The 72089-nt window shown below is 43.5% G+C and overlaps 1 protein-coding gene across 1 annotated transcript; it reads left to right on the top strand.

Moving 5' to 3' along the window:
* Positions 1–19344: 19344 nt before the first annotated feature.
* Positions 19345–64982, top strand: GRPR (gastrin releasing peptide receptor). Its single transcript, XM_048492534.1, has 3 exons — positions 19345–20236; positions 56011–56362; positions 62714–64982. The coding sequence occupies exons 1-3, from the start codon at positions 19818–19820 to the stop codon at positions 63104–63106; spliced, it is 1164 nt and encodes a 387-aa protein (XP_048348491.1). The 5' UTR covers positions 19345–19817; the 3' UTR covers positions 63107–64982.
* Positions 64983–72089: the final 7107 nt, after the last annotated feature.

The raw sequence follows: 72089 nt of genomic DNA, 5'->3' as shown, positions 1-72089 counted from the left end.
ACCTCTGAGACAGCAAGAACTATCCAGGTCTTGGCAGCCATGGCTCCCTCTGAGACAGAAAGACAGAAATTGAGACAGAAAGAACATGTTGTGGCCCTTTCCAAGACGTGGGCCATAAGCGATGCGCCCTGAGGGGGACGGCAAAAAAACTTACCGCCTCCAGGGGAGGCCATTACGGCGACAGGCGGCATGCCTGGGCGTAAGTAAAAAAGCAGCAGCACCGACCTGGCTCCCCTCCCCCTCCCCCAGGGCGGCATCAGGCCGCCTCCAAAAACCTCCCTCCTGGAGGGAGGTTTTTGGCAAAACAGCGCATTCCTGGCGGCGCGGTGCAAATGGCACCGCCAGGAATGCACTGTTTCCCCTGTCCCTCTCCCACTCACCTCGTCGCCTTCGTTGCCCTGCTGGCCTCTGAAGACCTCCCTCACTGTCCTCCGACCCCTGGATGTCAGAGGGCAGCGTGGGCGGGTCTACGGAGGCCAGCAGGGTGACGGAGGCGACGAGGTGAGTGGGAGAGCGACGGGGAAGAGGTGGCTCCATGCGGAGCCGCCTCTCTTGCGCCAGCCTCTGCCAGGGCCGCTCACACGCTTCTCTGTGCTTGAATCGGCCCCCTGACCCCTGCACCGGGCAGAATTCCACTGCCGGGTGCAGGGCACTTCCAGCTTTATGGCCCGTGCAGAAAGGGCCATAGAGGTTGCTCCTGACGGAAACCTTTGGGTGCTAGGCAGCTGAGAGGAAGAGAAGGAGAGAGAAAGGGAGGGGGAAACTCAGCTTCCAGCACAGGCCTCACCATGCCCACTGGACAAGAGGAAAAGAAGGGGGGAGAGAGGGGGAAGGGGGGAAAGGCAGCTCCTGGCAGGGGCTCAGCGCCCCTGCTTGAGAGAGAAGAAGGGAGAGGGAGAGAGGAAGGAAAAAATGGCTCCACTGTGGTGGGGGAAACCAAAATCCACCGAGAGGCCTGTTCAGTTGCAGCCAGAGTGAAAGGTGAGCAGGAGTGAGGGGGAGATGGAATTTCTCTCCACGAGTTTTGTTGGCTCCCACCTGTTTAATACTACCAGTGTTGTTTTTATGTTAATTTGCCTTATGATTCCAGATTCAAACAGCTAGCAAAAACCTCAGCTCCCAAGCTGCAATAGGGATTCCAAGGGTTGGTGCCATCACTGTATCAGAAATCCTAAATCAAACTATCTGTAAGGATCCTGAAAAGGCAAATGATCTGCCCTTCCTTTCTTGTTAGCCCTTCCTGTTTAGCTGTGCTAACACCCAAGTCCCCTTGAGTTACCACTTGTCTGGAGGAAACTGAACACACAATGATGGCAATGGTGAACCTTGGTGAAAGAAAAATGATCTTAATGTATAAAATGTGTTCCCTCTGAATCTTATATACAGGTAGTGGTAAGATGTGATCCACTGCAGAGTTAGTTAGAATACTATTTTTCATTGTGGTAAGAAACAAGGGAAGTTTTCAGGGCAGTCTTCCTGGGTTTCAGTAGTATGTACTTAGTTGCAACAACAGTTGTTTTGCTGTTTCACTGTAATACTAATAAGGAATGTGGGACTTTTCACTGAGGAAGGACCATCCCTTTAATCTTCTCCTCACATACCCATTTGCAAGGCCATCCACTTCTCCTCCACTGCCCCATACACCAATTTATTGAGGCAGCATTTATGCTGCTAAGAGTACAACCATAATTATTCCATCATTAACTTCCTATGCTATTGTGATCTAGATTCACACTAAAATAATTTACCTGCAATCCCTTCCTTGTTCTTCCAATGAACTCAAGGAATAGGATTGCAGGTCTCTCTGAAAGGTTTCTATACCAGGAATAGGAAGTCTTCAGGGTACCATTTTATTCTTATCTTCTTTTAGAGAGGACCACACAATTGATTGTGTCTAACTGCAGTCAAGAGCTTTAAAATAGGTTTTATCATTGACAGCCTAGGGTCATTAACGACTCTGGGTAGTTTTCATCTCTCCTGCTCTTGTTCAATATAAAATTGTCCAGTTCGGCTGAGACACAGTTATCCATTGCTGTCATGGTAAATGGATCATAAATGAAGGAGTCCATTTTCCATTTGATGGTGTACCAGGCAACCTGATTCTTTTATTTCCACTGAACAATCTTGTTGTTCCTAACACTTTGTGAAATGCACCTTTCTCTTTCATAGGAATCTAATGTGCATGAAGAAATAGTTTGATCCAGAGTTATTCATTAAGTGAATAAAAAGTGACCTTAGATTGAAAGATAGAACAAGAGCCAGTGCAATGTAGTGGTTAGGAGCAGTGGATCCTAATCTGCTTGTCTATGTGGTGGTGGAAAGTGCTGTCAATTCATAACTGACTTACCTGACCCCATAGGATTTTCAAGAGACATTCAAAGGGGGTTTGATATTGCCTGCTTTTGTGTGGTCCAAGCAAATTTTCAGAGAACTGGGACTAGCCCAAGGTCACCCAGCAGGGTTCATGCAGAGAAATGAGGAATCAAGTACATTTATCTAGATTAGGGTCCACTTGGGTAACTTTACGCTTTAACAGGAGAGTTTTCTGTGTGTTTCGGTGTGTGTAAAGTGCCATCAAGTTATAACCATAGGGTTTTCAAGACAAGTGATTAAACAGAGGTGGTTTGCCATTGCCTTCATGGTGTAGTGGTTAAGAGTGGTGGACTCTAATCTGGAAGACTGGGTGTGATTCCCCACTCCTCCACATGGGTTTCATTACATGAACAGTTTCATTCTCTGGGATATACTGGCTGCTTGTATACCGAACAACAAAAACACTCTCCAATGGTCAATAAATATCAAATGCTAATACATATATTGTGATATAAAGTGCTTACAGCTGAATTGTGCATTTTTGCTACTAGTGTTCTGGTCGTTGACCGTAAATAAATCAATTTGGATTTGGATTTGGATATAAAGTGCACTTGTGGAATACAAATATACAAACTCATCAACAGACAGACAAATGTGTTACAGCATACATGGAGTATCACCTATGACAATAAATAACAATTAATATAAATAACAATAAATAACAATATGGCACTATTTAAAATGCCACTGTTTTTCAATAGGAAAATCACTCCAGTTACATAAAATTGCTACTACAGTCCACTAAAAAAACTGCACTATGTAGAAAACAAGCATGTTTTATTTGTTTTATTTGCATGAAGTAAATTCCAATGCTTTCAAAAGGCAATATTCAAATAGCCTTCACAAGAGTCCTCAAATACTTCTCCTTGTATCATTATAAGGTTCAAGGACACAAGTCATCTGTAGCCATCAATCAGACCTGGTCTGTGGTTATTCTCCTAGGTTTTGTTTCTTCTTCAGTGAATGGCAAATAAAACCTTGAGTTGTCGAAGGCTTTCATGACCGAATTTGACTGGTTGTTGTGGGTTTTCCAGGCTGAGTGGCAATATACTTGCAAAACCCATGTTATAATGAATCAGAAAGCCCACACATCTGATATAACTGAATGACTGGATGTGGGATGTGGGAAAATTTGGATGTGGGAAAGTCAAAAATTATTTTGATTCAATGATGTCTCTGTCACATACATATTTGCAAAGTTACTCCATCTCCTTTTTCCCTTGCTGACTCATGCCACATAGAAATGAAGCCCATACTGTGTACAAATTGTAGGTGTTTAGAATGTGTTTTACATATAAAATGTTAGAGTCCAAATGACAGAATATGTAAATTACAAGTGATATATGTTTATAAAAACATGTTTTGCAAGTATATTGTTACATATACTCTTTTCATATCTATTTATGGCCGTTTCCGCACATTGTGACAATAAAGTGAGCTTAACGCTGGGATGACGTCGTCAGAATAGCAAACGCATCCGCGCTAAAAAAAGCGTTCAAGCACAAGACAGATTGGTGTATGGGAGCTATGGCGTGCTAGCCAGGAGCCTCCGCAAGAAATGTGGGACGGTTCGCGACGGAAGGCTGCTATGGAAGCTGGGCGCTCCTCGCCATCTGCTCCATTCGCTGGCTGCGCAAGACTAGCGAAGCAGAGCAATTGGCTGACGTGACTGCCCTGATGTCCTGCCTGTCATTGCCTCCCCTCCCAGCTACTGTCAGTCCCAGTTCATGTTACCTGTGAGACCAGAGTGTGTATGGGCAGCCACCATCTGCACAGGTGACATGGATCTGGGAAAGGTGCTTGACCATGCAGGGAAATCACCAGGGACGAACGTGTGTGTGTGTGTGGGGGGGGGTCGGTGACCAAGCTTGGCCTTTTGGCAGTCGCCATTGTTGAGAACGGCTCTGTGGCTGCGGTTCGCACAACTGCGGCGTCGGTGCGTCACATGTGGAACAAGAGCACTTCGAAGCGTTTTTTGTATACGGCGTCTTTGCGCCGATTAAGCGTTTTCACGACGGCGCGACTGCGCACCTCCGCCGCTACACGTGCGAACGCTCTCGCTCTGACGTTTCTTTTCCCGTTTCCACGATGTCATATTTTGCCCGTGTGGAAACGGCCAAAGTTTACACCTTAATATCACAGCTTTCAATATTCACAGGTATTTTCATGTATACAATAACAATCTGGTATTTATCATGTTTTGCCTTCTGCCGCCATCAAAAAGCCCTCTGGGAGCGGAGGGTGGCAATACAATGACACTGTCCCTGACCACTCCAGAGCTCTGGATTGAGCTGTTATAGGTCTGGATTTTATGCCACATCTGAAAACAGTCTTCAGGGAAATATGCTGTCATTTATTTATTTTTTAAAAAACATAACTTTTTTTGTTTTTACACATGTTACCTTAGATAAAGCATATTCCAGTATAAATAATTTTAGAATATTAATATTTTAAAGTAATTTTGAGGCTTTTGATTAAATTGCTTTAAAAAGAATATATATATAAATTAAAATTAGCACTCACACTTTCTAATCTATAATTTTTATTGTCATACACTGTATTTCACCCATCAGATCATGAAAGTTATTTTTAAAGGTTGTTTACCTCAGATATCACTCCGAACATTAATCATAGCAAAGTGCACACAAGATTAGAAATAGTGTATGATACAAAGAATTAATAGATATTTAAACATAAAATATCAGTGACTCCATGACAAAATAATCATCCAGAGTAAATATACTCTAAACTCACCTAGAAACCTCAGTCCACATTTGAATTGGAAATGGAAACTTTTAGGGGTATATATTGGAGCAATTTAAACACAATTAACAATGATATGTCAATAAACAATTAACAATGGGTAAAAAAAACCACCAAGGAAGCATCAGGTCTATATACTTTAATGGATTATTGCTTAGGGTGTATAAACATCTTGCTATTGAAATCCACAATAATGCACACACACAAAAATGCAATAGTAACATTCATTTGTGTAGCATAGTGGTTCCCAAAGTGAGTGGTAACACCCACTGAGGAGCACTGGGATTACCTAGGGCGGTGCTAAGAGGCAAGAGAGGTTTCTAGAGGTTTCTGAAGTTGCCCCTTCAACTGTGTTCACTTATTTATGATTGACCAGGCTACAGCTTAGATGCCAGAAAATGGAAGTCCAAGTTTCTGCCTAAGCATACTGCTGCAATCTGGTGGAAGCTAACAGAATTTTTAATAAATATGTCACCAGACTTTTAGTCCATTTCTCCCTGGCCACGTGTGGTACTTTTCTTTCTATGGGACTCCTGGCCCCACCCATCATGGCATAAATCCAATCCCTGTCCACCTGCTTCACCTGGGATGCTATAAACAGAAGGGAAAGCCTCCCCTACCTCTTTTCCCTGCTGCTTGCCTCCCTGTCCTGCTCCTTCTTCTTGCTGCTCAGATCTGCCTCATCCACTATCATCCTTGCCTTTCCCAAGTTTGGGCTTGTCTTTGTCATCTGGCCACACCCCTTCCTGGTCTCATCTGGCTCCCACAGTGGCATACCTGCAATGAAGACATGGGGAGTAAAATGTCCCTGGACGCCCCCTTATGGGGGGGCTCAAGAAATGCAGGTCCGTTTGTGGTTTTTTTGTATTTTTGGTGTTTTTTCTGTTTTTGGCCGGCAGGGGACACAGGTTTTAGGCTAGCAGCATCAAAACTTCAGGGATTTTTTGGGACACCCTCCTGATGATATCACCCAGGTTTGGTGAGGTTTGGTTCAGGGTCCAAAGTTATGGACTCCCAAAGGGGGTGCCCCATCCCCCATTGTTTTCAATGGGAACTAATAGGAGATGGGGGCTACACCTTTGAGGGTCCATAACTTTGGACCCCCTGAACCAAACTTCACCAAACCTGGGTGGTATCATCAGGAGAGTCTCCTAAAGATACCATGAAATTGTGGTGCTGCTAGCTTAATAATTGCACCCCTGACAGCAGGCACCCTCCAAATTTCCCCAGATTCTCTTTTTAAATCCACCCCCTTCAGCATGGATTTAAAGGGAGAATCTGGGGTCCCCAGTTAAAACAACATTGAAAGTGATGCTGTTTTGGGGTTGAGAAAATCCACCCCAAAACAGCATCACTTTCAATCACTTTCATTGTTAACAGGAAGAGACCCTGTAATTCTCCCCTTTAAAGTGGGATTTAAAAGGGGAGAATCCTAGATCTCAAGCTTAAACACCATTGAAAGTGATGCTGTTTGGGAGTGGATTCCAGCATCACAATGGTCGCTTGGGGGCGGGGGGGGGGGCGGGAACTCAGATTTTGCACTGGGCTCCATTTTCCTTAGGTACACCTCTGGGCTCCCAGCTTTGTTCTCAGCCAGGTTGGAGCTCTCTGCCCAGGGTCCAGTGACATCCCAGCTCTCCTTGAATGGGTGAGTCATGCCCCAGGCTGGCTGCAGCTAAGGCAGCCAGGTCAGGGTTAAGTCAGGGCCAGGTGTTGGTACCTGACATCTTTATTCTTATTACTTATTATTGAATCTCTCCAAACAATTATTTATTGATGGTGAAAGGGCACTATAGCACTTTTACCAATTATAGTTTTAACTAATTATTATTAGTAAGTTGAAGTGTGTGATGGATTAGGCTTTTATATGGTTAATTTGAAAAGGTGCAGTTCAGCCAGAACAGGAGCACCAAGTGTTAACCAGAGTGCCACCTGATTGGCTGGCTGAAATGCAGTAGCCAAGAGCCACCAAGAGAGGGTGCTGGCTCTGAAGATGCCAGCCACAGATGCAGGCGAAATGTTAGGAACAAGATCCACTAGACCACGGCCACACAGCCCAGAAAACCCACCAGAACCACTTGTTGAAAAGGTTTGCCCCAAACAGAGACACCTGTGCATGTGTGAAGTTATCTGGAAACTGAAACAGCCATATTTAAGTGAAGCTATCTTTTGTAACTGAAACAGCCAGAAACTGCATTTGCTAAGTAATTTTCTGCCTAAAGGAACCAGAAATGCTTAAGTACCTCTCTATAACAACAACCTGAGAAGAAAGCTTGTAAAATAAAACCCAGTTTTGTTTTATCTTTTAAAAGCCTCTCTAAGTTCCATATCTTTACCTCAGAAATGGTGGCAGCTTATTAATAGTCTTCCTGACAGGATTTTTCACTAAAGGGCTTGTGTGTGTGAGTGAGTGGGGAGTGCCTAAGCCAAAGGCAGTTTGGTTGCCAAATATAGCCTATAAAATGACTGCATTTCCGTGTGGAAATGGCCTGAGGGTTTAGAAGGCGTCCTAAGCCCCTCACTCCAGAAGTCTCATATTCCCAAAGCCAGCCAGGCCCACTGTTATTGCACAGTTCTTGAAAGGGGTACAGGAAGATAAGTAATTGGAAGGTCCTGCAAGTGGAAGAACAGAAAACACCTCAACCAGAGGAAGGAGGGAAATTAATGAGGCCAAGTAAGGTTTCCTGTGGGTTTATGTCTTCCATTACATAGAACTTGACATCTTTGAATATCTCCTTAGGAACAACCTCCTCTTCCTCGTCATTCACTATAGTCTCACTTGATTAACAGTCACAACTTTTGCCTTACCAAGGGCTGCTACTGCCCTCCAAAGCCCAGGGTCTCCCTCCCCCTTACTTCTAGTCATAGCCTAATTGGGGGAACAGACTGCACGCACTGCTGAATGAGCCATCTCAGCCTCCACCACCTCCTAGCAGTGCCTAATTGGGGGAAGAAGGACACATCCTGCAGAATGAGCCTTCTCTATGGGACAATGGAGCCTGTCCAACTGAGTACAGTGGTGTACTCAGGGGAATGCGGCGGCATGCTGTAGAATGAGCTGTCTCTTCCATGCAATTGAGTCTCCCCCATCCCCTAGCAGCAGCCTAATCAGGGGAATGGGCACATTTGCTGCAGATCAAGCCATCTCTGCTGGACAATTGAGCCTCCCCCACTTCCTGTTGATGTTTCCTCTCTGACCACCACTTGGAGCACCTACTTGTCTGCCCCCCTCCAATCCAGTTCTGGCTCCTATCCTGATAATACACTTCTGAACTTTTAAAATACTATGGAATACAACTTAATGGTCTCCAATTGAGAAGCAAATTGGCAGACATATTGTGTGAGCAGAAGTTCCCCTTGCGTGAGCAGAAGAAGAATCAGAAATAACCTTAGGTGTTTTTAAGATTTCTGCCACTAACTTCCTTAGGGATTAATCCCCATCCCCTTTCTTTCCAGCATCAGTGACTGAATGTTTGATGCTACTGAATGTTTGATGCTACTGAATGTTTGAGCTACTACTTTATTCGGGTTATAAACAAAGTATTTCCAAACAGTATCTTTCTCAATCCTAAATAGATATTTTCATACCTGCAGTACTAAAACAAAATTATTCTCTTTCTTTGTTCTGAACTGGAGCTCATTTTATATCACATTGGATCCTTTGAGAGAAAAGCAGGATACTAGCTGTATAATGACAGAAGTCAGTAAAAGAGATCTGTTTCTGGAATCTACTACCCAAAGCAAATATTTTGTGTTGTTTCATAATGAGGTTCATGCTTTCCCTCAGTTTAGAACCCAGTGAAACATAAACTAAGCTCTTACACAGATAGATCAGAGTTGACAATAACATGTTCATGTCAGAATATTGATCATTCTGCATGAGTCACTGAATGAAATTAATTACCAATGGCACAATTTATGGAGACTTTCCATTTTGATTCATTTCACGTGTCTCCTCTATTGATAATCTTCAATTAATATTTTTTCTTATTTTTGTTTTTATTTGAAGCCAGTAATTCATTGGAGTCTACAGTCTGGTCAGTAGATATAATATTATTTTCAGTGGCTTGTGTACTTAATTGAATCCTTTCTGCTTAATTTTTTTTAACACAGGAAACTAATTATGTTTGGCTTCCATTCACTCCCGGATCTTTTAATTCCCTTCTGGATCATATTGAGGCTTCTGTAAATTGTAATTAAGAACAGGAATAGGGTATGCTGTGTTAAACATCAGTGTTGCTGTTAAACAGTCACCTTTCATTTCATTGTGTAAACAGAATTGAGGGTCATGATAGCTACAATGACTGATACGACCAACTTTTACATTATTTTAGTATGCAGCCATTTTATAGGCTATATTTGGCAATCAATCAAGTTCTATTGCTGAAGTCAGAGTTAACTTTAAGTATTATTTATAGACTGTTAGAATATTTAACAGAATTCCTGACAAGGTTTTGATGAAGCTAATGCTGACAAAATTCATATAACTCACAACTAATATAACAATTTTTTCCATTAAATTTTCGTGCATTTCACATTTTTTATTATACAGAAATGTAGAGTTTTGAGGGGTGGGGTCTCCAGAAACTGGTGTAATAAACTGGTGTAATAAAATGCCATGTCATCACTTCTGGTATCGTATCAAAGAGTGACATACAGCCCCAATCAAGTGGGGGTGAAAGGTCTTGGGGGAGTGTGTGGCTTTGCATCAGTTCATTTGCTCTCCCCAGAGTACTTACCCTCTCAAGGGAGGCAAAAACACCAGCAGTTGCCCATCCATCAGCTATGCAGTGGCAAAACCCGTAAGTCAGGGCCACAGCAGGGCTGCACTGGCATCCCGACTGGACATCAGCATGGAAGGGTAAGTTGGGACATTTGTCAGCTGGGAGTGTCGCATAAGTCCTATAAGCCCCATGGAGGGCTTTCCGATGGCAGCGAGGGGAAGGGGGGGTTCTTTGCATTTTTTGCTCACTGATTGGCAGAAAGCCCTCTTGAAGGCAGTGGGACAGCACCACAGTGGTTCTACATCAGTGGTGGGATCCAAAAATTTTAATAACAGGTTCCGATGGTGGTGGGATTCAAACAGTGGCGCCGCCGCACACACGCACCTCCGGTCCCTATTGGGCAGGGAGGTTGCTTTAGTAACCCCTTCTCTGCACTCAGCAAAAATTAGTAACCACTTCTAGAGAAGTGGAGAGAACTGATTGGATCCCACCTCTGTTCTACATCCTGCTGCTGGGGATTTTGAATGAGGCTGATAATGGTGCAGTGAAATGCTTTAGGAATTCCCCAGATCGTCATGATTTACTGTTGGTATATGATCCCAGACAAACTACACAAGGTCCTAAAAGATTGACCAAGTACAGAATTGCAGGTGACCTAACATTCAGAACAGGAATAAAGGGGTGTAGTTATTAGATAGCCCAATAGACTTTTTACTTAAAAGAATTCAGTTAAATTCTTGGACAGCTAGAAGCCCTTTACAGATTATTTGATACAATAATTTTAAAATGATTAATAGTTTTAAGGTTAGTGGACTATTAAAATAAGATCTAATTGAAGAGGGTGTGATGTTTATCATAGTAACTTTAAAAATCCAATTTTACCCATGCTGTGAAAGAGCAAGTGGTGATATTTTTAGTCTTAATACTCAATGTAGAATAAATTGGGAGTCCTTACATTAATTATTTTGTGTGTGATTTTGCTTTGCCTCTTTTTCATTGTCAAGCTTTTTAAGTATTAATAAAAACTTTTAACAAAAAAGGAAATTCCCAAATCTCTATGATTTTTACTTTTGCCCCCCGTTTTGCTCCCACTGATGTACTGAGCAGTAGCCTGGAGCCCAGAGATGAAAGGTTGGTTGATTCCCCTAATTTGTAATATATTAAATTTTAATTCAAAATGAATGTATTTGTTCATCAGTAGATTAACCAAATAAAGAATAGTTGACTTATCAGCAGGGTTTATTATACAGTCCCATCCTAAGCAGAGATATACTCTTCAAAACCCATGGACTTCAGTGGAGTTAGAAAGGTGTAATTCTGCTTGGGTGGCAGTGGAAGAGCCAAATCCAAAGGGAGGCCTCTCTCAGAGCCAGTGCCATCTTCATTAGCCACCTCCTGGTTGCTTTTCAAAGGAGCCTGACCAGAGGTGGGATCCAGCAGGTTCTCACAGGTTCCCGAGAGTAGGTTACTAATTATTTGTGTGTGCTGAGAGGGGGTTACTAATTGGTGATTTTGCCACGTGATTTTTGCCTTAGTTATGCCCCTCCTCTCAGCAGTAGTGCGCAGAACTTGAAGCAGTCTAGCAGGAGGTACACCGGCGTGCGTGGCAGCCTGCGCCTGCGTGCATTCGTTTCCCGCCCAAGGACCGGCGCAGTGGCTGCATCCTTGCCACAGGCCCGCCCAGCAATGCCCCACCCCCAGAATGCCCAGCCATGCCCCCGTTGTGCCCCACCCAGCTCCATTGGCGCTACGCCACTGTTTGAATCCCACCATCATGGGAACCTGTTACTAAAATTTTTGGATCCCACCACTGAGCCTGACAGACTGTGCATGGCCCCTGCCACCCCCTGCCATCTTGCCATCCTCTTCCTACAGGAAGCAGGGAGTCAAACTGTCCCAAACAATCACCAGTCATCACTTACCTATTGACCCTTACTCACAGGTATATATATACTCCACTTGCTTTCCTTTCCTACTATCAGATCCTCTGAAGATGCCAGCCACAGATGCAGGCGAAACATCAGGAGGGAATGCTGCTAGAACACGGTCATACAGCCTGGAAACCACACAGTACCCCAGTGATTCCGGCCGTGAAAGCCTTCAACAATACAATCACCAGTCAGTTATTGCAGAATCTCCTTAAAGGGGCAGGCATCCAATGTTTTCACTGGAGCCTCCACATCTGTGGTGTAGTGTGTATGTCCCCTTAAGAGACTAGTATTTAAGAACATGTAAGGAAGGGGAATGCATGCAGCTGTTAAAGTATTTTACAGAGTGTTTGGCTGAACTTAAATAAAGTTTGATTACAAGGCTTGGAGGATTTATTGCAAAGACATAACAATGTCCCTGGACAAAAGCTTTATACTTTAGTGAAATTGAAACATTCTCTCATACACAAGTTAAAAATAACCAATTAAAAAACCCTGTTGCAAAACAGGCCAACAGTACCTCACTCTGCTACTGCCAGCATGCCTGGGGTCCATGTTCATTGTTCCCCATTTTGCCATCTATCTCTACTTCTTTTGCCATTGAAATCCCTCGGAGATTTTCATAGACATTTTATCACACATAATTTATCTGCGAAGACAAGCATGAAATGGAAAGTATAGTAATTCTTTTTTTTTAAAAAAATCCTAAATCAATATATTCAATATCTTTAAAGATTTGGGAGTTTAAGCAGCCATTTAGGCCGTTTCCCCACTCACCTTTTGTTGTGCGCTACTCGCTCCAAGTAACACGGGTTCCAGCGGCACTCCCCACTACCGGAGCGGTGACAATGCAGCCGCCCTGATTCTGCCGCCCTCGCAACCCCTCAGCGTGCGTCATTTCTGTTCCTGTTCAGAACAGTGCCTTTGGGGAAACCCCGCACACCTACCTGCAGTGGGGAGCGTGACTGCGTGCTCAAAAACACCCGAAGCTTACAAAACCGTTTTGCCTCTGCATGAGGAAACGGCCATAGATTGTCTGTTCTATTATGGCTCCTGGATGAGTCACTGAAGTTTTCTTCCCTGCTGGATCACTTTTGTAAAGTTGTAAAAGCACCTGTAGAGCGCTTCTGCCAGATATTTAGCTGGCATCTTAAAAGTATACCTATTCCTAGCTATTTTCCATGGTTCATTGAACATAATATACTGTAAATAATTGTAACTCATCTTGATTACACCTCTTTGTGAGGAAGACTTGCTATGAATCGAGTATAATTTTGAATGATGCTTTTTTGGGATATAAAATGCAAACTGCCATGGCTCTTCTTATGTGAATTTCCTTCAAAGTAGACACAGCAGTGTACCACTTGAAACCTTCTATCCAACTGATACATCTTTCATCCTCTAGGGTGTTTTGCATGAAAATTGTAGGCTCTTGAGGCTGTAAGTGGCATGCTGCTACTTACCCATTGAATACATTTACTAGAAAATGAATGCAACCATTTCAACTTTGTATGTTCTTTATTGCTCCTGTGCTTGTGGACTAAAATAGTGACAAACCACACTGAAAAATTTAAATTGAGGCATTTCAATGCAAATAATATCCTGAGAATGAAAGTCATCTATATTTAAGGGGCCTTGGGTCAGAGAACCCACAATAGTAAATCACAATCCACTGATGATGGTCACAGGAACCTTGTGCCCAGATGGCCAAGTGGTTAGCCATGAACACACTCTTCTCATGGTTAGAGCATAATTTGCAACTTGAGGCCTAAATAAAGGTCTGCTGGTGAAACCACTAGTTTCACTATTATGATTTTTCTGAAAATAATGGCAAGCCCACTTAATGCAGCTGCAAAAAATGTTTCTGCCAACCCAGTCTAGCCTAGAAGGTGGCCCCCTACCATAAAACAGCTGACCTGGCCACTTAGATTCACACCATGGTAACATCAACTTGCTTCTTCCACAGCCATGCTGGATGCAGTATAATTCCTGGGTTCCATAACCATTAGCTGATTTCAGCTAGCATCAAAAGTAGGAAGCACTTTCAATTTCAATTAAAATGCAAGGCTTGCTTGGATTTTCTAAATTGTAATACACACATATATGGCTGTACACAATGATTTATTTAGCAGATTAAATGCTAAAATGTATCCATTGGGTAATATAATTACATGATAGACTGCCTATAGAATGAGTTATCTCAATACTTTCTTATTCTTATTTCATGAATGTCTTTGTGGGCAATTTTCCTAAACTATAATTAGTTAATATCTTATATATGGCATGATTTAAAACAGTCATACCGCATCTAAATAAATGAGGTATGGGTAATAAAAGAGATTTTATAAGGATTAATTTGTAGGGGAAGTCAGGGGTGTGTGTGTGCAGGGGGTAGGAGAAGGAGAGAGATGGAGATGTTATTACACCCTGCAGTTTGAGATACCTGTTTTTTGATTATATAGAAACATAGTGTTCTCCAGAAATGTTATGTTAGGGTGGGAGGGATATTGTAAGGACGTTGTAAGGAATCAGTACAGTCCAGACCAATAGTAACCGTAACAGTTCATTTATTGGTAGGCAATCATGATCTTCTACAGACAATGCGAAATCTGACCAGACTCCCCCCCCTCCCCCCGCAGCTTTTACGGGCGAAATTTTTCCCGCGAAAATCCAAATCTAAAACAACCCAGCTTTCCCATCCCACCGTTCCCACCAAGATAGAGATTCACACAGAACAGAAGCCAAAGATGGCAAGCACGCAGCTATGTTGAGACAGAGATAAAGACTGACCTGGGCACAACGCCCGGAAGAAGGAATGTAGACTCAAGGTTAACTTCAGGCTTGTCAAGAAACCGAAGCAACCTTACAGACGTAGTGATTATTAAGGTATTAAGTAACTTTTTACAAGATTATGTGAATATTTTTTCTTTCCTTTACTGTATATCTCCTCCAACCAAGAAGAGGAGGACTTATGTTATGCTTCTTACTTAATTATATTAATCATTTTATGTATTCCTCTCTAAACATGTCAATAAAAATATTTTAAAAACTTTTTTTTGCATTAGTTAAATGGAATTGCCAGTAGTGTTTGATTTTGGTTCTCTGAATCAAGTTTAATGCTGCAGTGATATGAGGCTGCACAGCAATGGAAAAAATGTGGCTAGCCATAAAGAGTGGTCTATAGACCCAAAATACACCCACAAACGAAATCAATAAACTTCCACAAATTTCCAAGATTGCCTCTTTTAAAGACTAATGTTACTTTACCTTGTAACCTTGAACTTGCAGTGAAAATATTGCAGTACTTTATTCTCAAGGCCTAGCAAAGAATGTGAAAAAAACATTGAATTCTGTATTTTATATTATTTTATTTGTTTTACTTATCTTACTGTTCTTTTAACCCAAAGGTTTTGAACAGATGGAGATCCAACCCTCTTATAGGCAATCATCAAAGCTAAATATTTAGCAACTGCTAAGGTAGTTTTCCGAGTCTCATATGCAATATCATTTCACAATCGTGACTTAGCTTCTTCAGTGTTGGAATTAAAGATATTTGTATTGGGAAATGAACCCAGCAGTTTATTCCAATGATTTCAGTGGGAAACACATTGTAGTATAATTATTCCCCTGTCAAATTGTGATGAAATTCTCAGGGATTGTATTCCTCACCCAGGGAGAAAGTGTTGCTATTCTAAAAGTACTAAAATTCTCATCTGCAGAGTTGTAAGGTCTTCAGACTGAAGTCAGTAAGTGGACTCTGGATGCTAGATCAATGTTTATTGATAACAGCTAGTACCTGGCTTTCAGAAAGCCAGTTCTGCCAGACAATGAAAATATATTTGCCTCTATCCCCTCAGAGTTCCCACCATAAATCCTGCCTCCCTGATTCCCATGGAATGTGAGAATAACACAACAGAAAGAGAGTTGTTTGGGAGTTGAGCATCTCAAGGACAGCGCAATGATGGTTCTCAGCCACCTGCCACACCCTCCCGCTGGGAAGGTGTCAAAATTGCCTCGTTATCTACAGTTGCAAGTATCAAAGGAAAACGAAAGTAAAAGAAAAATCCATTAACACACCAGGGGTAAAGATGACTGCCCCTTCCCCTCAGCCAGGTGTGAAGCCTTGTACCCCAGGCCTGCTCTTTGATGGCAGGAGAGAGCACATCTTGACAAGAGTGTGGACAGCGTAGGGCATAGGTGACAAACTTGCGGCCCTCCAGATGTTATGGACTACAGTTCCCATTATCCACTGCAACAGGGGATGATGGGAACTGTAGTCCATAACATCTGGAGGGCCGCAAGTTTGACATTTGTGGCGAAGGGGTTCCAAATTCAGGTGGGTCTTGGAAATCTCCAGAAATTCCAACTGATCTTTAGAATACAGAGATTAAGCATGTGGGTGTGATTAAGGGGTCAGATCCCTTCCATCATGCTATACTCAATTTGTTGTAAATATCATGCCATGGTTTTGGTTTTTGTTTTCTATAATATGATTAACACATACTTAGTAATTTTATTAATCTTATATTGCTCTTGAACATGGAAAGGAAGCACGGTATAGTCTCATCTCATCAGATCTTGGAAGCTAAGCAGGGTTGTTACTTGGAAGGAAGACCTCCAAGGAAGACTTTGCAGAGGAAGAGAATGGCAAACTACTTCTTACTTGCCTTTAAAGCCCCTTGATGGGAGTTGCCATAACTTGCATTTTACACGCACACACACATACACAAACAGACACACACCCATTTTTCTCAGGAAACCTAGATACATGTTTATGTTACATTACAAGAATATTTCTCTAAGTCTGTTAATTTCAACGCACATAGGAAGGTAAAACTGCTTAGGATAGCCGATAAAGTGGCATTCTAAGAGTATGTTCCTGGGAATAAACTCCACTACTTAGGATTGCTCCCTCATATCTTAGATTAAATAAATAATAGATGTGCAACAGTCCACATTATAGAAGGCACTCATGATGTGGCATGAAGGATGGGAAGCAAATGTGGTTGGTTCACACTGGCACATTTAGGCTGTTTCTGCATGGCAGTGGATGCACAAGACCATTCACACGGTCTCGTGCGGGCAGCGTTGAAGCTGTTGTGGCCCGCAGAGGTGGCTCCGCATGGAGTCACCTGTGGGTTGTCCCATTCACCTACTTCTCCTCCCTGCACAGCTCTGGATAGCTGGAGGGACATGCCCACCCTGCCCTCTAACCTCCGAGGGTTGGAAGGCAGTGTGGGTGTGTCTCTCCAAACATCCAGAGCTGTGCAGGGAGGAGAGGTAGGTGAACAGAAACACTGGATGGGCCAAAAGTGGTGCCCTCACACCAGTGCTCTTCAAACCGCGCCAGTGGGAAGACAGCATTTTTGAAAAAACTCACTCAGAGAGTGAGTTTCAAAAACAGCATTTTCATGCTGGCTGGGGGGGCGAGCTCTGCACTGTTGTGATGCAGCAGTGCCAGCTGTGTGAACAGCGCCTAGGGAACTGTGTTTTTACCATCCCTAGGGCGCTGTTTTTCGGTCGTGCAAAAACAGTCTTAGATTGACTGTAGGTCAGGTCAGGAAAATCAGATGAGAAGAATACACTATTGTCAATTTGGCATGAGATTGTATTGACATAAACTAATTTTTACTGTAACTAGTAAAAACTTCAGTTCATTCTCTGTCTCCACCCAGTCTGCAAATTAGATGATATTGAGGAAGGAGAACTACATCTTTTGCTACACTTCCCAATCTGCCCTGCTTGTCTGCCAGCCTGTGAATGCAAAATCTTTGCTCCTGCCTATTAGGATTAGTTTTGAGAAGGTAATTGCTTGTGCAAACACAGGACCTGTGCTTTGACAGAATTAGGGAGATCTTCCAAATGGTGCAGTGGTTTGTAGAAAGTGGAAGTGCTGGGCATAGAAATGTCAGTTGAGATTATCCATAGTAACTGCATCACTTTTTTCCTTTTACTGTCCCTCCTACCTCCTTCTGCTGTGGAAATGAAATAGCTAAGCATCAGAATACGGTCAGAGGCAGGCATCAGAACAGACTGGATAGGTTCAGACCATTTCTGGATATTAGAAATAATTTTGTTTGGGTTTGAAATTCTGGAAATAACTTTGATTGATTTAGATCGTTTACTATATTTATGAATGAGTAAAGTTTCTACTACACATGCCTGAGATTGGGTTCTCTCAGTCATTATAGAGAAAGATATATTTCCCCATTATCCCCTATCTACTCTATTTATTTTCAGGAACTCAAATTTTCTTTCCCTGTTCCTATTCCAGTTTCTGGTTAAAATAAAACTGACTGTACACACCTGGAAGTTCTACTGTAAAATAACCCATCTCACCTTCAGAGTATCAGACAGAACCCACTACTGGGCAAAAGATTAAGATGTGTAGTTTAACACAGCAGCTCCTGGGAGCCCTGCTGGATGCCAGGGCCCTGCTGCTGAAGTCGCGGCTCTTGGTTCCTGCTGGCCAATGTGATGTCTCTCAGGGCAAAGGCAGCCTCAGAGGCCCAAGAGCAGGTCAAGGTAAGGAAGGGGGGGGAGTGAAATGGTGGGATTTCAGGCAGACAGAAAACCTTTATTGGCACAGAAAACATACCAGGCAACTATGATCAAGCCATAAACAAAACTAAGAACGCAAGCCAGAACCACAAATTACAGAAAGGAAAGGAAGGGAGGAAGAGAAAGAAGATAGATAAGGGGAAAGAAAGAAAGAAGGGAGATATTGTCAAAGGAGAAAAGAGGGAAGAAGGAGAGATGGGGAAATTTTGACAGAGGAAGGAAGGGGAAGAAATAGACATGGAAGATGTTCAGAGAAATAGGGAGAGGGAAGGAAGCAAAGATACAGGGAAGGAAAGGTCTTTGCAGGTCCCCACATATATTCTAATAGCCATGGCAGACAAATCCATGATTAGAACTGTGAACAGACAAGACAGATTATTCTGCAAACCTGATACTACCTGACTTGCATGACTCACCTAAGACTGATAACCATGCTATAGATTTCCTGAGGCTGCTTGGAAGGGCTGAAATGAGGTAAATTGGCTGATTAATAAGGTAAGTTGGCTGTTGGGTGGAAAGGAGAGAAAGAGGCAGAAAAACAACACAGGCTAAGAAGGCTTTCAGGGAAGGGAAGGAAGAAATAGTGAAGAAGGTGGAAATGAGATGCACCCCTTCCCCCACAAGTCCTTGCCAGTTCCCACTTGTTTATTCTAATAGAGTCTAGCATGGAGGAGCATGACTGGCTTGAGGATCTGCCATTGTAGACCTTTAGTGTAAGTCTTATTTGCAAGGCAAAAAAACAAACACAGTTTTCCTTTCCCCAAACTTTAGGTAATCAATAACACAAGGTAGTTGTTCCTTAAACAGTCAACCAATATTTTAAAAACTATAGCAGAAATGTTATTAAAAAGTTTTAAAGCACATTTCAAAATATATTTGGTCAGGCAGTGAGTAAAGTGTCCAGTAGGTGGCTGGCATTCTCCAACTAAAGCCAGCACTTTCCTATAACTAACAACAGCTTTCGTCTAAGGAAGCTTTATATTGTGAGAAGCAGGGAGAGAGCTGACATCCCAAAGATCCTGCCTCTAGGACCGAGGCTCTTTACTTTTGCTGAAAACAGAGCTTATTCCAAGTGCAGGAGCTGACAATTGGAACATAACCAGGAAAGGGTAGTGACTACTAGAAGTTCATGCATAATGTGATTCATTTGTTTCAACCCTGAAATCATCAGTGTGCCAAACTTGGTACTGGACTACGGGCTTCATCTCTCAGTTTGATAGATCATATCTACAAAGTGAAAAAAGTGCTTATTTCCAAGCCTAATAACTAAGCAAGAGACCTAAATTTTGGAACTGGACTAACTGAAGCTTACTTGTGTGAATGGGCTGGATTTATTTTGCATGTGGCATTTATATCAGACATTCCACTTCTGTTCATCACCTCCAAGAAGGAACAAAATCAACTCAAGGAAATTGATGTGGAAATTTTAAATCACGCTGTCATTATCCAGTGACACTAAAATCTGGCAATGGCTTCTGAGGAATGCATTTTACTAGAAGTGGAATTGGATGACTTCATTCTTTGTAACAGCTCTGCTGTTCAACACACAAATCTCTCTCTCTTGAATGAAGATTTCTTTTACTATAGATTCTTGTATGCAATTCCGACGATTTATGGGATCATAATTTTGATTGGTCTTGTTGGCAACATAACACTGATAAAAATCTTCTGTACAGTGAAATCCATGAGAAATGTCCCCAACTTGTTCATTTCCAGTTTGGCTATTGGCGACTTGCTTCTCTTGCTCACTTGCGTACCTGTGGATGCCAGCAGATACCTGTCTCCTGAGTGGCTGTTTGGTCGGGTTGGATGCAAACTGATCCCTTTCATTCAGCTCACTTCAGTGGGGGTGTCAGTCTTCACACTCATGGCTCTGTCTGCAGACAGGTAAGAATCCTTAAGCTACAGTGTGTGTGTGTGTGTGGGGGGGGGGGGTTGGTTGGTTAGACCCAGAGTCTTTTTACAGTCATATTCCAGAATATGGAATATGGTGTAAAGTAGTTATTCTACTGGTGCTTCATTGTTCTGAAAGATTTACAGAGAAAGATAAAAATACTTCTCTGGAACTGCTTAAAATCAAAATCCAAAACTATGGGTGTGCCACTTGCTATAATTTTCACCTTCAGTGGGGTTTATGTACTCAATTTAACTTTCTAATGTGCTTTGTTCTGTAAAAAAAATCCAGTTAAAATAATGTCAACAATTAATTTGACTTCTAGAAATTAAAACTAAAGAAAGACAAAATGTCATTATTTAGACACTAAATAGATTCATTTGACAATATGATGTAGAAATATTTAATTGCATTGGAAGAAGTGAGACTTCAGTCCAGGCAAATATGGTGAAAATCTCACACAGCTAACTTTTGCATCCTGTTTTTAGGAATGAAAGAAACAGTTGCATTCATTTATCATTTCTTAACCTTTTCCCTCCAAATTTACCTGATGAGAGGTTCCAGGTAGCCACATGATGAATGCAAGAAAAACAACTGTAAGCTTCAGTACCTGGTTAAAGCTATTTGAAAACATTCTGAATATAAAAGATTCACATAAGATATCAGCCTTTATATATTTTCTTGGTTTTGCAGAAACCAGAATCTGTATATGCCATTTGTTTAGAGGTTTACACATTCCTCCTGCATATTTTGGTGTCACTCCAGGAAAAAAACTACCAAACTTTATGAATGCTAGATTTGCACAAACAGCAATTCTGTAGTTAAGAAGGTTTTTGGATAACAAGAAGAGTAATTGATTAGTATTCAGTTAAATAATTAGAAACTACAGCTGTTAATTATCTCACTGGGTTCCATTCTAGAAAAGGAAAAGAAGTACCCACATTTTGTTGTGTCCAGCCTCATTCCTTTATATATGGCGCCTTTCTTTGCCATGCAATGCTAACTATATCTGTTCAATAAAACACTTGTCATTATAAAACTGGGTTCTATTTAAAACTTTTTAAAAAATGGTGTCATTTAAGTGTTGCCAAATTGCAATGGACTTGTGGTGTTTTCAAAGCAAGTGTGAAGCAGATGTGGTTTTCCATTGTCTTCCTCTGCAGAGCCTCTTTGGTGGTCTCCCCTCCAATTACCAGTATTTCTATTAGCATATTACAATGTTATGGAAACTAGAGTTCATTGTCCAGAAAAATGGATCAAGAAATGGTTAGGTTATTAGCTATGCTATATCATATATCATATCAAATGGTGCACTCAGAAAAGTTAGATAATCAACAATGTTGCAGTTTCATGAATGGGGAACATAAGTGACTCAAAGCATACAAGGACTCATTAAGAACGAAAGAAATAAACTCCGTGCCATGGATAACATTTAGTGTCTGCTTAGCTTAGCTTTGGCCAAGTAGATGCTTCAGAGACATTCACAAGCAAAGCATGATGGCAATATTCCTTATAGCTTGATTCCAGCCTCTGTAGTCAAAACCGGGAGGTTGTGCTTGGTTAGAGCTAATATCATTAGATGAAGATGATTTCTGCACTTGCTGTTAAAAAATATGTCTGGTCACCACTGTCACATCTTTATGCAATAAATTCTGCGAGCTGATAATGTGAAGAAGAAGAAGAAGAAGAAGAAGAAGAAGAAGAAGAAGAAGAAGAAGAAGAAGAAGAAGAAGAAGAAGAAGAAGAAGAAGAAGAAAACGAAGAAGAAGACGAAGATGAAGACGAAGACGAAGACGAAGAAAAAGACGAAGACGACGACGACGACGACGATGACGAAGAAACACTTGGTTTGGTACAGAGCCACTCTACACATTATACAGAATGAAGTGGTAAAATGCCAAACTGTACCAGTTCGGACTGAGCTTGGGATATCTATCTATCTATCTATCTATCTATCTATCTATCTATCTATCTATCTATCTATCTATCTATCTATCTATCTATCTATCTATCTATCTATCTATCTATCTATCTATCTATCTATCTATCTATCTATCTATCTATCTATCTATCTATCTATCTGTCTATCTATCTATCTGTCTATCTGTCTGTCTGTCTGTCTGTCTGTCTGTCTGTCTGTCTGTCTGTCTGTCTGTCTACTTGTGCGTAATAAGACTGCACACAAGGAAGGAAGCTACCTAAAGGCTATTTTCCTTTAATCACTCTTTCCATACTACTCATATTATAAACATCTGTCATTGATAACCTTATTTTATTTTTGATAAGCTAAGACATCTCAGGTTCTGAAGCTTTTCACCATAAGGGAGATAGGTGCTAATATACATTTGACAGAGAAGACCAGGGATCTCCCCATAGGTTTTCAAAGAGTAAAAGTAGCCATGGAAGAGTCAAGATTCACACGGCTCTGGAGAATGGTGGAGATTTAACCTTTCTCCTTGTAACATTTTCCTAATGCAAACTTAATCCACTCCTTAGTAAAACTTGGCCCTGTGGCAGAAAACATATAGAAATTTGTACACTGCTTATTTAGTTAATAGCTGGTCCAGGGGAACAAATTGGAAACTGTTAACTCCCCTCCCAGAGCTGTATCTCTAACCCAGAGTGCTCCCAATGCTGCATTTATCCTTTAAAAGACTAAAGCACGTCCTAATCACAGATTTCTCAGTTTCATTCACCTTTTCTATATCTTCACCATCATCATCTCTCTTCTGAAGACCATGAAAATCAGAACTGTAAGCTAAATTCTAAATGTAGGTGTATCGTATATGTCATATCTAGTTATAGATCATATTTCTGTTACTAAATCTGCAATTTTTCTGGAAAATATGTTGAATTCCATGGAAATTATCTTTGCAGTTGTGGATGATGTGATGCCAACAGTTTGCAGAACTTTCTTTGGATGTAGCTGCCAACATGCATACTACTTTATGCATAGTACTTTGTGCATTTTATCCCTATTTTCCTCCAAGAAGCTCAAGCCTTCATATAAAGTTTGCTTCTCCTCTATTTTATCCTCAAAACAACCAGGTGAGATAAGTTAGGCTGAGAGAGAATGACAACAACCCACGTTCACCCAGTAAGTTTCATGGCAAATGTGGTTTTGAACCTGGATCATCCCAGTTATAGTCTGGTACGCCATTTCAGTTTAACCTGCATGGGGCAGTACTGCTCCCAGCTGCATGGTCAGTGATGAGTAGCAAACATGTAAAGAAACTTCAAGTGTTCATCACAGTCAGACAAAAACTCATACATTAATATGGGGGGGGGGGGGTTAAGGTGTAACCTTGCTATACTTAAGTTTATTTTTAAAAAATCAAAGTGAATGATGAATACCATCCAAATTAAAAAGGAGCTGTGATAACTGCATCCTATTTGGTTCTTTACAGCATCTGCATTGAATTAACTTCCACTAGAAGAAGTTAAGGCAAAATTAAGGAGTGTTACAAAGAATGGTGCTGAAGTGAACATGCCCATTCTCTGGATTGTTCTCCTTGGGTTCCACATATTAACAGCTTTACATCTGATCAAAGAAAACACCTAGAAAAAAAGTAAAGATGAAAGCACAGAGGGTGTGGCAGATGCATTCCCTTGGCAAATGAGGGGTTGAAACTTGACCTTTCCAATTCAGCTGCTAGCTGATCTAGAATCTTTTTATCTTTGGCTGTTTTTGCACGGGCTGAAATCAACGATGTAAATTGAAATCAACAATTTCAGCCCGGTAAAACACCGGTTTTTTTGGGGGGGGGACCTTTGCACAGGCGCTGCTGCCAAATCGGTTCAGCGGCCCTTTAGATGTTCATGGACTATGATGCTCATCAGCCCCTCCAGAGGCTGATGTGAACTGGTGTCCATGAACACCTGGAGGGCCAGAATTGGACACCCCTACTCTATGGTGTTCTATAAGGGAAAAAAGAGATGTGAGACTGCTTTACTCAAAGATATTCTTATGGAAAAAATAAATCTTGAAGTAATCCATTGGTGATTTCCAGAAACCTTCTGGCCCATATTTCTTCCAGTGTCTCATATATGAGGCCAACAACTCATTAAATATAAAAGGGAGGAAATTAATTTCTTTGGCAGATAGTTAGGGCTAAAATAGGTTTGGAAGGAATAAAGCCACAGAATACCAGCCAGAGATCCTTGTTCTATACTGTGCTATGCTGATGCACACAGCGGCTTATGCTAATGCTGATGTGCACTGTGATCTCCCCTAACAGAGCAATGGTGTGTTCTATAAACCTTGCTAACAATGATTCCCTGTTCAAGAGGGATTGAGAAGGGGGGGGGGGTTATGCCTGAAATCAATCACTTTCACGCCTCTCAAGAGGCAATCAATACAGCCAGAGGCAACAACACAGACCATCTGTTCAGTTGTGGCCATGAGGTTCAGTATCAATATTGTGAAGCTGTAAAAGTGTCCACAGGTTTGCTTTTTCAAGCATGTACCAATTTGATTACTTCCTGCATTACTGACAATTAATTTGCAGGATGCTACAGGGTGCTTTTAGAGTCTCCATTTCAAAGCTATTGGCCACCATGTCTCTGTGTGCATGTTGCCTAGATTATTCACCTGTCCTCACAGCAGATGATATAGTGTGTAAATTATACAGTCCACTTAGTGGAATGAGCTCAGCAGGTAATTCACACTGAGCATTTTCCATGAAGTGCACCTTGGAAGCAATGGAAGCTTTCTGTGCAGGTGCCCCCTTGAATAACAAAAAAAAGCCCTAAAAAAGCCCTCCAAAGTCTTCCAAATGGATTCACTTCCTCTTTAAAATGGGAACTTCCCCACTCATTTTAAAGAAAGCTACACCAAGCTTTAGCGACTCCTTTCCTGTCTCATTGCATCTAGTGCCTAGTGTACATGTAAGTAAATATGTCTATCACTGCCATTTGATTTTATGTCTGCCAATGTGTCAGTACAGTATGAGACTTCATCACGGTCACATTTTCAGTTTCCCTTTCTTCCTCTTCCTTGCTCATTTACAAGCAGTCTCAGTGCAAACTCCTAAAATTTACTGAACTAGCTTCTCCGTGAAATGTTTTATGCCCAACAGGTTGAGAGTTCCAATGAACAGCATGTGCACCTAACCTCTGATGACATTTGTGGATGTAAATAAAAGAAGTGCAGTGGTTGCAATGATATAGGGAGGATCAGTATTTGTTGAGAAGTAGTAATGTCATGGTCTTCTGGTTATGTTGTATTTACAGTGGAACCTTGGTTTTCGTTGGCAACTCATCCGGGAAACCTCAGTGAAAACCGAAACTGACAAAAACCAAGACTCCCAATGGAGTAACAGGGGGTCACCAATGAAAACCAACGAAAACCGAGGCAACTTTTCATTGAAAAAATCCGACGAAAACCAAAACCAATGAAAACCGACGGCAACAATGAGGTTTCACTGTATAGTTTAGTGGGTAGTGTTGGTTATTTAGGTAGTTAGTATTGTGTTGTGTAGATTAGTTTATGTTAGGCTTAGCTTTTAGATTAAGATACAGTAGGTTGATTATTAGTAGCTAGTCTGGGTTGTTTTATTACTAACACTGTTAAATTGTGGACATCTAGTAATGGGTCATTGTCATGGGAGGGGATGGTGGGGGCATGGGGATGGCATTATTGGGACAGGGGATCTCAGTACTGATGGGATGGGGTAACTATGAAGGTAGGCAGAGACCATATGAGAGAGGGGGGCTGAGAGGTGGTTATGCTTGCGCCCCTTCTGACTTTCAACCTATCTCATGGAATGTGGGCTGTGGGCTTTTCCCTGCTTCATCCTTGGTGTTGATTAATGCCAGGTCCATTAATAATAAGACCATGATGCTCTGAGACTATCCCAGGGCTCAGGAAATGGACCTGCCATATATCACCTAAACCTGGGTGTGTGATGGCGAGACAATTACACTGGGTGAGGTCTCACCTTTAGGTGTCGTGTGTGTTCACCAATCACGAACACAGGGCTGGGTGGGGGGCAGCGTGGCAATGTTCATCTGGGATTTGATCCATTTCAGGGCTGTCCCTGTCCCAAGGATCATCAGTTTTGAGTGTGCTGGTCTAGAGTAGAAGCCGCAGAGAGGTTGGCTGTCTTCATGTTGTACCGGTCCCCTAGTGCACCAGGAGATGGCCTGCCACAGCTGCTGGAGGCGATGGCCGATTGGGCATTGCGGTTCCCCAGACTTATAATTCTGGAGGTTTCAACATCCACATGGATCCCGCCTCATGTTCAGCAGCTGCAGACCTAGTGTCATCCATGGCGATACTAGGCCTCTCCTTGATTAATTCTGATCTCACTCATGAGGCTGGTCACACTTTGGATTTGGTCTTTGGGTCAGGAGTTGAGATGGTTGTATCCTCTGTGGACAGCGTGCTGTGGTCCAACCATTATGTCCTGAAAGTCCAGGTGGATTTGCTGCACCAACCCTGTCTAGGCAATGGGCTAATTTATGCCTGCCCACGGAGACTGGTGTTGACAGGGTCCTAACTGCTGTTAGATCTATTACCTACCCACTCTTAAAAAGACCATCTTTAGATCCCAGTGATCTGGCCAGTTACCGTCCCATTTCGAATCTCTCATTTCTGAGGAAGGTAATTGAGAGAGTGGTGCTAGAGCAGCTTCAGGGCTTTCTGGAAGACACATCAGCACTTGATCTCTTCCAGTCCGGCTTCTGTGCTGGGCATGGAATGGAGACCATCCTCGCTGCTGTCACAGATACACTCTGCATGCAACTTGACCAAAGTGGATTGGCACTGCTGGTATTATTAGATCTTACTGCAGCGTTTGATGTGGTTGATCATGACCTTTTGACCCACCGGCTGGTTGTGTCCAGGGTGCAGGGCACTGTCCTTCAGTGGATTGCCTTGTTTCTCCAGGATCGGAATCAACAAGTATGGCATGAGGATCGGGCCTCCCAGAGGTGCCTGCTACTTTGTGGTGTGCCTCAGGGGCCCCTTCTATCCCCATTATTGTTTAACACCTACATGCAGCCCTTTGCTCAGCTGGGCTGATCTGTCATCAATATGCTGATGACACTCAACTCATTCTGTTGATGGGGGGAAATGGCCTTTGCCCCTGCAGTTCTACAGCATTGTTTGGGGGTGGTTGCTGGTTGGTTGAAACAGAGCAGGTTAAAGCTGAATCCATCGAAGACAGAGGTCCTCTGACTGGGTCATGGGGATGGGATTGAAGGTTTCTAGCCACTGGTGCTGGAGGGGATCACTTTAACACCAACCTCTTCAGCCCACAACCTGGGAGTCTACCTGGATTCATCTCTTTCTATGGAGACCCAGGTGGCCCATGTAACCCACATAGCCTTTTTTCAACTTTACTAGGCTCAGCAGCTGACCCCTTATTTTTCCCAGGCTGACCTGGCCACAGTGATCCATGCCACAATCACCTCCAGGTTAGACTATTGCAACTTGTTCTACACAGGCCTTCCCTTGCAGTTGGTTTTGGAGCATACAGTGCAGTGGATTTGGGAGCATAAAACTTGTCCAGAATATGGTGGCATGGCTTCTCATGGGTGACTCTATCAGCGACCATACCTCTCCCATGCTGCAGCACCTGAACTGGCTCCCAATGGAATACCAGATCACTTTCAAGGTGTTGGTATTTACCTTTAAGGCCCTTCACGGCCTGGGGCCCTCATACCTTCGGGACCGTCTTTCCCCTTATGTTCCTACTCGACCTCTGCACTCTGCAGAGACAAATTTGCTGGTGGTCCCCGGCCCCTCAATGATGTGACTAGACTCTGTCAGGGCTAGGGCTTTTACTGCCCTGGCCCCTGCCTGGTGGAACGTCCTTCCTCTAGCTATTAGGGTCCTGCGGGTCCTTAGTCAGTTCCTCAGGGCCTGTAAAATGGAGCTGTTTCACTGGACTTTTGGGGGGGCTGTTCACTGATTGCCCTTTCCCCCGCTACCCCTTATGTACCAACATACTGGCTGCTTTGTGCCTCCCAGGGGGATAGATTTCTTCAGGTGCCATCTGAAGTTAAGTCTTTCTGTGATGTGGATTTTGTAATTGATTAATTCAATTGTAATTGTTTGATTGTATGTCTTTGCATTGGTTTTATCTTTGTACACTGCCCAGAGCCCTTCGGGGATGGGCGGTATAACAAATCTAATAAATAATAAAAATACTACATTGTGAAATCAATAATCATCATCATCTTGGTTGCACTTGATGAGTTGGCCATCAGGCATTTCTATGCGATCACTCTCAGTGATCTTGCCCCTCTTTATTGTCACAGTAGCATACTTTTCCAGGCCAAATTCCATCAAAATCTATGTGCTGAATATTCGGACGATTTTTACTAGTGGCTGGATTTCTGAGTTTGATTTCCCGTGCAGTTTCAAATCATCCATGAACAGCAAATGTGAAATTTTTTCTGAGTCTTTGGCCATTTGATATCCCAACTTTATTTTCTTAAAAATTACTATTAGTAGGATCATGGCAATGATAAACAGTAAGAGCTATAGTGAATCACTTTGGAAAATTCCTTGCTTAATGTTGACTGTTCCATAGTTTTCATTTCCAACTGTCAGTTCAGTTTTACACTGTCTTGCCGCTTTTTCAGTGAATACTCAAACGTTTTTGCTGATCCAATGTTTCCCAAGGATTTCATGATCCAACTATGGGGCAGTGAGTCAAATGCCTTCTTGTAATCAATCCAGACCATATGCAAATTCGTTCTTTAGTTCTTGTAGTTCTCCATTATCATTTTTATCTATCACAGTGATAGACAAGAAAGTGACCATCATCGACATGGCAGTTCCTGGTGACAGCAAAATCATTTTAAAAGGTCACTAAAAAGGTCACCAAATACAATTTGAAAATCAAGCTTCAGTGTCTATGGCACAAACCAGCTGAGGTCATCCCAGTGGTAATTGACTCCCTAGATGCCATTCCAAAAACACTAGGGCAGCACTTGAAACATCTTCAAATAAATTAACACCTGTCAGATTCATAAGGCAGATTCAGAAGGAATACCATATAATACATAGTAGGTCTTTAAGTAAGGCTCGAATTGTAATGAAAGGCCAACAACCAGCTAAAGAACTGGCAGCTGTGAAATCAACCAATAATTGTCTCTGTGTATTTGCAGTACCTTTTGATCCCAATCCTGAATCAGAGTTTCAATTACAATAAGTACTGAATGGCATCGCAACTGCAGTCCTGCCTCCATAAAATATAAACCTATTGCACTGAAGCTTATTTCCTATTTCCAAAGAGGCTTTGTTTGTAGACAGGACAGAACATGACTCGAGATAGGCCGTGTCATATTTCCCCCTGGGGTACAAGTTCCATTGCTAAGGTTTGTTGCCAGAACATTCAAATAACAATATCAGTGCCTTTATCTTGGGAATTCTTGGAACAAAAGATCTATCTCCCCACTCTAAATAATTTAATTTACATTCCACAGGGATTTGCAGAAACCTATGTACAGGTTTAGGTTAAGCTCAAAATCATATTGATTTGTACCACTTGGAGGTCTTGAACCTAAACTTCTTAACCTTTTTTCTAAACCAGATTTGAGCTCACCTGACTTCTCTGCTTCTTTAGTATTCTAGCATATCACAGTATGAGCGGGTAACATACATAACTGGCAGATTCTTGGGCAGTTACATACAAATTTACATGCACTGTGGATATGGCAGTCTTCCAACATAACAACAAGCAGGCACCAACAAGAAACCACAATACATAGGAACTGTTTTTCTCCTTCCAGAACATTCTGAGATATTTTGTCATAGCATTATATATGTGTGTATGTATACTATAAGAGGCTGAGCATGACTATTTCTGCAAAAGGCCATTGAAAAGCATACAGCTGCAAACGGTGGATGTATAGTGTCATCTTAAGAACAGCTGGACTTGTTTTTTCCCATTGAAGTCAATGGGCTTATAAGAATGTGATTCTGTTTAAGTGAATGGTAATGTTGAATAGACTAATTCTGCACAGGATCCAACATTGTGTGGTTCAGAACAACTGGAACCACATTGTGTGGTTCAGAACAACTGTTGTGTCCAGATGCTACATGCATGTGAACTGTTGTATGACCTAATTATCTTTTAAATCAGAATGGTAAACACCTATTTTCTTGTCCTCTAGTAGTTTGTAACTGAACCTTCCTGTAACAAAGCAAAGGCATTTTCATAAATTAGATGGGTTGGGTCGCATGGGTTTAATTACTGTGAGTAAACTAGGATGCTCTGATCTAAATGGCCCAGGTTATCCTGATCTTGTTGGATCTTAGAAGCTAAGCAAGGTTGGCCTGGTTAGTACTTGGATGGGAGACTCCAAGGCTTGCTATGCAGAAAAGGGCAACAGCAAACCATCTCTATTTTTCTCTCACCTTGAAAACTCTACTGGGTCACCATAAGTAGGCTGTGACTTGATGGCACTTTACATACAAACACTCATGCAGGCTATGGAAAATATTGGTTGTTTTAAAAGTAACACTTGTTCTTGCAACATCAGTGTAGATATTTTTTTAGTCAGGCTCAAGGAACAGGGAGAATAGGTAAATGAAAACATAGACATTAGCTCTTTACTTCCTCAAAAACAAAGTAGCATGATTGCTATTATGTAATTTAAAAAAAATAAGTGTGATATATATTAGCATCAATTATAAAAGAGAAATAATGGGTTTTTAGAATTTCTCAGTTATGCTCACGCTCCAGCACTTTTGCATCTCTGTGTAGCAAAAGGGCAAATTTTTACTGCAACCCAAGACTGTTCTTTGCTATTACACAACTGACCATGAGAGGTAGATTAGTCAATACATGAGAAACTATTAGTAGTTCCAGTGTTCCAGCCTCAACATGCCAATGGATTTTCCTTGAAATCAACAGTGAAATATATTAGTCTGAAAGCTAATAATTGGCCCAAGGTCACTGCTGAGTGGGGATTAAGATTTGGATCCTCCTCCTCATCTATCAACTACACCATGGTTAAGTAGAGGACCCCGGATATTCTTGGTGACAGATAGGCTACATTACAAAATATGGATCAGCAGAGGGCCCCAAATGTAGTTGTTGCTTTATTTGTACTTGCTCCTGTGCATACTGTGGTTTGTAGTTCTCAGAACCCCTGACATAAAGGATGAGTTAAGGCAAGAGTCTAAAACAATCATAAAGCACCACAGAACTGCATGCCTTTGACTGCCTGTAAATGTTTTCCTGGAAATGCTACTGTATTACCTTCCTTTGAACAATGTCACAAGATATAGCCTCTTAGCGATATTCTAGGAAATAAGCCTTTCTTTTTTAATGAAGAAATGACCATATTCTCTAATGGTCCTATTTGTTTGCGCTGCTCAGGAAAAGCTTTTTAATGAGCTTTACATTTGACCAAACACAATATTCATTGATTTAATGAGAAAATTAAATGAATTAAATTAATGTTATCTTCAAGGGGATCTGTACTGGAATGTTTTAAAAGAAATTGAACTGGTCCTTGACCTGGATTTTAATTGCTGATAACATCAGACTTTCTGTTGCTTGAGAAATCCTTTGCAGAAAGTGTGGAGAACAACTGCTGTGTTGATTAACTTAGATAGCTTGGCAAAGGATTGGATTCATTATTGAGATGAGTATCCTACACACAGCAAGGATTTTCTCATATAGGATTTCTGTTGTGAAGTAATTCTTTGACAGTGCTACCATGTACACAGTAGTATATTCTTGTCCATTTCTTTTATGGATGTGTGTCTGGTGTAACATCGGTAGAGAAAAAGTACAGTTCAGGGTCAGATGCATATAATATCAGTCCTGGCTTCACCTTTGCTGAAATGTCTTTCCATGGAGGCAATATATAGTTTCATTCTCAATCATATTTATTTTTAGTTTCTCACAAATCACAATACTCACAGGGATATTCCAAGGGTTTGTGGGCCCTTTGAGATTCATAACTCACATTTGTTGTAAAATTCTTACAAATATAGATTTTTATCCATACAGGATGCTATTGGGAGCTACTGTATATGGTACAGTGCCAGGAAAACTTGATTCTGTACTCAAATATAGCCATGCATTAGAATGTGTGCTAACAGATTATTAACTGAATAAATCGTGGAGGCAAATCCCATTGATTAGTAACAACTATTTAGCTACTGCTTTAACACATATATATCAAAGAAATAGGCAGCCATCATACTCACTAAAAATATTTTAACAACTGCATATGAAATAAAAGACAGCACCAAAAAATGTAGGTTTTTATTCTGATTGTTCCAGGAGACATTTCTCAGAAATTTAGTATGGACTAAATGGGAAGAAGCACTAGAAATGATATGCAGTGTTGGTTGTAGATAAACTACTGGGAGAATCCAATCCTCATAAACTGCAATAGTAATAAGCTCTGGAATAAGTTGCATAGGTTACTGCTCTGGACTGCATTTCTGAGCACATGGACCACAGGTTCCCATTCAACTCAGTGGGATTCATGTCTGAGAGTGCATGCTTAGGATTGCTCAGCAAGCCTTGGACCTCATAAATCTTACAGTGGTGGTGAGTGGAAAACACCATTAAGTTGCAGTTGATTTATGGTCAGAGTTAGGAGGCCTCTGGAAGTGAGTTGCAGGCTAGCACTTTCTAATGACTGCCCCTGCCCTTTTGATTGCTCTGTCATATTTTGGAAATCAAGATCTGATCCTGATTTTCCATGTTATACGTTAACTGGTATATTTTCTTCACCGTGTAAACATGTTGATCAAGTAAAAAGTGTTGTGATGGTTACTACATTGAGGGTTTTTTTAGAATCTTTGGAGAAATTAGAGAGAGTAATGGAGAAGAAGATGGTGGTTACAGACTGGAATTGTAACCTCTACAGGCAAAGGCTAAATATGGAAGAATGTCTCTTGCATGGGGTTTATAATGGAAGTAGCTCTACCCATGGTGCGATGTTTTTGTTTTTTCAAAAACATCTGATTAGCCTCTGTAGAAAAGGCATGGCCACAGCTGAAGCACAGCCCCTCAAAAGCTGTGTCATTGCCCTTATGAGGGCAAGGACACGGCTTCAGGATGCGCCCGTGTATGCACGGGAGCGGGTCCTGATCGGTGGCGCAGTCCCGCGAGAGCAGTGGGCCACATCATCAACAGGCGCTGGCAGGCCCCTAGGTATAAAGGCGAGCTCATTATCGCCCCGGATGCTGAAGATTGACCCACCCACCCAGCCACCCCTGTTCCATTGTTATACTTGTTTCTGTTTTGTTGCTGTGGCAGATTCAAAGAGGCACCAGACAGGGGTCTATCGCCAAACTGGCATGCCCCAGTACAATCTTGCCTTTGCGGTCCATTCCTCCAGCAGGCGGGCTGAGGAGTTGGGTGGCTCTAAGGGACAGCGATGCGTGGATCACACTCCTATGTTGCGCTGTCTTGCTTCCTGTTAACTCCTTGTTAATAAATACCTCCGGCTGTGGCCAAAATTTTACCCACAAACAAATTGTTCAGGGGTAGTCTTAAGGTTGCTTGAGCCCACAGGATCCCTTCTTGGCCTGCAATGAAATGGTATTATGGTAGGAAGGGGGAAACTATACCTTTCCTTGCTCCCTTACACCAAGGGATCCCTGGAAAGTACCCTGGTAAGTTGCCACCACCATTCAGAACCTTTTGAGAACCAGGCGTCCTCAACCTTTTTGAGCTTGCAGGCACATTTGGAATTCTGACACAGTATGGTGGGTGCAGGGACAAAATGGATGCCACAAAATGGTTTCCACAGGTGATGGAGCCAGCCACAAATGATTGTCCCCATTTTCCCCCAGAAAAGATGTCAGTGGGTGCCATGGTGTTCATAAGCACCACATTGAAGGTTCCTGCTCTAGATTGAACTTCTGGGAAGGCCTTTTTCCAGAGCAGTACTAGAACAATAAAAAATAACTTACCATGCACATGGGGAAGGCAATATCCCAGTGAAATAGATGGTAAAGTCAAAAGATGTCTTTAAAAAAGGTTTATTGTAAACAAAGAGAAAACAAAATGGAAAGGTTGGTTGGATTAAAAATGGGGGGGGGAGAAGGCAAACAAAATACACGGAAATGCACACAACAACAACACCGAGATATTCAAATGAAAAGCAATATGGTTGCACCAAACACATTACGCATACTGTAGCTGGTTCCTCAGAACCTGCACAGAGTTCCTTGTGGTAACAAGAAGCTGAAGGACTTTCTAATTTATAACCAACTGTCTGTGGACCTAGTTTCCACTGAAGGCTGAAAACTGAACACTAGGGGAAATCCTAAATGTACTGATATTTATGCTACAAGGAATTGGACCTAAATCAGTCTCCCTTCTAAGATTGACAGGTGGATTTCTCCAATCCCATGCAAATCCCATCTCTGATGCCAGAGGCATCAAAGCCATATCCCATCAGAACCATATCCCATATCCATCGGAACCACATAACCCATATCCATCAAGCACCTGGTAATGATTCTGAACTTCTGTGACAAACAGTGGCCTGGTCAAAACATTGTCCTTTTTCTAAAAGTGTGTGGTGAAAGGGTTCTAGGGAATGGCACAGTTTATCTTAAGCCCAACCTTCTTCTGAGGATCCCATGGTGAAATATGTAGTTCTTCCTTCTTTCATTTTATTATCACAACAACCCTGTGAGGCAGGCTAAGCTGAGGGGAAGTGTCTGAACTAAAGTCACCAAGTAAGATTCATGGAAGTGTGAGGATTTGAAACTTCCTAACCACTACACAGCAATTACTTTAAAAATGTGGCCATTTATTGGGCATGTATGCAATTGGAGATTTCACCAATTATTTTCTGTTACAATCATTCAAGTCCATGTAGGTCCACATATGTTAACTTGAACCTACTGAATTAGTGCCTTTGCATTTTTTAAAAAAGAAAATTTAAATATATCAAATTGAGTAATAATGTTGGAGCGAGTTTTTCATATAACTTTGCTGCATTTCTCTTGATTTATTCATCTCTGGAAGTAAATTTTATTCTGTACATCTCTCCAATCAGCAAAAAATATGTTCAAAATTTTGAGGGTCAGAAACTTCAATTATAGCAAATCATTTCCTAAAGAACATTATAGATGTCTTTACAGACACTCTTTAATAAAAGTGCAATTAACATATAGCATGCAGGGCACTTTTTTGAAGTGTCTTGATCTATTCAGTTTATGCTGAAAAACTGAACATTTTTCCCATAAGTCTTGTGCATTTTTTTTCACAATTAAGCACAATGATTTAAAAATTGGGGTCTTGTAAGTATCATAATTAATATGAAAATAAAACAAGTTCCCTGTCTAAGCAGCCTATAATGAAACTTACACAGTATTTTCTTTCATTTTGTTCAGGTTTCCTTTGTTATTGCAGTCTCTGCCCTCTATTAGTTTCACTGTTGGGCTTTTTGCTAATAGGGCATGAAGACAGCATGGTGTTTTTAAGGGAAAGAGAAGAGAGTCTCTGGACTTTTTTGTTTGCTTGCAAGTTGCTTGCAAGTTGCAAGCCACTAAGGTACACATACATCTGTAAAATACCTGGGGTGGGGGTTTTGCCTTCCTGTCTCCTCTGCCAAATTTCCTCTTACAATCTGCACTCCATTGATTGCCTGCTGCTCTCCAAACCTTACTCCCCATCAAATAAAATCTACCTCAAGATCCTCCTCCTCCTGCTTGTCTGTCCAGATGCATACCCCTTCTTTTGATACCAAATGCTTTTGTCTTATTAATCTCCCTCTTCCTCATGCTATTGTTCTTCAAGTTGAGTGACTGCCATACTGTCTGTGCAGATGTTTGGGAAAATTGATATGAAAGATTTCATAGACTTGAATGTTAAACATGGTAATTTCACATATTTAAAAAAGGAGGTCATTTATTTTATCTAACTGAAAATGGCAATGTGGGTGTACTATGACCCTTATCAGTTTTGTCCAATTTGAGTGGGAAACCAGACCCAAGAAAAACGCCGGCTGGAAGCCGCTGCCGTGCGAACGGCAGCAGCTTCCAGGCGCTTCCCCCCCACTCCCTCCCTCCACTTACAGTCTCCAGTGGCCCACTTTTACTCATTCCAGCCTCCGCCAAGGCTTGAGCCTAGGAACCAGGGACACGCCTCCCTGCTTCCTGAAGCAAGTGGCGCTAAACTGGTTGGGAGAGGCGTGTCCCCAGGCAACTGGCGACGCATACCGAGGCAATGAAAGTTAGAATCCACTGGTGATACTGTCAGCTGTATATCTTCCAGTTCCTTTCTTGGACTGTCTCATATGGGAGCCCGGTCTCAAGGCTGTCGGGTCGAATTACGATTGTCAGTAACGCCGACCCAAGCCCTTCCGCCTCCGTGCGGAAAGGGCCAAGGTGAATTTATAATGTTTTTTTTCTAGTTATCTATCCATGGTTAGTTACCTATATTTGGGAGCAAGCACCAATGCTTTCCACTTAGGAATGGACTGTCTTTTTCAATGGAAATATTTGGCTGCTGCGACATGGTGCCAACAATTTCAAGCCCAAAAATGTTGATGCAGTATTTGGATCCTGTACGCAGGGGTGTCAAACTCCCGACCCTCCAGATGTTCATGAACTACAATTCCCATCTAGTCCCTCAGTAAAACATACTGGCAAGGGCTGATGGGAATTATGGATTCATCAGACATCTGAACAGCAATTGACACCTGTCTGCTCAGAAGATACAACTGGACTAATACCTTCCAACATGAGTCAAGATTTGGTTTGCATACATGCACACTCAGAGCCAAAATGAGTAAAATATATTTTAAGGTTTATTGAGCAATAGTTCAGGCTCAACAAATGAAATGACCGGTGCAATATCCACATAGAGTCAATTGGAGTAAATCCAGGGGCATCAAGCTAACTGCTAAAATTAAAATGATAATATAAAAAATATCCATGTGGGTTTAAGTAATTTCAAAGAGCAAACAGGAAAAATGAAAGTTGCTACTAAATTAGGTATGGTGCTTAGCCCAACATCATATACAAGAATTGTAGGAGGAGGAAAGTTGTGGATTTTGAATATTATTGAAAGAACAATTATAGAGAAACTCCAAATTAGGTGGCACAAGTGAACCAATAACATTTCAGTGCCAATTAAGAGAGACGGTTAGTGAGAAAACATTATTAGGTGCGGATACTTGAAAGGGCCTGTTGGAGTTCAGCCGTTAAGGAAAACATCCGCAGCTGGGCTGTGACCTTCAGCTAACAAGGCTACTCTGTGTCAGCTCAAGCAAGTTGGGAAGGGCTAGAAAAGACAAGATCATTCTGAGAACCACATTTCTGTAACAAATTTCAAAATGGCTATGGTTTGGCTAATGCATACAATTTCTTCACAGATCCTTTTTGGGTTACAGCATTAGTAGGAAGACCAAAATAAGTTTGAAATTCTTAATGAAGGAAGAAGAAGACATTGGTAGAATTACAGGTTGCAATGTAACTTTAAATCTAGTTAAATATTTGAGAAAAACCTGACTGGACAAAATGGAACACTATTTAAAGATAATTAAAATAACATGGATGAAGGTACAAGAGAAATGGCAAAGATGGTCCAAATTAAAAATTTTACAGTTAGGAAGAATTTCCACTGTAAAAATGAATGTATTAGTGTAGTCAGGCCATTGGTCCAGAAGCGTGGAGGCGCAGAGCCAGGAGCCCAGGAGTGTATCTGGTGGAGATAAGCCAGCTAGTGGGAGACCCGGGAGGTCCAGTGTTCAGCTTGATCTCCCGTCTACTACCGGTTCCTGGCACCTTTTATTGTGTTACTCTATGAGTGTAGGGAGGGAGGACTGGGAGTTCAGGAAAGCGGGAGGCAGGAGGTGTCAGCATGTGATGCATGATCTCATCCCCAGTCTGGAGAGGAGGCGTCTGCTGATCTGAGCCTAATCCTCACCTGAGGGGCAAGACCATTGTCCCTCGCCCGGTGGTGAAACCAAGACAGTTCCGACCACGTGACTCCATGGGATGAGAGTGGGGTGCGATCTGACCCGGCAAGGCCTTAGGAATACGTTAAGCGTCCCAACGTTCTACTACGGCATCTGCTGGGTCGGCAGTGCACTACTACATCTCCTCCTTTTACATTTTAGAAAACGGGGGGCCGAAAGCGCTATGGGCTGCATTTAAAGGGACGCTTTGTCTCTCCCTCCGCCCGTTTGGGTCAAGCTGACCAAGCCGCTTGTGCAACATTAGAACTTGGTTGCAGGGTAAAGAGGAAATGCGAGGAGCTTACACACGTTACAGGCAATATTAGACAACGCGATTAGAAATCAGAAACAAGATCCGATAATAAGCCACACACACAATAATTAAGACAACGCATGAGAGCTGTACAATAGCACTCAACCATCCTCCCGGCAGCCATTAGCTCCAGAGGAGGCTGACCACCAACGGGCCAAAACATCACACTTCAGATTAGATACAATTTCTTTGCAGCCTTCCGCACGTAAACAATTGGGGAATCATCAGGAGAGATTAAAACAACACATATTATGTACACTCTCACCGCTTTGGTAGTTCAGTTAATGGCGGCATGATTATCTAGAGCCGCTTAATGAAGTTCTTGTTGCTTCGGAGGCCAGGGCATCCAGGGCAGTAGAAAGCTGAGTTGGTGGATCTCCGCGAGGTCACAGTCCAAGCTGGCCAATAGTACAGGAAATAAGTCCGGGGGCTCCCACAAGGGAAGCTAGCGAGGGAGGCAGACTCCGCCGGGAGAGGACGATACGATCGATCCTCGACTAGTGAGGGATTGAAAGGCGGAGTGGATGGCTGATTGGCTGGCCGGTGTCCGAGCTCCTGGGGTGGAGCCTGGGGTAGGGTGACGTGGCGAAGGTGGCAGAGAAGTCCCCAGATAGGCAGGCGGAGATGCAGTAATAACGAATAACATAACTTCGGAAACTGGAGCACATGCGATAGAATTCTAAAACAATAAGACATGGTTACTCTCAAAGCTATAAGTTCGGTGACTCTCCTGCGAGCAAGGTTAGAGTGGAAGAAGGCGTGTTCCGATAACATGCAAGTGGCTGAGGGCAGCTGGAGAGTTCCAAGAGTTAACCCATCCCGAGGATGTTCCCGGCTGTAAAGTTCAAATTCCGGCCGGGGCGCGTTGGGGAGGGAAGGAGGATGGCGGTACGTAGATGAGGATCCTGCAGGGGGTGACCGACTGTCACCCGGTGGGGGGTAGTTGTATTAGTAGCTGCTGATGGCTGTAAAATCCATTGGCGTGATAGCCGCAAAGGCTGCAGCTTTGGGATTCTTTGAAGGCGTCTAGGAGGCGGGTCGACTGCTGCGGGAGTCTTCGGGTTGGGCCCGGATCTTCGAGTGCGTTCCGATGCTGATTGTAGAGCCCGCTGCTGAGGCTGTGGGATGGGAATTGCTCCGGGGAGGCCTGTTCCGTCTTACATTAATTGTGGCCTGCCACAGCTTCGCTTTGGCATCGTTCCTCGAAAATGCGGTCGGACGTGTCGCGCTGGAATCCATAGAGGACCAGCAGGGAGTAGGGCTGGAGCATACGCCCTTCCCAGGTTGCCTGAGGGGGGCCGGTCCCCTGCCCCAGGTTCGACATCTGGGAGTTGGCGTAGTAGACTCCGGGCGTGGGGGAGGGGGTCTGACTGCTTGGAAGTGTGTCCTTTCTATGGGGGGTGACCTGTTTGTGTCCTGATGGTAAGGCGAGCAAATTTAGATGATGATTAATGGTGAAAAGTGCACTTTTGAGGACTGTTTGTTGTATGTGGCCTAAATGGGGGGGGCTACCTGCCTCCTTTCTTTAGTTTGTCTGGCTAAAATCTCTTTGCCGTTCGATTTGCTCTTTCAGCGACTTGCTTTGCCCGGTGCTGTTGTAGGGAATCCCGTGTGTTAACACGATTCCCCAGTTGGTCTGCAGAACTGGAGCATGGCCGCGGAAGAATATGCGGGCGCCGCTGTCCCGTTTTGCAAACGGAGGGAGGGCGCTGACCATGACAGGATATGCACGCAAAGAGGTGCTGGATGACGTGATTGGTGGTCTCGCTTCGGAGTGGGTGTAGCCCAGACGTACCCCGAGTAGGTAATCTATGGTTACGATGTAGAGTGCTTCCAGGGGGGGGCTAGGCAGGGACCAGGAGTTACGCCCATTTGCCACAAGTCATTTGCCCAGGGCCCCCCCCGGGTTTACCCCGGGGTCTGACGAGGGGCATGAGGCATGAGCATTGATGCCGCAGGGATTTAACTTGATGGACTGCGCCTGGGTTGAGGGGGATGCTGCAGGATCGGGCGCAAGTGCTTTTGCCCCCTGGTGGAGAAAAATCGTGTGACTGGAAGGGCCGGAAAAGAGGGTGGAGATGTGGGTAAGCGTTGTCTGAGTGCTGGTTTCCCTCGCTAAGGTGCCCTAGGAGCGCGTGTGGCTACTATGGCCTACTAAAGTACTGGGAGGTTCTGGATGCCTAGAAGGTTCCATTATTGTGAAGCGTCCAGGAAGAGACTCATGAGAGTTTAGAGTCGACTCGGGGGAGACCCACGTAGGCTCCGGGTAGAGTGGAGGCAACATTCTGATGCCCCACGATGGTGGGAAATCGACTCAGAAGGTTGGAAGGGTTGGGGAAAGTTTGAAAGGCCCAGAGAATGGCCGCTGGGGCCGGGCTCGGGCTCCGTTGGTGGCGGAAGCTTGAGTCAGGGCGGTGTGTAAGCCGGGTCTGCCATTGACCATTTCGTTGAAATGCACAATGGGCGCCGACCGGGCTTGCCCCCGTCCGTGGCGTGAAGATGGTGGGGGCGCGGGAGTGGGGCAGGGGGCGCTAAAAGGCCCGAATGGGACAGAGGGTAGAGTGGAGGAGGGGAAGTGAGAGGCGCAGGAGGTCTGGGGGGGGAGGTGGAAGAGGATCTCCCCCATGACGGTAAATTACTCTAAACAGGCCAGCTGGAGGGTGTGAGGAGGCATTCCAAAGAGGTGTTGGAACTCTGTTCTGTTTAGAGGCATGACGATTTTTTCGGGGTCCCATCCCATCATTACCAGAGTGCGCTGACGCCCTTGGTTGATGAGATCTGGCGTAAAGCTGGGCCCGGGGTGGAGAGATTTTTCACTTGGGCACATGAGAGCAGAGTAAAAAACCATTCGACCAAGAAAGGTTTGTGGCGGCCGTGGTGTACACCCTCTAGGACCCCGGTAGAGGAGAGGGGAAGTGTTCAAGAGGAAGAGTAGAGAGAGGTTGATCTTTGAGGGATCTCCGATCCCTCACACCCATCGGGCGCCTAGACTAGGGCGTCCCTTTACTGCTTTCGAAAGGTGTCCCTTGTGTGCTTCTGGAGTGAGTTGGATCTTGTCCCCTGGATTTTTTTCTGAGCCGAAGTAGCGAAAACAGGGGCTTGTTGAAGAGGGTGGTGAGAGGCGAAGAAGCGGGACGGACCCAGTTGAGGGTTCCGAAAGCAGCTGCTGCAGCTGGAGGAGCCGTGAGCTGATGTCTGAGGGTGAATCTCAGTGACAGCAGAAGGGCGGAGTAGGAGTGGAGGAGCTTATGCCCCAGGATACAAGAATGGCTCGTTCTTCTGCACCTTTTCGGGAGCCATGCATAGAGCCTGACTGTTTTAGTGTCGGCTAGCAGCGTCACCCACCGCGGGGGGATGGTCGATGCGGCATTTACTAGGATATCATCCATATAATGGATGATCATAGGCTCCGGGCGCTTGCTGTGCCCGAAAATGGGGCTAAGGCGTGATGGATCTACTAGAATTGACACAAGGTGGGGCTGTTGAGCAAAATCCCCTGGGGCAAGACCTTCCATTGGTATCTCTGGCCGTGGGCTGCTGAGTGATTGGCACCGACACCGTGGAAAGCCAAAATGTACTCTCGGTCTTCAGGGAGAGGGGGATACAAAAGAAACAATCCTTTTCAGGTCAACAACCTTGGGACCTGGTAGTCTGAGGGGATAAGGTTGGGGTTGGGTAAACCGCATTTGAAGAGGGAGGCCCATGGGCTGGATGCAGGCATTTACTGCTCTGAGATCCTGTAGTAATCGCCACCGCCACTCTTCTTTTGTATTACAAAGACAGGTGTGTTCCAGGGCGATGTTGAGACTCTCAATGTGGCATCCGCGGTCAGCTACTCCCTCCACGAAGTTAGGTGCATGGCAATCCAATTTCTCTCTCTGGGCAGCTGACCACTGTTCTACCCATACTGGGGTCTTACATTGTTGGGTGCCACGTGAGGGGGGAGGGCAGTGGGCGCGGGCTTACTCGTCTCGAAGCTCTCCCATGACCAATGGGGAGGGCGATAAGAGTTGCACACTGATTTCGGTAGGGGGGGTTTCTGGTGCGACCCTGCTCCCTTCCCTCCCCCCCTCGGCTTCAAATGTGTCCCAGCCGGCCACTGATCAGGCCCTTCCCGGACACTTCGCCGGAAATGTGATGCTGCAAGGCTCCCCGCACCCTAGGGGTTCACCTGGGGCCTCCCGAGCTGTGTGGAGTGGAGCGGTGGGATGCTCTGGGCTTAGTGGAGCCCGTGAAGGCGTGCGGCTGCCCTCATGAGGCCGCGTTTCCTGCAGGATGCCCGCCCACATTGGAGGTGTGCTTGGCAGTCTCCAATGTTTAGCGAGGTCCGTGCCCCTGTAACAAGGGGATAGTTTTTGCTTAAGGGTGGAGAAGGCTCGGGGGACGGGCCTCCCTGAGGGTGCTTCTCCCTTTGGGGGGAGACCCCTTTCGGTCCCAGTGGTGCGAGGGCCCCCCCAATACTGGGCAGCTCTGCAATCTTTACGGAAGTGTCCGGACTGGTGGCAATTGAAACACCTGCCTCGGGGCTGTTTCCTGAGTGATGGGAAAAGGGCTGGGCGTCAGGAGGTCAGCGTGGTGAAATGAGAAGGACCAAATATCCTGGCAAGCCTTAAGCATGTCGGCCAGTTCAGGGTCCTTACCTAAGCCTGTGATTGCCTTAGCATGCATTCAGCTGGAGGCGCTCTCTTTGGCGCAGACAGCCTAAGGAGTCTCTTCCGCCCTGAGCCTCCTCGTTGTCAACCTGCTCCTCTTGAGAGCCTCCTGGAGTCTTCGCTCACAAACTCGGGCTTCAGTAGGGTTCTTGGGGTTTTTGCCGGATGGCAGAGAAGCTCTGTGTGGGCTGGCCAGAATTGGGGACCCTGACAAACGCCTTTGTAAGCGCACTTCCAGAGGCTTAACACCATGCAAGGAGTGGCTTCCAGGTAGGGACAATCTAAGTTGTTGGGGTTACTATGAAGGCATCGAAGCCATCAAAGTTGGGCGCTGGGCGGGTGTAGGGCGCCGCCGGAGGCGGTTGCCCTGCTAAAAGGCATTGCACAAGATGGAACTCGCTCTCCCAGATCGCAGAATTATGCGGAGCTCAGGAGCATGCGGAAGGCGGTCTTCCAGTCGTCCGGGGACTTTCTCAAATTAGGTGGCACTCCTCGCTGACCGCCTCGAGCATGCTTCTCACATAGGGGCTGTTGACTCCCACGTCCCGCACCGCTTTGGCGGAGCCTTCATTGAGGATATTATAGCTCAGGGGGCGGTACTCGACAACCTGGCCAACTATGCCATCCCTCCCCTCTACTTGGCACTCTGTGGAAGTAACGGGTACAATGCAAACCAGAATCTCGGCATCGTTTTCCGCCAGGGTTTCTTCTGCAGATCGTGGCTAATACGCTCTGCAAGAGTTTTGAAACCCGCGCCATTACGTGGCGCTGACGGAGGTGCAGGTGGCTTCGAAAAATGAAGGCGGAGAAGGGGGAGGGCGGCCGAGCAAGGGAGAGTTTGAATTGGGCGAAGAACGAGGGCAGAAGGAGGACAGGGCGTCCAATTTAAGTGGATAGGAAAAAATTCAGGGGTTGAAAGTGAAAGCGTAGAAAGAATCAGAAAGGAGGGCGACCTACAGCAAGGGAGCCATAGGTCTGCAGAGCTGATGGCGACAAAACATTGTCTCCACGTCAGTAGCTTAGCGACACCGGCGCAGATACTCTATCTGAAAGAAGTGCGCATGATGTTTTCCCAGTCCCTTAAGATTCCAATGTCCCCCCTCTGGGGTACCATGGACACTGAGCTTCAATCTCCTCAACCAATTTGCTTAGCTCCCTTCTCTTTACGGAGACCCTGCCGCATTTCGTTAAACGCTTTCAGTTCGTCAACGCATTACTTGTCCCTTAAAGCCCTGCTTTTGCAAGCTCCCATACTCACCCGATTGTTCCGTCCGGACGGTGAGAGTGTCCTAGGACGCGATGTCTCTGGATGCGCCGATTCAGGAGGACAGAAGGCGATACCGAAACGGTGGTCCCTGGATACGCCGATCCAGTCGGACTTCGGTATCGCGGCCCTTCCCAGAAGCTGCACCGGTGAGCAGGGTGGAGGTTCGAGGATTCCCGGTTTCGGCACCCAGCTTGTAGTCGGCACTCCACGTGGGTCGAAGCGTAAGAACGAGGCCGAGACGCCGGAGATAACATCTGGTGGAGTCATCGCCAGCAGCTGGAGACGGGAGGTCCGTGTTCCCTAAGCCCGAATCTCCCGTCTGCCGGTTCCTGGCACCTTTTATTGTTACTCTATCGGGGGCGTGTAGGAGGGAGGACTGGGGGGGAGTTCCGGGAGAGCGGGAGGCCGGGAGATCATCATGTGATGCATGATCTCATCTGGCTACGTGCGGAGAGGAGCGTACGCGTCTGAGCCTAATCCTCACCTGGGGGCAAGACCATTGTCCCTGCGCCCGGTGATTGAGCCAGACAGTTCATGACCCGTGACTCATGGGGGGATGAGGAGTGGGGGTGCGATGCGACCGGCAAGGCCGCAGGTCCGTTGGCGTCCCAACGTTCTACTATGGCACTGCTGGGTCGGCGGTGCACTACTACATCTTAGCTTGTTAGTTGGCTTCTACCCTGGCTTTGCTTCCTGGGGTGCCGGTTCCCAAGGCTTGGATGTACACCATCCCAAATGGTGCTGTAAGGGCTTTTTGACAACGGGGAGGGGATTTTTGTTATGTGCCTCCCTGCACCATCGAAAAGCCCTTTGGAGGCATGAGGGCAGAGCCCCAGCAGCTCTATCCCTGGCTGTTTCAGGGCTCTGGATTGGGCTGCCTGTGTTACAATCAATAGAAATATACAACTATTAGTCCTCATAGAATAAAGATCATTAGATCCTTAAAACAGTACTTTCTAGTATAGTCAAAAAGCAGTGGGGGCATAGCTTGCTTGACAGATGGGGCTACCTTATCAGGTGGGATTCAGAAGAAATGAGTAGGAAATTAGTGATTGCCTTATAATGAGGGGGAATATATGTAACTGTTGTGGAACCCAACATCCCTCCCTCCCTCCCTCCCTCCCTCCCTCCCTCCCTCTCTCTCTCTCTCTCTCTCTCTCTCTCTATCTATCTATCTATCTATCTATCTATCTATCTATCTATCTATCTATCTATCTATCTATCTATCTATCTATCTATCTATCTCTATATATAAACGAGAAATACCACTCACTCACTCACTCACTCACTCACTCACTCACTCACTCACTCACTCACTCACTCACTCACTCACTCACTCACTCACTCACTCATCAACCAAGTCTCAAAAAACCACTGAAGCCACACACATGGAAATTTGCTTTACCTGTTTCTTTGCATTACTCCAGATTGTTCACTAAGAAAGGATTTCCCAAAATATTCACTTCCACTCGATTTATTACCTATTTACTGTTTTCACTGCTCATCTCTTGCCATCTCTGCTTGAACATTCCTGAGACAGAATAGCCACTCAGTCCTGGACATGCTGCACGAACATTCTAAGGGTGACAGTTAAACACTAACAGCTTCATGTCCTTCACCAAGGTGCACCAAATGCATTCTAACACTGCCCTCCACAATGCATGTGAACCTATCCCTTCTGCTGAAACCGCTACAGAGAGAAGAGGAATTAAATGCAGAAAGCACTTTACACACTGCATTAGAAAACTATATATACCCTGAACCTCTTCACAGCCTTCTCACTCATCAGCATCTAATGGCAGAACACTTCCTTTCTGCATCCCGAAAATACAAAGGCTGCTTCCACATGACATCTTTTGGAGCCCACCAGGTGAAAGAGAGCAATAACACATTGCATTAGAAAAAGACAACTACAAGAAGCTGCTGCAAAATATGCGAAAACAAACCCATCAGTCCACAGACAGGCTGTGAGAAAATATGCTGCATGTCACCCCAAAGTTCACAAACAGGCTGTAAAGAAGTATGTTTATTTATTTATTTTATTTATTTATTTATTTATTTATTTTTATTTTTCAGATTTTTAGACCGCCCCATCCCCTAGGGGCTCTGGGCGGTGTACAACACAGTAACCACCGTGTACAGCTAAAAACAGCTAAAACCTTTAAAAGCAGCAGTAAAATAGGAAACTAACTATAATAGTTAAATTAATTCATAGAATGGCGTCCATGATCTCAATTTCAAACCCTCTTGCCGGAGGGAGGGACAGCAATCCCAAGATGATAAAGGCCCAGATGTATGGCCATGGGGAGGGGCACCATCAGCGGCTGAGTACCTCCAAAAGCCAATCGGAACAGCTCCGTCTGCCCACAGGCCTCTCTGAAATTCCATAAGGTCCCACTTGGAGACCAGGACAACTTCAGTGGAAAGGCGTTCCACCAGGCTGGGAGCCAGGGCTGTAAAGACCCTAGCCTAAGTGGAGGCCAACCCGGTATCATCAAAGGGAGACGAGGACCACCAGTAGATTATCTACTGAGCCCAGAAGGCCGTGTTGGGATAATGTGGGGTGATCTGGGTCCCGAAGAATCTGAGGAGTCCCAAGGGCAGCGTGGGCCTTAAAGGTCCAGTACCAACACCTTGAAGATGATTCCCGGAACTCTACTAGAATGCCAATGCAGCTGGCGTAGCACAGGCTGGGATGTGATCCCAGATGGCAATTACCCTGCGAGCAAACGCGCAGCTGCATTTTGGAGTTTTAACCTCCGAATTAAACGCAAGGGAAGACAGCGTGAAGCGAGTTACAATAGTCTAACATCCTGGAGATGGCCGTTTGCATGGATCACTGTAGCCCAGGTGGGGTCTAGGAGAGAAAGAGGGCCAACTTGGGCCTAGCCAGGAGGTGGAAAAAAAAACAACCAGTTTATATGGGCCACCTGGGTCTCCATTGGTGATAGAGGCAGATCCAGGTGGATCCCCCAAGGATAACGTCTGGAGAGTCCCGGTGTCCAATGTGACCCCCCCCCTCCCACACTGGCCCGGCTGAAACATCCCCCTCTCCCCCTCATGGCCCAGCCAGAGGATCTCAAGTCTTCGATGGATTCCAGTTTTAGCTTGCTCTATCGCATAACCAATAGCAGCATACTCCAAACAATGCTGTAGAGGCGCACTTGGGGTGGTGGCTGTTCCCCCCCCTCCCATCAACAGAATGAGCTGGAGTGTCATCTACATACTACAGATTACAGGACAGCCCAAAACTCTTACCAGCTAGGCAAAGAGGGAGTGCATCTTAGATGTTAAATAGCAAGCAGGGGGGATAGCAATGCCCCCTAGGGTACACTTAATGGGCGGGCACTTCCTGGGAGGCCTCAGCCCCGCACCTCACTTACTGAAGTCCTTGGAGAAGCGAGGCAATCCATTGAAAGGACAATGCCCCGCACTTGCCAGAGGCAGCCAGGCGGTGGGCCCAAAGGTAAGGTCTAACAATACCAGCAGCGCCGATCCGCCTTGGTCAAAATAGGAAGCATTATCTGTGGCAGCGACGAGAACAGTCTCCGTCCCATGCCCAGCCACAGGAAGCCGGACTAGGAAGGGGTCAAAAGCCGATGCGTCATCCAGGAAACCTTGAAGCTGCTCCAACACCACTCTCTCAAGTACCTTCCCCAGAAGCGAAAGGTTCGAGACGGCAGGCAGTGGTGTGGCCAGATCTCCAGGATCTAATGATGGTCTTTTTAAGAGTGGGTGGACCCACACCTCCTTGGCCCATCCGGGAAAACTCCTTGCTCAAGGGAGTTGTTGACAATGCTCTCAACAGATGGGGCCGTAGCTCCTTCGGCAGGCTTTCACAAGCCAAGACGGGCACGCGGATCCAGAAGGGACAGGTAGTAGGTCTAACAGCAGCTAAGGTCCTGTCGACAGCGGCTTCAATGGAGCAGGGAAAACTGGAGCACAAATAAGGGCCTAGAAGACGGGCAGAGGGAGTCTCCAGTTCACTAATTGTAGCCAATAATGTAGGTGGAAGGTCACGGGCGTGAGGTAACGTAACCTTATCAGCAAAAAAAAAAGCTCATAAAGGCCCTGGCACAGCTAATATCATCCAATTGAGGAGTTTGAGGACCTCTCTGACAGGGAGAGTCAACGCACCGAATTATACCGAGAACAATTGAGCCGGCCGGGAGCTGAAGCAGATGCGAGGGAGGAGGAGAAGAAGACTCCTCTTCAGCCTTCTTCGGCCGCCATCTCATAGGCTTTCCTTAAGCGTCCTACACATAAGATGTTCAAGCAAGCAGCTTCGTCAGCTTGAAAGATTTCCTCCATGCTTTCGCTCTAGTCGTCTAAGACCCCATTTCATCTGACTCAATTTCCTCTTGTATACCACACGGAGAGCCGTCAAGAGCGAGGGACGAAGAGGACGCCAAGGGGCAACAGGCATCGATGGCATCGGAGAGTCATGCGTTTCCAGTCCCTCCATCTGCTCTATCCGGAAAGTGTGCCGGGCGGAGTTCAGGGTCCCGCAGAGCATTCAGGAAACCAAAGTGGATCCATGAGTCTCTCAGCGGGCAGGTATACAATCCAGCCTCGTCAGCTTCTAGACGGGAAGGGCGTTGTGGCAAGTCCACCCGGACCTTCAAGGAATAATTGACGGACCATGGCACTCTGTCAGTAGAGGATATGACCAGGTTTAACCCCGACCCGAAGACCAACAAATCCAGCGTGCAGGCCCGGCCTCATGGGTGGGACCGGAGTTTATATTAAGGAGAGGCTCCATAGGCGTCGCCATGCGAAACTAGGTCCGCCGCCACTATATACATGAGGCGGCGTCGACATTACGGGCATTGAAGTCACCCAATGCACAATAAGTCTGGGGAACCGCAACGCACCCAGTCCGACCACCACCTCCAGCAACCATGCGACAGGCTTGTTCCTTGGCAGTGCGCCTAGGGCGACCGCGGGTACACCAGAAGGAACAGCCACCCTCTCCGAGGTCAACCACTCCAGGCCGACACACTCTATGCCGGTGATCACCGGAACGGGGACCGCCCTAAAGGAGATAGACTCCCGGATGAACAGTGCCACCCCGCCTCGGCCCTGTGTTCGTGATTGGTGAAGGCATGCGAAAACCCAGGGGCGCCGACTTTCGCTAGAAGCTGCACGGTCTCACCTTCGCGCACCCAGGTTTCGGTAATGCCAGCCAGGTCCACCTGCTGGGCACCGAGAAAGTCTCGGAGCACCATGGTCTTATTGTTGATGGACCTGGCGTTAATTAACACCAAGGACGAAGCAGAGTGTCCCTGATCCCGACCACCATCGTTTCTCGGGATAGGTCGGAGGTCAGAAGGCGTGCGGGCATAACCATATCTCGCACGTCTTCTATCATATGGCCGCCGCCTACTGCAGTATCTACCCTGTCCCATTAACACAGGGATCCCCAGCCCCAAAGTTGGTGCCCCCATAGCTATACTACTTCCCTCTATCTAAACCTATCTAGCCCTAGCTTATCTGACCCTGGTATACAACCAGGGTAGTAACTGACTTCTCACAGCTAATGCCTGAAACACTACAATAGAATTACAAGTACAGATAGTGGTTACAAATACATTCCAAAAATAGCAATAAACCTTTAAACAAAAGAAATGCAATAAAAAAGGGGGAAGGGAATTAGGGAAATTGGGGTAGAAAGAACACTAGATAGCCGCAAAAGGGGGTTGCTGCCACCAAGTCCCCCTGCAATTGAGCTGTCCAGTGGGCTCTGTGAAAATGGTGATAAATACAGAGAATAAAGAATTGCCACAATGTAGGCGAAGGGGGAGGGACTCACACCACCCAAGCCGATCGCTCATACATGGGCCAACTGAATCAGAGAAAAACCCGCAGAGGCGGCAGTCTGAGGCTATGGTCCAAATAACAGCCCGGAAAAACCTAGCCCCAGTTGTCCCAATTGATCCCAAAACAAGGCGATCTAGGTCCGAAAGCTGTCTCCTGAAGCACAGTCTGTTTGGCCCTCTCACGACTGGCTGGCGCGTCAGGGAAGAGATGGCAGTATCTTCAGATGTTAATGCTTTGACAGCCCCCCGTGAAAGATGCAAACAGAAGGGGGGTGGCCGTTTCTGCAAGGGTGTAAAAACGGAGCGTTGCAGAGTGACGTATCGCGTCGTGGGCGTGGTCTCCGCCCAGTTGATTGCCCCTCGGGCTCCTCTGGCGGGCTTCTGAATCGTTGCGGCCGAGTCCAAGATCATCTGGCCATAAAGCCTCTCGGCCAACTTCCACATGAAAAGAGGGGAGGGGGTTGCAGTGGAAGGAGGAGAAGGGATTTCTGCCACTAATCCCTGAGCTACTCCCACTGCAAACGTTGCTTCCAAGCACTCCCCCTGATACACGTCCGATCCTCCAGGGGGCCCTCGGGTTGACGGAGTCCACGCCAAGGCGGGGGAGGGAGTCACTGCCACTGACTCCCGACCCTCTATCGCTGACTCTCCAGGAGACCCTCTGGTCGGTGCCAGGATAAGGACAAAGGCCTGCGCCAGGGCAGGAGAAGGAGTCTCTGCCACCGACTCCTGATGGTATAACTGCCCAGTAACTCCGTCCTCCGGCGCCAGCCCACCAACGCAGGAAAAACAAAAACGGAGGATCCCACTGGAGTGGGGGAGAGGGATGTAAAGAAGGCAAGAAGTCAGATACCTCATCCCGTCGATTCACGCCGTGTCGTTTTATGTTGTTATAATTTACTACGTCCCCGGTTTGTTTCAGTTCGTTTATCTCGCTGCGCCTGGCCTCCTGTTTATTGTGCCTTGCGTCGTAACGCTCACCAGGCGTTCGTCAGACAATCAGGCAGTTTTATGGCTTCCAGTAACGCTCACCAGGCGTTCGTCAGACAGTCAGGCAGTTTTATGGCTTCCAGTCCCAATTTCCCACGTCCGGTGTGCAAAGGCAGTGGAGCAAGCAAAGCAAAGAAGTCGACTGCTAGTTAAAAACTAAGAGAATTATGAGTTAAAATCCAATTTAAGCGGAGCTCTGCTGCTCAGCTCCGTCGCGGGCGCCATCTTTGATTGATTGTCACCCTGAAATTCATAGAGAGCCTGGGATTAAGAATGCGTAGCGAAACACGGGTGCCCTGCTAGTCTCTCTCTCTCTCTCTGTGTGTATATATATACAAATAAAACTGTATATAAAACTAGAAAATATATAATATACGTACAATATATAAAATATAAAACTATAATATATATATATAACTGTCTATTCTTGAGTTGCTAAATTCTTAATATGGGATAGAGGGTCTGTTTGGGGAGACTGGTGTGAGAGAAATCCCCACAAGGTCTACTTTCAAGTTTTCACATTGCTATTTTTTATCCATTCTCAACTCAACAGAACCTTGAGGATAGTTGTTGAAGAGGCGCACTCACTGTGCATGGCAACCAGCTTAAACATAAACACTCCCCAATAACAACAACAAATAAGTTGGTGGTTTTTTTTAAAGATTTCAGAGTTTATTTCAACCTTTGGACACTTGGGGGGTGGGGTATAGAAAAATCGATTATGTTTGTTCATGGCTCTAATCTCCAGATTTAAATATCCACAGATTTAGCCCTGTTGGGAGATATATTGAAGATAAATAATATATTGGAGTTTCCACATTCCACCTTGCACGCAGTCTTCAACATTAGTAGATCAAATGTCCACTCCAAATGATATTGGCTGTATTCATGTACTCTTAGTGAATACCACTTTTGCTCATTCTGGGTTTTTGTAGCAAAGTAATCTGTTGTTTGCACATAACAAGTTAGGGCTGGGAAAAGGTTTCAAGATGGCATAAGAAATATATCATTTATTCTGTTTTTTAACAGTCCTGTTATGCTGTTTAGCTGGGAAGCTTTCATAAAAGGTTTTGTAGGCAATATAATGATTACATTTTCAAAAATCACTGGAACTGGCTTCAGGGTAGAAGCCAGCAGGAGCTTAAATTTTTGACATTAAACACTGAAATTTGTATCACATTAAAGTACATTGTTGTGCCAAAATTAGGCACTTATAAATCCCACTAATTTAAGTGGGAGAAAATTAAGCTATCTATTGAACCCTGTCATAGAGATTATTATGACTTAGAAAAATTTATCTTTGTTTGCATCAGGGCTAATATGTTCAAATAGCAACCTTCTAGAGGAACGCATATGAATGCATGGCTTGAGAATGTTATCTTAAGGATTTATTTAGTTGGGTCTATTCCACATAAATGTCTTCTGTTACCACAAATTAGTTCTGACATAGATAAGCCATTTAAACATTTTATAGCAAATATAGTTTATGACATATTTTATTAAAAAAATAGCAGGTTGCTTAGTTAACTGAGCTGATTTTTATAGGACTATTGCCTGAAAATGACCTTTGCTGGAGCTATTTATCATTTATTAACTCAGCACTCAAATCGTACCATGTGTATGTATTGTGAAGATAGGAACTCCACAATGAATGGAACACTATTAGTGTTTTTAAATAGAAAAAAATTAAACAAACCAGGACAAGCCAGAGAATTTGTGTCCAGTTTATCACTTATGTACAACAGCTGGAATCACAGGATATCTAGTCAACTCTGATGGAGCAAGACAGTTCTGTTGCAACCAATCATATAGGTTTTTCAAGGCTAGAGACCTTTAGAAGTGGTTTGCTATTGCCTGCCTTTGTGTAGCAACCCTGGACTTCCTTCTTGGTCTCCCATCCATGTACTATCAAAAGCTTTCAAGATCTGATGAGATCAGGCCAGCCTGCATGATCCAGGTCAGGGCCAAAATAATGTTTGTTTCATTTTTACTGGTAATTTCAGAATATATTTGTTGCTATTAGGCTGATCTAATGTAGTTCAATTTTACTCTGCATGAACCTTTTTATAATTGCTATTGGGTTCGTTTGTTTCTTAAATTAAGGCTCAGAAATCCAATATAGTCTCTTCTTTTAGAAAATCATATATTAATTCCAAGAATGGAACACTATCATAGATATCTCGTCTAATCCTGATGATTTGTGTATTCCAGTTGCTGTAAGTGCAATCTTCACATCACTTTCTAAAACTGCAGGTTCTTCAAAAGATCCTTCTTTGAACAAATCTGTCATCCTTTTATCCCTTCTGTTCAGTTTTTCATTATATTGTTCCCATCTTTTCTTTATTTATTCCTGTTCAGTTAATGTATTTCCATAATGATCTTTTAACATGCCTAACAGTACTTTACATTTCCTTTTGATTACTTGGATCTTGTGGAACAGATCTCTTGTTTTTCTTTTTTCATTGTTCTCTCCTATTTCTTTACACTGATTATTCTAATAGTTCTCTTTGTCTCTACATGCCAGTTGTTGGAATGCAGTATTTAAACTTCTGATCCTATTTTTGAAACCTTTTACTTTTGTTTCTTGTCTATTTTTAGCAACTTTAAAGTTTTATCAATTTTCCCTCAAGGCTTTTCATTTCTTTTGACTACAGGAATAGTTTTTGCACAGTCTTCTTTGGTTTCAACTCATAGTTCCCTTGAGTCTCGTTTTCTTGAACTTAGTAATGCAAATTTGTTTTTAAGAGGTCTTTAGACTCTTCAGGAATGATGTTATTGTATTTTGTCACCCAAATGTGTTGGTATTTTTCTTTGGCTTTATTCTAATTTTCAATAGTAACAATTCATGGTCTGAATCACAGTTGGCTTCTGGTGTTGTTTTAGCAAACAGAACAGAACTTCACTTTCTGCTTCTAAGTATGTAATTTATTCAATTTCTATACTGGCCATCTATTGATGTCCAGGTATTCAATTGTCTGACTGCCTAAAACATGTGATCACAGTGAACGAATTGTTTCCTTCACATAATTCTATGAGTTTTTCTCCTACTTAATTTCATGGGTCGAGCCCAAATCTTCCAACAATATTTGATTCTGCTTTGTCTCCTACTTTGGTGTTCCAGTTACCTTACCTATGTGGCTATCTGCATATAAACTTGCAATTTCTTTCTCATCAGCACCTATAGTTGGGGCATAAACATGAATGATAGTATGTTGGTAGGTTTCCATGAAGTCTGTTGGATATTATTTGATTACAATTTTCATTATATACCATGTTTGCCTGTACTACATCCATCTCACTATTAGAGCAACTCGGTTTCATCTGTGTTTGTCATTTACAATGTAAAATAGTTCATAATTTTCTGACTGAAAATGTCCTAGTCCAGTCTACTTTAGGTCACCCATTGCCAGGTTTGCTGTTTTATCATTTCAGGTTTAACTTGATCCTTACTTCTCAGATTCAATTTTCCTATTATATGTGTCAAACAGTTTTAGACTTTCCTTTTGCATCCATTCACATCAACAACTGAATACCTTTTAAGCTTTAGTCCAGTTGCACCATTAAGAATAGTGCTATTTGTAGTTGTCCTCAACTCTTCCCCAGTAGCTAATTGAGTGCCATCTCACCTGGGAGTTCTGTCTTCCAGTACTGTATACTTTTTCATTTTGTATTGAGGTAAGAGATGATCAAAAGTGGATGAACATTGCCTCATTCTGTGTAGCACTAAACAGGGTTAGCTGAAGTAGCACTGCTCTGGTTTAAGAAAGGTCCTCTGCAGCTGTCACCTTTTACTACTGCTGCTGCCCATTAGCTACCCTTCAAGAATTCCTCTACCCTGACCACCACTGGAATTGTCCTTTTCCTTCTGCCATTGTTTCCCAAAGGGGAATGTATCTTCATCTGGTTTCTCAGCTGTGACCATTCCCCTTGAATGATGGTGCTGGGAGTTTAGCCTTTTAATTTCATTATGGTATTGCTCTCAATTTAATTCCTTATGGTATTGCTCTCAATTTAACTGACATACAACCCTCCCTCACCATATTAAGGTTTGTATCCAAGAGGGGGAAGACAGGCATCAGCTTAAATAAAAACAAAACGAAAGGATCTCTATTGGGTGAAAGATGATTGTAGTTAACTACACTTATAGTCTGTCAAGTTTCCAAAAATAATTATTTAATTTATTTTTCTTTATTTGGCACAATTGATGCATCTGTTTAGAACGGAAACTTTTTAAAATGCTGTAATCAAAGCATCTTTAAGAGTCCAAGATATAACTGATCTTATGTTTTTTTGAAGCACCTATATCCCAGAACAAAATATAGCACTTTCATGCATCCCTCTAAGAAAACAATTCAGCAGATAAAGTAAACATCTCTATCTTTTTTTAAAATTCTATCTTTTTTTAAAAAAAAATCTCACCTTGGTTATAGGTCAGACCTATATGTCACCAATGCAATAGGCCAATCAGATGACTGTGATTCTCTGTTGACAATAGGCACTAGAGTTTGGTCATCTCTTGAAATTATCAATAGATTTCTTTCACATCAATTGCATACTTTTTCCTCTCAGAGGGAATGCATGTGCTCTTTGAACGGCACAGCTATTATGTGTGGTGAAAGCTGCGTAAGAGAAAGATAATAAAGAGTTAATCTGTTACATCTGCCAGTTAAGTGCCTCCCACAAGAAATCTAAAATTTTCTAGCAAGTAATCATAACCAACAGACAGCGGGGAGAAAAGAAGTACAACCAGGATTCATGACCAAACTTGTTCTAATAAATTTACCTGTATGATTAGTAACAAAATTATTTATCTTGTCCTTAGGTATAAAGCCATAGTGAGACCAATGGACATCCAAGCCTCTCATCCTCTATTGAAGATTTGTTTGAAAGCTGTCATGATCTGGATTTTATCCATGCTGCTGGCCATTCCTGAAGCTGTATTTTCAGACCTGCGCCTTTTGTATGACAAGGGCACTAATAGAACATTCATCAGTTGTACACCTTACCCACTTACCGATGAGCTGCATCCGAAAATTCAATCGATGGCTTCCTTTCTGATATTTTACATCATTCCCCTCTCTGTTATTTCAGTTTATTATTATTTCATTGCAAAAAATCTGATACGGAGTGCTTACAACCTACCAGTGGAAGGAAATGTGCATGTTAGAAAACAGGTATATCTTACTTTTTTTTAAAAAAAAACATGAATGGTAACTGCCGCAATGAGGATAATTACATGACTTGTATACTGCATTTGCCATCCTAAACAAAACAGAACCCTTCTTTGACTTGAAAGGACATAGAGCTCTGCTTTGCACTGTCAGAAACCCAAGATAGGTTTCCTAGTGGAGTCCTGTGTCTGTTTTCAGCAAAGAAATTATTCAATTATCAAACTTCATTAGTCATCAGTGGAAATGTTTTAAAAGATTCCATAAATGAAGACAAATTGCATCTGAACTGGATTTTCCACAGGTTCAAGGCCAATCCCCCACTCAGTTTACTGTGGTCTATTTAGGGCTTCATAAATTGGGCTGGCTGTAATGAAATTTTGGGGTTCTAATGAAATTTTGGAACTCCACAATTATTCATCAGTGTAACATTTCTTGCTATAACCTTATAAGCAGAGTCTTTTATTTTTGTCAAGCTGGTGAACTCATACCACAAAAATTAATGCAGTGTAATGGGAAAAATGGGAACAGACTGATAAAATATCTGTGCTTCAGTTCAATTCACAAAAGTGTTTTTTTCTAAGTAGCATTGTTTCACATCACAGTTCCAGCTGTAGGTAGGGTTAGCAAATTTAAATGGGGGTTGCTGTGTGACAGCCTAGGTGCAAGAGGCATTTCACACCGTATCATGAAAATCAGTGCAAACTTAATTGCCAAGTAGTATTTAGTAGCAGAATCAAAGCAATGCTAGTATTAACTGGAAGGAAGGAAGGAAGGAAGGAAGGAAGGAAGGAAGGAAGGAAGGAAGGAAGGAAGGAAGGAAGGAAGGAAGGAAGGAAGGAAGGAAGGAAGGAAGGAAGGAAGGAAGGAAGGAAGGAAGGAAGGAAGGAAGGAAGGAAGGAAGGAAGGAAGGAAGGAAGGAAGGAAGGAAGGAAGGAAGGAATTAAGCAGTGGAGAGGCCCATGAGTTTCCCTCCTCTCCTAGGAGCTGTGGGTCACTGACAGAGGAGTAACCAAGACACACCTCTTTCCCCAGCTGGATGGATGGTTGATGGCTGCAGTTCTGGGGCTCCATTTGCTCCATTTGTGCATTCTTCACCATCCCCTGAGGCACATTCCTGCTGGTGGAGAGGCTGCCCAGGCACAGGATGGCTCGGCAGAAAGACACGCTGAATCAAGAGGCCAACTTTCAAATAAGCCTGACAGTCAGCCCAATTGGAGGGCAGGAAGCTGGTGATGACAGCACAGTTGGCTGGCTGGCTGGCTGGCTGGTGGCCACAGCAGTGGCATTGGCAACAGCCTGGAGAAGTGTGAGGCAGAGGCTGGTGGAGGCACAGGGGCACAGGAGGAGGAAGTGGCAGGCAGCACAATGCTCCAGCTCCTCGCTCCTGGGGGTGAAGGAGGGAGGCTGATGGCTGAATACATCCTACACATGATATACTAAAGTTTTTCTGGGACCTGAGCATCTTTATGCCCCACTTGCTGTGCCAGTACTCCTGGAGGGTCTTTGACAGTGATTCTGAACCTTCAGTCCATTTTTGCTTCCCATGTTTGCAGCATTACTAAATGTCATCAAAGTAATATTTTTTTAAAAAAACTAGGACTAAATTTTTTTCCACTTGGCGAGAGTGAGCTGGAACAAGGCAAGCGCTTGTGCTTTCCCACATGGGCTCACTTGCTGGCTCCTGGAAGAGCTGTCAAAGGGCAGAAAACTTGATGGGGAATATTTTGGAAAGGGCAGACTGCAACTCAGCAGAAATGAAACTGATATAATATAAGGCTGGGAGATCAGGCTGTGGGGTGGGAAAAATAAATTGCTTTTGCTCCTGTGGCACGGAAGCGATTCAATGCAGGATTTGGGAAAAAGATAGACATTTTAGCAGTTTCTGAAAAACCTAGGATGAGGGAAATATCACAGGACAAACCCGCTTCAGGATTGGGAACTGTGCGAACTTCTTGGCCAAACCGGGATATTTCCCTTACTCAACCCAGGATATTTCAACCATGCAGAATCAACCTTAATGTATTTAGTTTGCTTTCACAGCAAGGTCCTTGCACAGCTTAATTTTCACTTAGTTCTCTAATAAAAATTGCTTCTCAGCAAGCCCCAGTTATCTATACTTTGTTGTGTCAGTCTTACTTTTCAATCAATTCAATTGAGGGGAGCAGAGGATTTACAGTATCCATGATGGATTACATTGGCTGGACAGTTGCTGTTCACCAGCTTCAAAGCAGAATTACTACTTTCCTGAGAAGCTGACCTATTAATTCATTGAGGCTTCTCTCTTCACCTTCTGATTGCAAAGTGCATGTTGCCACACAGGTTTTGCAATAGAGTGGCAATGCTGAGCTGCAGGGAAATTAGACACCTGGCAGGATCATAACCCAGCTTGGACAGAATTCTTGCACCAGAGGCAGGGTCAGTTTCAGATTGAGGTTTTATCTGAGTAGGCTGGATGAAAGTCAGATTAGGAAGCAGAGAGAGAAATAGGCTAAGAGTCTGTGAAAAGCCAACATCTGGAGCAAGACTAGTATGGTCACAGTCTGGTGTTGCCCGGGCTTGACCTGAACATTTTTATTGTCAGGTTATATAAGGAGTCACTTGGTTGCCTAGATGGAATCCATGCTAGAGTCTTACAGAATTATTTTGCCTCTTCTTCCACTTTATACCCACAAGCATACACTTCTACTGAAATTCAGTGCACAAAATGGCAGCATCCCAGTTTGAGTTTCATATGCTTCTGATACACTGGTATTTATTTATAGATCATCTTTCTCACTGAGACTCAAGGCAGACTACAACTTGGGGAGGGAATTATACAACATGAAAAACAGGGAAGCATTATCCACACTGAAATTTGTATTCAAGATTATCTCAATGTCAGCAGAAAATCACAGCTTGGCCTTTGGCTAGAATTCATAGTATGTTAGCCTATTTGTTCCTCTTAGGCAACAGGGCCAGCACAATACATGACAAAAAGGCATGATCAACCTGCAAGAAACAACAATGGATAATGCACAGGACCAAGAAACCAAAGGCAGGCAAGCTAAGACGACAATCTGATCACTTGTTCAGAACAAGAGGGGGTATAGATTGCAAGAAGTCAAATACTGCTTGCTAGCTATTAGTCACTATGGAAGAACAATGATCAACCAAGAAAAATTGTTTTAGTGCAAAAAAAAGGTCAAATGGATACAAAAATTCCTTATATTTCTTAACACTGTTTACCAGGCAATGAATATATAGGCATAGAATCCATACTGTCTGGCACTGCTCTTGAACTACCAAGTTTACAGCATGCCTCACCAATTTGTTGCTGGTCACTACCCTTTGTGCCACATTTTTTGCTGCTGGCAGCAAGGCTGGCCCAACCCAGCAGGCAAGTCAGGCAGAGATGGATGGATTCTCCAAATCAAACTGGAAACCAAGAGACACATGTTACCCTGATTCTTCTGTCTTTATGTTCATTCCCATGCTCTGTATCAGGGACATAGGTATAGATTTTGTTATGGGCGGGTTCAGGGGACGTGACCACACCTCCCCAAGCCATACCCCCAGCCGCAGTGCTTATAAAAGCAGCTCTCTGAGGCCAGGGATGGCAGAATCCCCTGAATCGCCCGCCCCCCCTGTCCCCCCCACTGGCTGGGCTCCCAGGCGGCAACTGGCAGTCCCTTCTGCCCTCCCCTCTGGGCACAGGTGTAGGTAGGGAAAATGGAGCCTGGTGCAAAATCTGAGTTTTGCAGGGGGCCCCACATGGGCAGCCGCTGTGATGCTAGAATCCCCCCCCCCAAACAGCATCATTTTCAATGGTGTTTAAACTAGGGAGCCCAGATTCTCCTTTTAAATCCACTTTAAAGGGAGAATCTGGGGTCCCCAGTTAAAACAACATTGAAAGTGATGCTGTTTTGGGGTGGATTATCCCTCATCCTGAAACTGGGTATCTCAGATTCTCCCTTTAAATCCACGCAGAATCTTGGGAAATTTGGGGGGTGCCTGCTATCAGGGGTGCAATTGTTAAGCTAGAAGCACCAAAATTTCAGGGTATCTTTAGGATACTCTCCTGATGATACCACCCAGGTTTGGTGAAGTTTGGTTCAGGGAGTCCAACGTTATGGACCCTCAAAGGTGTAGCTCCATCTCCCATTGGAAACAATGGGGGATGGGCACCCTTTTGGGAGTCCATGACTTTGGACCCCCTTAACCAAACCTCACCAAACCTGGGTGGTATCATTGGGAGGGGCTCAAAACAATCCCTGATGTTGCTAGCCTAAAACCTGCGCCCCCTGCAGGCCAGAAACTGAAAAAACACTTTAAAAATACAAAAACACCACGAACTGGGGGCAGATCTTCAGACATGTAATGGGAGGGTTTAAACCTGGGAAAAAACCGCCTTACCTACGTCCTTGCTCTGTATGTGAATCTTGGACCTAGTATCCAAGCCATATCTCATTTGCGGTAACCAAGTCAGTAGGTGTGGCCATTGTCACCTATGTCTAAAGTATACATACAACTTCTTTTGTTTCTGAGCAATAATTTGCAGGAATTTTTCTACAGCACCATCAATTAAAGTTTATATCCTACATTCACATGTCACTTTGACCAGGGGTCAGTATTGTTAGAAGTGACATGCCAAATGCACATTTTCTTTCAGCATGCATCCAAGGTGTGACTCCTGGACATGGGGATCTGATAGGTGATCTGTTCTTTAGTAGAACTGGAGCCCAATATTTTTAGATGTAGTTGTCCAATAGTTGTGATACTCCCCACTTCCCAAAGAGATGAAATAATTGCATGTGTCACAGCTACCATAAATACATTTATATATGTGATTGCCCAGCTAACACAGGATGTTTGTGCAGTGCCAGGCCAGGATGCTTTCTGGATCCCCACAATATGAGGCACAATATCACAGAAGTCAGTATCTGAAGAAGTTCACAAGTGGCGTTTCAAGTGTACAAGTGAAAAAAATATGTTTGCTGTAGCCTGAGAGGAAACCAGAATAGACTGCATTACTAAATAAGAGTCCTGTCATCTACTGGAACAGGGACCACATGGTGAAATAGGATGCTGTGCATAGAGTCCCAAAGCTATATTTTGGCATCAAGCATATAGGGTTTCATGACTGGTTCAGTTCATGGCACTGGACTGGAAACTAATTGTGTATTTCCAAAACAGATGGTGATTGCTGTTAGCTTTGCAACACTGATATCCATCTCAGAGGAATGGGGAAATGAATCTGGACTCCATTTAGGTGTGTAGAAGTTGGACCTGGATTCAGGCTGTCATTTCTAAATTGGTAATCAAGGCTATCAAAGCTGACAATGCTGACCATCTGTTGGGCAATAAGGCAGGTGCAGTGGGCAGAGTGCAATTACCTGAAGATATGGACCATTATATGAGCATATCTGCGGGGATTTTAAAGTGGACCACAGGAAGAGACAAGACACATCTAGCCTCTGCTGTCCACATAAGCTGGTCAGTTGAGTCCACACTCATCATTAACTTGTTTAGTGCAGAGTAAATGGCAGAAATGTCAAGGTCCGTGCCTACTACGCTTTAAGACTCTTATATTTGGCATGGGTTGGAAAGGTAATGTGTTTTCCCATATCTCCACTTAGTTCTTTTTTAAGACAGATTTTGCATCTAATGTACCAAGCTGGATAGAGTGGGAAACTGAGTGAAATTACAACAGGGAAAAAAACCCCACAATTCCTCAGTGGAATAAAATTGTAAAAGTATATCCATATAACGTTTGTACACATAATACTTTGCTAACGTTTTGTTAGCCACCCTGATGTATGCTAGCCTCTCTGAGCCTGGCCTTGGCTAGGGAGGATGGGATATTAAATCTAATAAAATTAAAATAAATAAAACAAATGACCTTTGGGCTGTATCATGGTCATCAGGTCTTTCTCTGAAGCCACTGATGTTGAAAGAGGTCTAATATAATGGTGGCATTAAGGAAAGTCACTCAGAAATGATGGTCCCGATGAAGCCTAGGTTGGCTCATCCACACACTGTTTGTTGTGCAGGCATAGAATTGCATGATTCCTGGTTTTTATACAGCTGAATTACAGCTGTAGGGACTTTGAAGAGCCCTTGAAGATGCATTCCCATGCATACTTTGGTGAGCTTAAATCCAGTTTCACTTAAAAGGATATATAAAAATATGCATAGAATTAGCCTATGAAGTTATTTTCAAGAACTCAGTTTCAATTTTCTAGAAAAGCATTGCATTATTTCACAGGATGGGAAACCCAGTTCAAAGTCATCTCTTGTAGTCTTCTCTCAAAATATGTGTTCGCTTCTCCCAATGAATCAAAAAATTACTGAAGTACAATCCCTTTGTTTTTTCAGATGGAATCCAGAAAACGTCTCGCCAAGACAGTGCTGGTTTTTGTTTGCATCTTTGCTTTCTGTTGGCTTCCCAACCATATTATCTATTTATATCGGTCATACCATTATTCAGAGGTGGACACTTCTGTTCTGCACTTCATCACCTCTCTCTGTGCTCGAGTCCTGGCATTTGCTAACTCTTGCATTAACCCTTTTGCACTCTACCTGCTCAGCAAAAGTTTTAGGAAACAGTTCAATCATCAGCTGACATGTTGCAAAGCCCGTGTTCTCATTAGATCCCAGAGCACGGTCAGAAGCACCACACGAATGACGTCTCTCAAGAGCACCAACCAATCAATGGCTACTTTCAGTTTCATCAATGGCAACCACCACTGTCATGAGGGCTATGTATAGCACACACTCAGAGACATGTCCCTGGGCACATGCCAGCTGGTCACGTGTGGGAGGGGGCAGAGAATCGCCCCCATACCCCCTCTCAGCCCCACCTCGCCAGGCTGTTCCTTCAGCCAGCAGAGCCTCTGTTGGCCAAAGGAGCAGCCTGGCCGGGTCACTGCCAGATGTCCCTTTGCCCAGCCCTGCCAGGCTGCTCTTTCAGCCAGCAGAGCCTCTGGCAAGCCAAGGGGTGGCCCACAATAGCCTCCCACAAGCTAAGGTATGTGGTGTGCAGGGGGGTGAGGGCAATGGGGGAGGGGGCGGCTGGAGCAGATGTTGCCCCAGGCACCATTTTCCCCTAACCTCTACACAAACTGCACACTGAAAGTTATCAAAATGTCTGCTTAGCCATTGGTGTCTGCTTTATTCCAGTACAGAACAAATGTACATACTCAGAGATCTGGATAGCAACCTGAGAACTTGGAGCATGTGAGCATGGTTTGATACAGAATTGAAGGGCTTCTCACAGCTGTGCATGCTTTTAGAACCTTGTTTTTAATATGCTAATTTACAATATGCTTTTTAACATCCATTCTCTAGAGGTGGGTGTTGAAGGCATTCAGAATATATGAAGTCATTATCTTGAGCTGGTTATTTCACAAAATCTTGTCATAGCCTTGACAAGGTGGGTGGTTTAGAGGTGGGGAGGCTGCAGTAAGCCGCTTTTCCACAGAGTCCTTAGGGCTGTGCAAAAGCAGCCATAGGATCTGGTTTCAAGTCATGCCCTGGGTCCTTCGCCTTTAAAATCTTTCCCTGGGCACTGGCAGGGTGGAACACCATATCTTGCCTGCATGTATGTCTTTGTGAAATACCTGCATGAACTGGAAAGTGCTCGAGGTGAATCAAGCCAATATAATCGTGCAGCATTGAAGTGTGTATCCATACACACAGAAAGCTAACATGGCCATTTTCAAAAGATCAGTATATGTGCTTTTCTGCCTTTGGTCAAAATCTTTGAAATCTTTGGACAACATTTTCAGTCAATTTATTTTTTAAAAGTAAACTTAGTTCTGACTGATAAAATAATGGTCCTTTCCCAATGACCAATCTAGATAAAACATTTGGTTCCATTGATGTAGGACAGCAGTCCTACCCCTGCTTACTATAGAACATTCAAACTCAGTGGTGGCTTACTTCTGAGTAAACTTGCTCTGAATTGTGCTGTATATCTATTACATGAACCCATAGGAGACTTTACTGAATTTGTTTTTAAAAGTTCAAGGCGGACACTCTTTCAACTTGTCAGGAATCTTAATGGTGTGTTTTTTTCAGTACAGTGTTAATTCACATTGTGAAAAGATGTGAAGAAAGTTGATGTTTACTGGGGTTTGGTAACTCCATCCCATCTGAAATAAGCAGTATGTTGTAAACGATCTAAATGTGAAAGTGATGCCATTTTAATAAATGTGAGGTTAAGTTGTGCATTTTGCCATATTTTAGAAGATAAAGTGCAGCTCTTTTAAAATGTTACTAAATGTTCCTATTGTTCCCTTCAGGGTATATGTAAATGGACGACAAAATACACCATGCAGAGCTTGAGACGTTTCAGCTTGAGAAACAAATATAAACTGAAACACAGAATTCTTATTGTGCTTTTCAGAGATGTAATGTAGTTATAATGTGTGCTGATAGCTATTAAAACCTCAACCTTTATATTGCCTGCACAGTAAATTGAGTTAATCCATTAGATTACCTGAAATGTTATATCACATTAATGGGTCAACACACTGAAATTAGAAATTCTTTCTTTTCCAGTGTGCAGATGTTTTTAGGAAAGTGAATTCATATAAAATAGAGATGAGAAAAATGAAGTAAGCTATTTTGGGATACAAATTAAGTATAACTAATCAAAACCTGAAATGATAAATTTTTATTTGAAATACAGTCACTATATATTGAAAAAAATGATGGTCAGATGGAAGGTACATGTAAGTGATGGGGATTTTTCCACTCAGCAGCTACAAATCTTCAACACCCAAAAGGATTGTGCTTGTAGATATTTTCTAAATACTTCCATTTAGGGCTGGTAACAAAAAATTATTGGTGTTTTTTGGCTTCAATTTTATTGGACCTGAATTTTTTTGGACAAATCAGAAAAAATCTGAATATTCATACTAGTAAAGGGGGATGAGCATTTTTGACCCATTGGGGGGGGGGTCAATTAAAATTTGTGGGGAATTGGGGAGGGACTCTGGGGGGCTGTTTTTCAAAGTAGAGGAATTAAATTTACAGCCTAGTTGTAGATAACTTTCCATAGAAAAGTCTCCAAGTTTGGTGAAGATTGGGTCAGAGGTCCAATTTTATGGGCCTCCAAAGTGAGTGTCCCCATTCTTCATTGGAAACAATTGAAAGCTCCAGTGGGAGAAGGTTGAACACTCCAATGGGAGAAGGGAGCATTTCAGCCACTGGCCAAATAGGAGAGCTCCAGTAAGCTCTCTCATTTCTCCCTTCAAGATGCATCTCCCCATCCCTCCTGGTGCCCTGGAGAGGAGTCACAGGGCAGGAACAGGGCAACAGGGGATAGTTCCTTCTTCAGCAATTCTGCAGGAGAAGACGCTTTTGCCAGCACAGCAGAACCCACCTGGAAGCTCACCAGAGCACCAGCCAAGGTAAGTTGGAAAAGGGGAAGTTAAAATTTGAAGCCCAATTGCTGGCCTTATGATTGGGCTTCAATTTTTTTAAGGATTTTAAAATTTTTATTTTCTTTATATAGGCAGTGGGAACTGGGCTTTGGGAAAAGCTGCAGGCCTTCCCCTGCCTAAAGAAAAACCCAAAAACACTTTTCACCTTTTTTTCGGTTTTTGGTTATTTGGCTGATTTTTATTTTTGGCCAAAAATAACCCCCCAAAAAAGCCAGTTTATTTTCAGTTTGGATATATATTTTCAGTTCAAATATATATATACAGATCATAGCCCTATTTCCAATCATATTACTCTCGCTGATTTGAGAAGGGTCTTCTGCTTCATTCCTTCTAAGCAATGGATGTTGTTTGCTTGATGTTCTATTCTTTGTGGGACTGAAGTGAGATTTAATATGGTATTTACATTCTCTCCGATCAATATCAGGGCTCAAAGTGAATCTTTGCCTGGAGCTCATGGTTTCTCTGAGCTAGCCTGGACATAGAAGCAGACAGCACTGCAAACTGGTGAGGGAAGGATTAAAAGTCCCCTTGATTCATTTCCAAATATCAGTAAACCAAAAAAAGCTGAGGATCAGATTCCAGAAACCCACCTGCTTTCCTGGGCTGCCAAATGCTTCCCTGTGCGCAGCATGCAAACAAGAATTATAACTGCCTTCTGTAATTTGTCCAAGAATTTGTGCAGGGATGGGTAGGACATCAATGAAAGCCCTAAGAGGAAATGGAGAGTCCCAGGTTGGTGCATTGGGGAAAGGTTACAATAGAATATGAATTTCCTTTTGAAACCCATGGAAACAAAAAAAGCACCGAGCAACTAACTACTAAAATGAAATGTATTAATAATTATATTAGAACTGAATCCTGATTCAAACCTCATCTTTGCTGTGATAGTTGTAGGTAGATTAGGACTTTTTAGCCTTTTCTGTCTACAACTTGTGATGATAGCGCTAGTCTTCTTCATGGTTACTGTAATGATAATTTGGCCTGTGTCCTGCTTCTTTTTCATATAGATGGTGGACAACCACACAGTCAGCTAAGAGCCACCCTAAAACCCAAATTATTTGTTAGTAATAGGAAATCCATTCTTTCAAGTCTAGCAGCTGAGTCTTTAATACAAAATGGAATTGCTGCAGATATCTAAATTCTGCTTTAGCTTCAGTTCTAATAAAGTAGATAGTGGAGTAAGAATAATTAGCATTGAGGTTTTAATGGTCAACAGCATTTTTGGCTTTGCTGTAGCAAAAATAGAATAAAGTGACCAGAGCTGTATTATATGCTTGTATTGTAATCACAAAATCAAAATGTTGTGATCTCTTGAGCAACTTTTAATTACAGCTTAGCAGTAGCTTGCATGTTAAACTTTGTTCTTAAACTTCTCTCACATACAGAACTAATTCAGCCATGCAGCAGAAAAATCAAGCTGCAGAAAAGCAGTGCATATTTGGTAAAATAACATGTATATCTACATGAACAGCCTGGATGGGAGACTGTCTGGGAACCATGTATAGACTGTTCTCAGTTCCTCAGAGGAAGAGCAGGCTGCTAGTGAAACAAATAAATAAATCCCCTTTATCTTGAGTATCCTTCCAGGGGTTGAGAGGAGAGCATATCTAAATTGCTCCTCTGTTAGCACAGGAAATGCGGAAAAATGAGCAGTGCAGCGGTGAAGCTAGCAAGCAATGACAGCCTGGCCAAGGCCAAGGCAAGACCCCAGAGCACAAGCAAGAAGCAAGTAGGCACACACATTTAACACAGTGTATTCTAGCAATTATATTAGTGACTCCGCACTGCAACTCCATCAAAAGACATATCAAAAATCACGATTATAACGTATCTGTCCATTCATAAATCTATTAGATAGTTCGTTATTATGCAATTGAATATCAAACTCTCAATAAGAAATAGAAATTCCTCAGGAGTCTCTCTTAATCATCTTCATAACACCAACCAGGTGGAGATGAAATTCAGGTGTGATCAATGGAGAAGTCCGCAGCGTGATACTGGATGGAAGAGCACAAGTTCGGCAGCAAAATGCTTACACACTGATCGGCGTTTTCGACCCACGTGTCTTCTTCAGTGCATTTGAAATCCAAGACACCCGTATCTGTACTTGTAGAAGAATAATCTAGCAACAACAGCTACTACAACGTTCAGCTGAATTAGCATGTTGAGAAACTGATATATCTTGGATAACATTCTAGTTTTCAATACACAGGGTCAGTAGAACAGAGATGGGGGTATCCTTCAACATTTTATAAAACAAGGAAAACAGGGAAAGAATTTGGGTGGAACTGGGGTCCTCTGTGGTCCAGTGAATAACAATGAGTCAGGGAATAAGGCCAGGCAAGTTGACAGAGGCTGTTTCTTTGTGGCAAAGCCATTTAATTGAAAATGTTTTCTGTCTGTAACAATATCAAGATTTGGAGTATGGAATAACTGGGACCTTCTTGGTCATCAAAAGAAGAAGGAGAGTAACCCAAGGAATAGGTTGTGTTGCTGGAGTCTGGGGAAGTTGCCTTTTTTAAAAATAAATAAATAAATAGCTACAGTCAATGCTTGACAAAATCATTAATTTAGAAATCCCATTAAAATCAAAGGGCATGTATTTAAACACATGTGGTGAACTTTGTGGTGGAAGGAACAGACTATTTCATGCTGAGTATGTTCATTTGATTCCCTGTTCTTGATTTGTGAGAATAATAACCTATGTACTGTTTTCCAAGGGGCATCCAAAACAAACTACATAACACATAAAGAGAGAGAGGTTAATTAAAATTAAGGCAATTTAATCATCTTTGGATTACAGAAATACAGCAAGAGATAACAGTCACAGCAAAAAAAAAAAAAAACACCCCCCAGCAAATTTATGTTCAAATACTACAGCTATAGCCAAGCAGTCTCTCTACAATTTCCTGTCCTCATCTCCTTCTTGTTTCATTTTCTTTGTTCCTTATTCTTAGTTGGCACAGAAGAGCAAGCACTAGCAACAAGTAAGAACATGTTATATTCACAGATGCATTTGCAAGGGAAAATGGGGGGAAAATCAATAGTTATGTTTAAAAGATTACTTCTCCCACCACAACAGTTTCTTTGCTTGGGCTTTAGTGAGACATTGTGCATATTGAACAAATAACTGTAGCTTTTGACATTTATATAATGATAGAATACAAAAAAAAAATCTAAGACCTATCAGTCTATCTGTCCATCAGTCCATTTATACACTCACCAAGACTGCTGTCATGTGATATCTATTCCCAGGGCTTCTGCATTGAGTAATATATACGTACATAGTGCAATTCCACTCATCAAATCATTTTTAAAAATTGAGACTATTGCAGATAGTATCCGTTTACAGAGAACTGTTTTCCCTGTTCATTAGAAAAGGTACAGAAAAGGGCAGGAATTTCTTGCTGCGACAGGATAGTAATAGCAGGAATGGGCTCAGTTAGCATGGTCTGCCCCAGAAGGCTGATTCCTTTGCGGGATAGTCTAGTCAACAAGGTTGGTCCTCCTGTTACAGTCTTGGTTGTGCAATGCCAAAACACAATTGCTACTTTTCTTTCCTATGTAGTCTGGAGTGGCCTATGGTTTACTAAGAACTTGGGATAATGAAACAGTAGAGCAGATGGTTACAATACAGGTGGAGGCAAACGAGAAATGAATGTGACTGAACCCTAGTGAGAGTACATCATTGTGCATAAATTGTGGTGGTGATAGCAGCAAAGAAAGCTCAGTTCTGTTGCCTTTGCATTTGCACAATGACATCAAGCAGAGATTGTCCAGGTTGTAAATGGGCTCATAACACCGCAGCTCCTAGGGAAAACATACAGGTCTGTTGTGATATTTTGCAGTGCATTTTGTGAATACAATTGCTCACAACCACCACAAATTAAGTGCTGAGGCTGGTTCATTTAAATCTTAGGATGTTATCAGAATGCAGTTTGGTTCCAGTTCCATGGATGAATTGTAGTTGATGAGGGATGGTAGGCAAGCTGTTTAAAAGTGGGTGGTCCATCATGTCAAGGCTCAAACCTTATCCCTCCCACGGAAAGTATCAAACTAGGCTGGGTTGGCCAAACATGTCTAGGAGGTAATAAATGCCTGTCTGAAAGAAGGTAACATTATGACAGCTTTGAAAGAGGTGATCATAAAGCTCCTCCTGAAGGAAGCATCCCTGAACCTGAATGACCAAACAATTACCACCAATATTCCATTCATGAGCAAGGTGCTCAAGCAAGTGATGGTGATACAATTTCAGGAAATCTTGGAAATTATATAGATCCATTTTAATCTAGATTCATGCCTGGGTTTGGGATGGAAACAGCCAGAGACTGTTTTTTTTGCTTTTTTTGAATACCTGAAAATGTTCAGATCATTAAACTCTATGGGAAATCTTTGCAGGGCTCTGGGGTGCTGGTGATTTTTTAAGGTAGAGCCACATATTTGCAGCTTAGCTGCACATGATTCTTCTTAAAAGCGCTCCCAAGTTTGGTGAAGATGGGGGTCAGGTGTTCAATGTTATGGGCCCCCCTAAAGGGAGTCCCATCTGTCTTCTATTGGAAGCAATGGAGGAAAATTTGGGAGCCCATAAAGTTAGAGCCCCTGACTTAATCTTCACCAGACCTGGGGGTTCTTGTAAACAGAGGCACCAGCAGGTGTGATACAAATTTAGTGTCTCTACCTTAAAAAATAGCCCCTTAGAACCCATAAAATGTTCACATTAAGTACCATAGGAACTATTCCATTTTACATTTAAAGGGAACAACTCCATGTTGCCCTATGGTGAATCTTTCGAGGACTCTGGGAGCTTTTTATCAAGGTAGAGGCACAAGGTTTTGAGCAGAGTTGCAGATACCTGTACTTAAGAGAATCTCCCATTTGGTGAAGATTGGATTATGGGTCCGGTTTTATGGGCTCCCAAACAAATGAAAACTGGGTGCTTATAAAATTGGTCCCTCTGACCCAAACTTAACTAAAGTCTACCTAAAGAAGCAGCTTCCCAGAGCCCTGGAAAGCATTCAATGTTGCTAAAAAAATTCTACTATTTTGAGAATAGTGGGAAAAGTTTTCTCAGCTTGATTCTCCGGTCTAAAAGAATCTGCACAGCTCCAGAATATGCTACCTAGTATTGCCCCCCAATCATCTGAGCTGAACTTTGATGCAATGTGGGCTGGAACTGAACAAACCGAGGAAAAACACATGCTAAATACCAGGGGTGTTTCTAAGTTGTTGTTGTTGTTTTAAATTTTTAAAGGGTTTGTGCTTCTGAGAGGGAGGTTTTCCAAGCTGTTGTTTCAGGTTTAACATTGGTTGTATCGAGCTTGTAACAATGTCCCTTGCTTAAGGTTTTGTGGCTCAGACTCTCCAGCTCAGTATTAGTTATGTTTGGCTTACCATTTGTTAGATGTTGGGACTGTTGGCCTTGTTGGTTCTGTTTGCATTTGGAGGCTTTTGGCCAGTGGTTGGTCTTGTGTGTTTGGCTACTGATTTCTTTGCCCTGGAGAAAGCATGGGATTTTCCCCTGTTGAAAACAATGAAGACATTGGAGACCCCTTCATCCAGTTGCTTAAAACTTGGGGGGAGGGTCTTAGTGGACAGGCATGTCTAGGTTTCCTGCAATTGTGGTGTTATTTGATTGAAAATAGCGACTTCAGCTTGGGAACCTTGACAGACACTGGCATCCAGGAACATGAGTCACAACCCCAGACTTGCTCAATGAAAGGAATCAGAATTCTCATTTATTGATGACAAGCATTGGAAAGCTGATGACTTTATTGTCTGAAATGAATACATGGGAACAGGAGAAAGCTTATATTCCCCAGCAGAGATCCACCCACCCACCCCTTTTCCAAAGGCGAGAAGACACACACACACATGCAATCATTCCTTCAGGGAAGAGAGAGGAGGGAAGACAGAAGATGTTCATACATTCCAAAGACAGCAATAAGGAGGGCAGGAGAAGAGAACCCAATGGTTTCACTCCCTCCCCCCTTGCAAGTGCAAAGCTAACAATACCTAGCACAAGCAAACCTTCCCAGGCTGTTTGAGCAGGAAGCTGTCAAAAGCTAGAAATGTATGTGGAGGAGCAGGGAAACAAACCTGGTTCACCAGATTAGAGTCTGCTGCTCATGTGGAGGAGTGGGAAATCAAACTTGGTTCTCCAGATTAGAGTCAGCTGCTCTTAACCACTACACCACACTGGCCCCACCTACTTTCTAAATACACTTGGGTGTGACGGAAGGTGCTTAAGGGTGCCATAGCTCCCACAGGCACAATGTGTTATTTTTTTTGGTTGTTATTCAATG

Source organism: Sphaerodactylus townsendi, linkage group LG04 (assembly GCF_021028975.2).
Source record: "Sphaerodactylus townsendi isolate TG3544 linkage group LG04, MPM_Stown_v2.3, whole genome shotgun sequence".
NCBI lineage: Eukaryota > Metazoa > Chordata > Lepidosauria > Squamata > Sphaerodactylidae > Sphaerodactylus > Sphaerodactylus townsendi.
The sequence above is the reverse complement of the archived record's forward strand: the minus strand, read 5'-3'. Positions and strand labels throughout refer to the sequence as shown.

Bases quoted from the DNA above. Each gene is read 5' to 3' on its own strand.
- GRPR (XM_048492534.1), top strand. From the start codon at position 19,818: ATGGCTTCTGAGGAATGCATTTTACTAGAAGTGGAATTGGATGACTTC. The intron at 20,237-56,010 runs GTAAGAATCCTT...TCTTGTCCTTAG, and splicing joins ATGGCTCTGTCTGCAGACAG to GTATAAAGCCATAGTGAGAC. The intron at 56,363-62,713 runs GTATATCTTACT...TTGTTTTTTCAG, and splicing joins ATGTGCATGTTAGAAAACAG to ATGGAATCCAGAAAACGTCT.